General features: G+C 36.9%; 7 protein-coding genes, 1 non-coding gene and 2 pseudogenes across 12 annotated transcripts in view; 7 read left to right on the forward strand and 3 right to left on the reverse strand.

The window, feature by feature from the left end:
- Nucleotides 1–2,876: 2,876 nt before the first annotated feature.
- Nucleotides 2,877–3,533, forward strand: LOC111022317 (nuclease HARBI1-like protein). The gene is made up of 2 exons (XM_022299491.2): nucleotides 2,877–2,994; nucleotides 3,088–3,533. Exons 1-2 carry the CDS (start codon nucleotides 2,892–2,894, stop codon nucleotides 3,531–3,533), a joined length of 549 nt encoding a protein of 182 aa, XP_022155183.2. The 5' UTR covers nucleotides 2,877–2,891.
- A 1,922-nt stretch (nucleotides 3,534–5,455) lies between these two features.
- LOC111022315 (retrovirus-related Pol polyprotein from transposon RE1) lies at nucleotides 5,456–10,429 on the reverse strand. 2 transcript variants are annotated; one of them, XM_088118039.1, is made up of 2 exons: nucleotides 9,763–9,903; nucleotides 5,456–8,702 (listed from the first exon to the last, which is right to left on the reverse strand). In XM_088118039.1, exon 2 carries the CDS (start codon nucleotides 7,295–7,297, stop codon nucleotides 6,068–6,070), a length of 1,230 nt encoding a protein of 409 aa, XP_087974165.1. In that variant the 5' UTR covers nucleotides 7,298–8,702; nucleotides 9,763–9,903; the 3' UTR covers nucleotides 5,456–6,067. The 2 variants fall into 2 exon arrangements, with proteins under 2 accessions (XP_087974165.1, XP_022155181.1); XM_022299489.2 differs by having other exon boundaries at nucleotides 8,316–8,702; nucleotides 8,882–10,429.
- A 4,782-nt stretch (nucleotides 10,430–15,211) lies between these two features.
- Nucleotides 15,212–16,892, forward strand: LOC148209183 (uncharacterized; annotated as a pseudogene).
- Nucleotides 16,893–17,115: 223 nt separating this feature from the next.
- On the forward strand, nucleotides 17,116–20,751 carry LOC148209184 (uncharacterized; annotated as a pseudogene).
- A 10,407-nt stretch (nucleotides 20,752–31,158) lies between these two features.
- Nucleotides 31,159–46,246, forward strand: LOC111022327 (2-oxoglutarate (2OG) and Fe(II)-dependent oxygenase superfamily protein). 2 transcript variants are annotated; one of them, XM_022299499.2, is made up of 8 exons: nucleotides 31,159–31,285; nucleotides 31,419–31,681; nucleotides 31,771–31,846; nucleotides 42,841–42,913; nucleotides 43,164–43,259; nucleotides 43,844–43,894; nucleotides 45,079–45,438; nucleotides 45,639–46,246. In XM_022299499.2, exons 2-8 carry the CDS (start codon nucleotides 31,474–31,476, stop codon nucleotides 45,969–45,971), a joined length of 1,197 nt encoding a protein of 398 aa, XP_022155191.1. In that variant the 5' UTR covers nucleotides 31,159–31,285; nucleotides 31,419–31,473; the 3' UTR covers nucleotides 45,972–46,246. The 2 variants fall into 2 exon arrangements, with proteins under 2 accessions (XP_022155191.1, XP_087973647.1); XM_088117521.1 differs by having other exon boundaries at nucleotides 31,215–31,317.
- On the forward strand, nucleotides 44,058–44,247 carry LOC148209185 (U2 spliceosomal RNA). The gene has a single exon (XR_015787524.1). It is a non-coding gene; the product is annotated as a U2 spliceosomal RNA (small nuclear RNA).
- Nucleotides 46,247–54,547: 8,301 nt separating the features above from the next.
- Nucleotides 54,548–55,483, reverse strand: LOC148209186 (uncharacterized). The gene is made up of 2 exons (XM_088117439.1): nucleotides 55,436–55,483; nucleotides 54,548–55,300 (listed from the first exon to the last, which is right to left on the reverse strand). Exons 1-2 carry the CDS (start codon nucleotides 55,481–55,483, stop codon nucleotides 54,548–54,550), a joined length of 801 nt encoding a protein of 266 aa, XP_087973565.1.
- Nucleotides 55,484–58,439: 2,956 nt separating this feature from the next.
- On the forward strand, nucleotides 58,440–59,840 carry LOC148209187 (F-box protein SKIP23-like). The gene has a single exon (XM_088117971.1). It carries the CDS (start codon nucleotides 58,540–58,542, stop codon nucleotides 59,815–59,817), a length of 1,278 nt encoding a protein of 425 aa, XP_087974097.1. The 5' UTR covers nucleotides 58,440–58,539; the 3' UTR covers nucleotides 59,818–59,840.
- Nucleotides 59,841–62,829: 2,989 nt separating this feature from the next.
- UNG (uracil dna glycosylase) lies at nucleotides 62,830–67,073 on the forward strand. 2 transcript variants are annotated; one of them, XM_088128355.1, is made up of 5 exons: nucleotides 62,830–63,665; nucleotides 64,439–64,469; nucleotides 64,838–64,973; nucleotides 65,845–65,928; nucleotides 66,573–66,697. In XM_088128355.1, the coding sequence occupies exons 1-5, from the start codon at nucleotides 63,027–63,029 to the stop codon at nucleotides 66,574–66,576; spliced, it is 894 nt and encodes a 297-aa protein (XP_087984481.1). In that variant the 5' UTR covers nucleotides 62,830–63,026; the 3' UTR covers nucleotides 66,577–66,697. The 2 variants fall into 2 exon arrangements, with proteins under 2 accessions (XP_087984481.1, XP_022155192.1); XM_022299500.2 differs by having other exon boundaries at nucleotides 62,833–63,665; nucleotides 66,631–67,073.
- Nucleotides 67,074–68,569: 1,496 nt separating this feature from the next.
- The window catches only part of LOC111022332 (phytanoyl-CoA dioxygenase), a 5,202-nt gene continuing 3,188 nt past the window's right edge, over nucleotides 68,570–70,583 (reverse strand). For both annotated transcript variants that reach the window (XM_022299501.2, XM_088118068.1), the window contains exons 8-9: nucleotides 70,162–70,248; nucleotides 68,570–69,001 (exon numbers count right to left, since the gene is read on the reverse strand). In XM_022299501.2, the coding sequence (XP_022155193.1) occupies nucleotides 68,959–69,001; nucleotides 70,162–70,248 (130 nt within the window). In that variant the 3' untranslated portion in view covers nucleotides 68,570–68,958. The remainder of the gene's footprint in view (nucleotides 69,002–70,161; nucleotides 70,249–70,583) is intronic.

Below are 70,583 nucleotides of genomic sequence, written 5' to 3' on the forward strand. Positions count from 1 at the left end.
TACTTGTAATCCAAGTTAATATCACTGGTGTGCTATTGAAAGGTTGTGCAGATACCTTAAAGGGTCGCTTGTTTGATGGTAATCTATGATGCTTATCCCATGGGTATGTGGATTATCTCATTTGAATTGTGGTAATCCTAAAATGACGAGGCATCCAAAGATGCCGGACATTTGAGAATCCCTCATTTGTAGCCATTTTGATTACCGTTTAAAAGATGAGTTTTTGATATTCGATCTCCGAATCATTAAATGACCAAATCTACCTCTAACCCTATTATATTAAGCTAACAATATTTTTCTTTCTCCAGCCGTCTCATTCTTCTCTATCACTCAATTTTCAAGCTCTCATCCTTCTTTGATATTAGGTATTTATTTTCACATTAACTTTCTTTCTATTTTCTTCCTTTTCTTTTATGTTTCTATCTTTTCACGTTTTTCGATTGTGTTTTTTATTACATTTTTTATATTTTATATTATGAATTCATGTCAAGGAAGTGAACCTTTTAATTGAAAGATCAGTATCTTCTGTATTTTCATATTTTGTTATACTTTTTTTTTTGTTTTTTTATCCATAATTTAAAAAGATTTTTTATTTTCAAAAAATTTGGAAAAGTTTTTGGAATGATTTATTTTAAACACAATCAAAATGGAATCCCAACAAAATTTTGCATTTTCAAAATTATTTGACAAAAAATTTATGCTTTTGATTTTTTTTCCTTAATATTTTCTGTATTTAAATTATCTATTTTTATTTTTATTTTCTACATTTTAATTTTTTGAATTTAAAATTTCTGCAAATTATTTGCTGCAGTTTAATTTTAATTTTCTACAATTTAGGTTTTCACATTACAATTTATTTTTATTTTCTGCATTTTTATTTTTTGAATTTTACTTTTCTGCCTTTCACTTTTCTGCATTATTTATTTAAAGGTCCAGCATTTAAATTTTCTGTGTTTTTTTTTTTATTTTCTGCATTATAATTTTTGGTATTTAATTTGCTGCATATTTATTTTTTGCATTTAAATTTAAATTTTCTGCATTCTACATTACAATTTATGAATTTGATTTTTTGTTCCGCATGTTTATTTTTTTGCATTAATCTTTATTTTCTGCCTTTAAATTTTTTGTATTTTAGTTTTCTGTTCAAATTTTGCATTTGAATTTACTTTTATTTTCTGGATTTTATGTTCTAAAATTCTAGTTTTTTTATTTGAATTTTCTGCATTTTTTATCTTATACATTTGAGTTTTTTTCATCTAAATTTTCTGCATTTTATTTTCTGCATTTAAATTATCTGCATTTGAATTTTTAACATTTAAAGTTTCATTATTTTTATTTAGCATTTTATTTTCTGCATAGAAATTTTATGTCTTTTTTTTTTTTACTTTTAGCATTTTAATTTATAACATTTAAATTGTCTGTGTTTTTATTTGCTTCATTTTTTCTTTATTTTCAGCATTTTAATTCTCTAAAATTTATGCATTTCCAACTAGTCCTACATTTTCATTTTGTGATTTTTCTGAATTTTTCTGCATTTTTATTTTTTTGATTTTCTGCATTTTCATTTTTTTATTTTCTGGATTTTATTTTCTAAAATTCTAGTTTTTTGCATTTGAATTTTATGCATTTATATTTTCTGCATTTTTTATCTTATACATTTGAATTTTCTTCATCTAAATTTTCTGAATTTTATTTTCTACATTTGAATTTTTGGCATTTAAAAGTTTCTTTATTTTTATGTTCTGCATTTTATTTTCTGCATAGAAAGTTTCTGTATTTTTACTTTCAGCATTTTATTTTTTTACATTTTAATTGTATGTGTTTTTATTTGTTGCATTTTTTATTTTTATTTTCTGCAATTGTTTGTTTTCTGCATTTTCAACCATTCTGCATTTTCATTGATTTTTCTACATTTTTCCTTTTTTTATTTTTGCATTTTTTACTTATTTTCTGCATTTAAATTTTCTTATTTTCTAAGTTTTCGTATTTATTTTATTTTCTACCGTTTCTTGCATTTTTTATTTTTTCGAATTCACTATTTTTTTAATTTATTGAATTTTTTAATTTGCTGATAATTTATTTGAAATAAAATATTATTAATATTTAGAAACTTATGTATGAAAAATATATTTATATTCTTTGCATATATGAATCGTCTTCTTTTGGGAACAGATGGTTAATATTGTGTCTATATAACAAATTGTTATATAGGTATGTTAAACCAGATGTATTATTTAAATATATTGTTATTGTCAATTGTTGTATGTAGGAAGAATTCTCGTAGGTATGTAAGAGGTGAAAGTACGTTTCTTAGACTACAAGTTAGGCAACTCAATCTCCATAGGTTAATCCATGAGAGTGATTTAGCATGTTTTGAGAATACTCGTATGTATAGGAGAACGTTTAGTATATACTTTGTCATATGCTTAAGACAGTAGATAAGTTAAATGCAAGTAAACATATTGAGGTAGAGGAAATGGTGACAATATTTTTACACATCATTGCACATGATGTAAAGAATAGAGTAATGCTAGAGTAATGCGTAGACATTTCCTACGATCGGGTGAAACAGTTAGTAGGTACTTCAATGAAGTTAAGAACTGCGCCAACATGAGTGTTTACTCAAAAAATCGGATCCTGTACTTGCAAGTTCATTGGATGAAAGGTGGAGATGGTTTGAGGTATGAAATTGAAGTACTAAAACTAAAGATTTATTGTTATTGATACTTATTCAAATGGGTTAAAACAATTCTTTATGTTCTTTCAAAATTGCTTGAGAGTATTAGATGAGATATATATTAAAGTGAATGTTAGTGTCGTTGATAGACCTAGATACAGAACAAGAAAAAAATGAAATAGCCATAAATGTGCTGGCTGTTTGTAGCCAAAATATGGAGTTTATTTACGTCTTGCCTGGATGGAAAGGATCAGCTTCAGATTCTAGAGTTTTAAGAGATGCTGTATCAAGGAGGAATGGATTGATAGTTCCCAAAGGTAGTAACTAACTATATGAATAATTTGGATTTTCTCATATAGATTAATATGTGTTGAATTCTAATTTATCTAATTAATCCCTTGAGTTTGTAGGATTTCATTACTTATGTGATGCTAAGTATACAAATGGAGAGAGGTTTTTAACACCATATAGAGGACAACGTTACCAATTAAATGAATGGCGACAAGGTTATACACCAACATCACCAGAGGAGTTTTTCAACATGAAGCATTGTTCTGCAAGGAATGTAATTGAGAGGGCTTTTGGCCTCCTTAAAGGAATATGGGCTATTCTTATATCAAAGTCATATTACCCTGTAAAAATTCAATGTAGGATAATTATCGCCTGTTGTTTGCTCCACAACTTAATTAGTCAAGAAATGCCCATCGATCCAATAGAAGATGAGTTGGTTCATAATACTTTTGACGAAACTGAATTAGACTCTATCACTTATGTTGAGACATCGAATGAGTGGAATGCTTGGCAAGATAACTTAGCACGAAAGATGTATGATGAATGGAGATTAAAGATGAGCTAGTAAATATTTATATTTTTAGGATTTTTGCCCTTTTATTCATTGACTTGGGATATTTTTATTAATTGTTATGTTATTATTGTTAATTATTATCTTTCATAACCAAGCTTATTAAAATGTTTGTTATTCTAATTTATTTTATTTATTTAATTTTGTTTTATATAGATGTTAACGTGTGTCACTGTATTGTAGTTTACATATCAATGTTAGTATTTTGTATTTTATTTAAATATTAATTATGAATTTACAACTTATAGACATGGAAGACAATGATCAATCTAAATGGAATTCCAACAAGAAACATGTTTGGACCAAAGAAAATGATGAGAAGTTGGTTGAATGCCGGTTGGAATTAGCGAATTCAAGTCAATGGCATTGTGATAATGGAACGTTTAGTTCAGGTTATTTACAACAAATAGAGAAAATGATGAAGTTAAAGTTGTCTAGATGTGAGGTGAAGGCTCAACCTCATATAGAATGAAGAGTGAAACTACTGAAGAAGCAATGTAATTCAATTGTAGAAATGTTAGGGCTAAATTGTAGTGGTTTTGGTTGGAATGAACGAGAGAAGTGTATTTATTGTTCGAAAGATGTATTCGATGATTGGGTCAAGGTACGTAATTGAATATGATATTTTATATTTTATTGGATTCCATATAATATCATTTAATCATTAATATTACATTACATAATTTTTGTTGTAGAGTCACCCCACTGCAAAAGGGTTGAGTAACAAGTCTTTCTCATACTTAGATGATGAGATGGCAATAATATTTGGCAAAGACTGAGCTAATGGTTTTGGAGCTGATGGACCAGGAGATATGGCTAAGAAAGTAGACATGGAGACAAGTCATGGGATGTGGGATGAGTTCAATGACTGTTATGTGTCGCACCCACTTGAGAATCTACCTCATCCCAAAGAGGGGTTGATGAGGTAGATTCCATGTCTATGGATGATCCTGACTCAAATCTTCCAACTCAATCTGACACTTCTACAAAATCATAAAAAAAAAAAAAGGTAAAGCGTGAAGATAAATTAGTTGAAATTGTGACTAAATCTTTGGAGAACATGGATGACCTCTATCAGAAAACGACTGAAAATATTGATAAGATAACTAATTATTTTGAAACTTAAACTATTATTTCTAAAATGAGAACTCACATATTTACTGAACGTATGGATGTTGAAGGACTGACAGATACTTAAAGAATTCGAGCAGGTTCACTCCTATCAAAGGATCTTGACCAGACTCATTATTTTTTTACATTGCCCGAAGAGAATTTATATTACACTTATTCCAAGGTAAGGGTAGTCAACAAGTAGACAATGTTTTGTGTGGAGAATTTCACTTTGTGTTTTGTTGTTGAATAAGTTTGACTTAAGTTTCATTTTTTTTTTTTGATAGTTTTAGTTGTTGGGAGAATAAATATATTTCAAACTTTGATTTTTGTTTGTATGTGAACCATGAATTAGAAAAAATTTTATTTTAGGATAACATCAATTATATAATTGTTTTTCTTTAAAAACATTACATTTTAAAATACAATTTATATTTAATATTTTTTTAAAAAAATCTTATATTAAATGAATTAATTTATAGTACAAAATAACATACAAGAAAATACTAAATTAGTAAAAACAAATCCAATATAAATACAAATTATATAAAATTAATGTATAAGTTATATCAATATTCGTAGGGGCATACATTAGATAAATTTACAACATTCCCACCAATAAATCCTGCAAAACAAACGTCGCTATCCAAATATTCTCGAATATCCTTACAAATTTTCCTACAGAACAAACGTGTCTATCTTGAATTCCAGACATCTTAAATTCCAGACATCTGAGATTCCGGACATCCGAAGATGTCGGGCATCTACATTCCCAAAAAACAAATGGCCCCTAAAGGTACTTCTGATTTGGGTATTTGTTATAATGAATTTCTATAAAATAATAGTCCGTACAGTACCAAAATAAGAATATTTCAACTCATATTATAAAAAGGTACAAGACTCTAAATATATAGAGAAGAGTCTCAATACGTGGAGCAATACAATAGGTAAAAAGGCAACCAACTATTACATAGAGAAAATAGAAAACTACACCAATAGAATAACAAGATAAATAGCATTTTATCATCCCCCCGCAAGCGAAGCCGGGCTAAGCACTGTGAGCTTGGTGCGTAAGCTACTGAACCTCTGGGTAGGAAGAGGTTTCGTCATGATATCAGCAAGTTGGTCCTCTGAGGGTACAAACCGAACTAAGAGCTGTTTGCGAAGCACTCGCTCTCGAATAAAATGATGGTCAATTTCGATGTGCTTAGAGCGTTTATGTAACACTGGGTTTGCAGCCAAGTATGTGGCACTAATATTATCACACAAAAGTAAAGGAATCGATGATAAAGAAACACAAATTTCCGACAAAACAGACTGGAGCCATATTAATTCAGCAGTGGCATTAGACATTCCACGATACTCAGACTCGGCAATGGAACGAGATACAACTTTCTGTTTGGATGAAGACCAAGAGACTAAATTATTACCAAGGAAAATACAAAACCACTGGTACTTCGACGATCATCTGGACAACTGGCCCAATCAGCATCAGTATAACAAGTTAAAGCCTGATGAGGTGAGTATGTAAAGGTGATTCCAAGCCTATTTGTATGTTTAATATAGCGAAGAATACGCTTGACAGCAAGCCAATGTACTACAGTTGGAGCATGGAGAAATTGACACACTTTATTGACACAAAAGCTCAAATCAGGGCGAGTAAGAGTGCAGTACTGAAGAGCACCAACAATGCTACGATAAAGAGATGGATCATGAAATAACTCTCCATCATTAAGAGAGAGTACCTTACCAGTAGCCATCGGAGTATCAAGAGGCTTACAATGAACCATATCCGCTCGTTGTAGGAGATCAATGAAATACTTATGTTGAGATATATGCAACGAATCACCACATCGAAGGACTTGCATACCCAAGAAGTAAGATAGTTCACCCAAGTCCTTTAAAGCAAACATGGAATTTAAGGAAGAAATAAAGTGCTGTATAAAGGAGAGGCTATTACCAGTAACCAGAATATCATCCACATAAATCAGAATTATAACCAAAATAGATTTCTTATTATAAACAAACATCGAGGTATCAGATTTCGAAGCTTGAAATTCCCACTGAACTAGACATGTACTCAGTTTCAAGAACCATTCACGAGGGCTTTGTTTCAATCCATACAACGCCTTTCGCAATTTACAGACATGAGAAGGTTTATCTATATCAACAAAACCTTGGGGTTGAGACATATACACATCCTCTTGAAGATCACCGTTTAAAAAAGCATTATGGACATCAAGTTGTCGAATGTGCCATTTGAACTGAACGGCAAGAGAAATAACAACACGAATAGTGGCCGGCTTAATAACTGGACTAAAGGTCTCAAAGTAATCAATCCCATAAGCTTGGTCAAAACCTCGAGCCACCAAACGAGCTTTATACCTCTCAATCTCACCATTTGGTCGTAACTTGATTTTATATACCCACTTACATCCAATAACCTTATGCATGGGTGATGGTTCGACAAGATCCCAAGTACCATTACTTACCAAAGCTTGATATTCCTTAGCCATAGCATCTTTCCATTCAACACATTTAACAGCAGTCCGAAAAGAGGTGGGTTCACTTGTAATGGACGGAGAAATGGTAGAAGAGGTAAGCCATGCCTTAGGTTTAAAAATGCCGGCTTTGGCTCGTGTAATCATAGGATGAACATTGGTGATAGGGGGTGGAATTGGCACTGAGGTGGGGCTTGTGGGATGGCAGGGACATGAGATTCATTATTTTCAGAAATGGCAGTGGGAGAGGGAATAATTGGAGATGGGCTAGTATTGATGGTAGGGGATGGATGAGAGATGGAAGTAGTAGGGAAAGAATTTTGTGCTGCAGAAACTAATGTGGTGGTGTGATGGGGAACGTTGTCACAATGAGAAAAGGTAGGAGAAAAACCAGGGGGACACAAAGGAGTCGCTGAACCATGAGGAGTAGAAAGAGGGAAAATGGGCAAGGAAGCTGAAGAAGAAGTGGGAAAAATGGGAAAAGGCTCAGGGGAAAAAGAAGAAGAATTAGAAGAGATTTGTTTGACCGGACCAAAGAAAAAGGATTTAGATGCACACGAGAAACTAGATTCATTAAAAACAACATGACGAGAGATATAAATCCGTCCAGATAAGGGTTCAAGACATAAGTAACCTTTATGATGAGAACTATACCCAATGAAAAGACACTCCGTTGAACGAAAAAGAAGTTTATGAGAATTGTAAGGACGAAGAAAAGGAAAGCAGGCACACCCAAATGATTTAAGTAAATGATAATCTGGTATAGAGCCATAAAGCTTTTGGTAAGGGGAGAAAGAATTAAGAATAGGAGTGGGCAACCTACTGATAAGAAAAACTGCTGTTTGAAAAGCAAAACTCCAAAAGGTTAAAGGTAAATGAGAGTGAGCAAGTAAAGAAAGACCAATTTCAACAACATTGCGATTTTTACGTTCTACCCTCCCATTTTGCTGAGGAGTATAAGGGCACGAAATTCGATGGTCAATACCATGAGAATTTAGAAAGGAGGATACTCGACGAAACTCACCCCCCCAATCAGTTTGAAGGCATTTAATGTACTTGCCAAATTGGGTTCAACAAAAGACTTAAAGGTTAAAAAGTAAGAGAAAGTTTCATCTTTAGACTTAAGTAAATATAACCAAGAAAAACGAGTAAAATCATCAACAAATAAAAGAAAATACCGAGCTCCATTAACAGAAATTTGAGGGGAAGGTCCCCATACATCAGAATGAACCAATTGAAAGGGTTCAGTAGTTTTTGTAGTGGACAAGTTAAAAGGTAAACGATGACTCTTAGCTAACTGACATGAATTACAAAAATCAGGAACATGATCCTTGGAAGGAGAAATATGACAAAGAGACAAAATTTGCTTGAGAGTGGAAGCAGCAGGGTGACCTAACCTCACATGCCAAGTTGGGGCAGAATGAACAGATGACAAAAAAACAGCAGTGGGTGAGGAACGTGGAGAGGAAACAGAGCGTTGTATACCAGGAGAGAGACGATATAATCCATCCTCAAGCGATCCCTGAAGAAGAACCATCTTGGACCGAAGATCCTTGACAAGAAAATAAGAGGAGTAAAATTCAACAAAAGCTTGATTATCCTTACACAAACGAGCAATACTAATTAATTTCTTAGAAATTGCAGGTGTGTAAAGAACATTGTGTAGAATAAGAGGTTTGTAAGGAGAAGACAGTGAAGAAGAACCAATATGAGAGATAGACATTTTCTTACCATTTCCAACTGTGACTTGTTCACCACCACTATAAGGGGTTGGATTGCAAAGAATGGAGGAGTCCGGAGTCATATGGTGAGTGGCACCGGAATCCATAAACCAGCTTTCATCAGGGTGTTGAAATTCATGCCCAGAAGATGGATGGGTGGGTGAAGGTTGAACATGATGATAAAGAGCTTGAGGGGAAGCATTGTGATAAGCAATATTGGTTCTATGATAACACACAGCAGCAGAATGACCAAGTTTACCACAAATTTGACATTGTATTTTGGAACTAGAGGGCTTGGGAGGCCATTTGTGAACACTTTGTGGCTTACCGAGTATGCTTTGAGATTGAGCAGCGGAAATAGGGGAATTAGGAAAAGAGTGTTTGTAATGGTTGGGGAATGAGAACTTTGGAGGAGGGCGCTTACTGTTGTGTTGAAGGGAAAGATTGACAAGGTTGGCCTGAGCAATATTAAGCTGGTCGACCGTGTTCTGTTTGTCCAAACGTGCTTCATAGGCTAAAAGAAGACTGCGAACATCTTCTAAAGAAGGGGAATCAGCCCTATTATGAATAGATGTAACAAAGGCATTGTATTCACTCCCTAGACCATCTAGGACATGAGCTAAATGATCACGATAGGAAAGAGGTTCACCAACAGCAGCAAATTTATCAGCAATCTCTTTAATCTTAGCTAGATATTGACTAACAGATGATCCATCTTTCCTCAGATTTTGTAACTCTGTTTTTAAGCCCATAATTCTAGCTGTGGTCTTAGAATCATAAACTCTAGTTAGAGAAGACCAAATGTCATGCGTTGTTTCAAGAGATACAACTTCACCCATTTTCTCTTCAGATAGAGAAGAATAAATCCAACACATTAAAAGGCGATTGTACCTTTCCCAAGCATAATAGGCAGGATTTGGTTGAAGCTGATGGTGATCCAAAAATTGTGGCGGAGGCATTATCGTTCCATCAAGATATCCCCGAAGGCCATTGGCAATAACAGCATTGAGTAGCTGGTTTTTCCAGAGAAGAAAATTGTTGTCATTAAGTTTAACATTTAGAGGTTGTGGCAGAGTGGGAAAGGGATTTGCCGAAAACGGATTTGGAGGCTGGGCTAAGAAATTTGGTGTCGGAGGCGGAAACTGCATCGGGGCTGGCTGAGGATGAACATGAGGGATTGGGTTGGGAGTGGAAAATATCGGGCGCTGGATTTGTACTGGTATTTTGGTGCAGTTGTGATGAAATCGGGGGATTAGGAAAGGAATTTTGGTGCGGTTGTGATGGGGCTGAAGGGAAGAAAGTTTGTGGGTAAAATGGGAGATATGGATAGTGGTACTGGTATGGATATTGATTGGACAAAGGAAATTGATTTTGTTGTGGGCTGGTGTTGATGAAATCAGGCGGACGAAGATGATGAGTTTGAGTAAATGGAGGTGCAACTGGAGTTGAGAGATTAATCGGCCGGAAGTGATTTGGAGTTGCGACTAGAGTAGGAATAGGAAGAAGAAGATGAGGAAGCTGCCATTGACGCCGTTAGAAAAGAGAAGAAAAGGACCCTGAGGTCTCTGATACCGTATAAAATCATAGTCCGTACAGTACCAAAATAAGAATATTTCAAGTCATATTATGAAAAGGTACAAGACTCTAAATATATAGAGAAGAGTCTCAATACGTGGAGCAATACAATAGGTAAAAAGGCAACCAACTATTACATAGAGAAAATAGAAAACTACACCAATAGAATAACAAGATAAATAGCATTTTATCAATTTCCATCAGTAATAGAAGGATTCAATGATGCTAATTGAATCTCTGAATCAGATGAAACTAAAGCAACTAGTGGTTGTATCTTTAGTTTGGGTAGCGGTGCAATAACATGAGAATCTACTAAGCAAACATTAATTTCTAGATCCACCATGGAAGCTGTTGCCTTAGGCTTAACTAATAAAAAGGCAAAATGGTTAAGAAGTCTAATTGCTGATTTTCCTTTCTTTCTAAATGGTAATCCTGCCGTGCGTTTACATTGTTAGTCAAGCTACCATAGCTAAGGCTAATAATAAAATCTATAATGTTAAAATTAGGCACATCAGAATTAGACATAATTCTATTAGGCAATTATTCTCTCATGGTGTGATTTCTCTTGCTTTGTCAGGTCTCAAGAAAACCTAGTGGATCCGTTTACAAAAGGTTTATCGCACAAACGAGTTATTGAAGCATCAAGGGGAATGAGACTAAAGCCCATAAGATAGTTACCACAATGGACACCAACCCTCCAAGATTGGAGATCCCATGAAAGAGGTTCAAGGGGTAACAACAATGTTGGAGTGTGACTATGGAAGCACTAGTTATAATAATGGAAGAATACTCCGAGTCTCATTCCTATGGTGGTAGTGCTCATAATTGTGATGATAAAAAAGAGTTAACTCTGAATGAAACCAAGACATGTATTATGCAGGGTGTTGATCACAAATAACCCTTGGAGGTTTCACCTATATGAGTGTTGTGGTGGGGTTGCCACAATAGGTGTTTGGGCTACACCTTAAAACACTCATGAAAACGTGATATGTGCGCATGACTGTCTAAGGCGCAAAACTGACTAGAATCCCAAACTTGCTTGTACTATGTGTGGGATAAGTGGAAATTTGACTCAAAGACCTGATTTAATACTTAGTTTATTTCAAATGTACATTTACTTACACTAAGTGAAGGTTAAAACTCAAAAGGTACCTACACCTATTACATAGTAAGAATGCTCTTTTCTTTTTCCTTCAAAATGAAAACACACTTGTGTTAGACTTTTAGAAAATCTTTAATTATGTACGGGATTGTTGGAAAATTAAAAGATTTTATAAGTTTGACTAATTTGTTATTCTTTTATTAGAAAATTGATTTGGTCTTTCCCTCGTACCAATGAGTGATTTAGCAAGGTTGGTTAAGTTTTAAATTATAAAAACCTATTTTTAGTCTCTTCAAATACTATATATATAAGAGGGGTTGTAGAGGGGAAGTAAATACAAGCTTCACATCTCCTTCTCCAAAACCTTTCTCTTATATTTTATGAGCATACAAGTTAAGTGGGATTGGTGAAAGCTTAGGTGCACACAAGGTCTCTTGGAGGGTGTGTATCTTGGGAGTAGAGTGCTGAACAACCTAGTGCAAGTGGGGGCACGTCTTTTCTAAATACAGCGTGTTAAAATAGAATTCTTGTTTCATTGAGTTTGGTTCTGTTTATATTTTCTTATAAACAACTCAACTCGTTGTTTATGAGGAAGTCATTGTCGAGAAATTCTAAGTGCGAAGATGCGACGAAAGTAATTTGGAAAGGAGGATCATGGTTGGAAACTCAAAAGAGAGAATTGATGGCCAATCTTAATTAGAGGAACATGATTTCTTATATATATGGAAATTATAAATGCTCTGTTCATATCAAAATTTGTATTCAATCAAGATCGTGGGGATTCAACTAAGATTGCATGAATCCCGAGTCAAAATTCATGCAATTTTAACCAAAATTATAAATGCTTTGTTTGCAGTAGTTTTTATGTACATCCATAATAAGGTTAAATCTTGAGAATAGATCTAATTTTACCAGTTTATGGTCGGTTCTATTTTTATAATGGGATGTGGAAGTAGATTGCGACCTATTTTACTGGCGATAAATTAGATGAACACATTCATAATTCTAGATTGGTCATTCATATTTTGTTTCAAATGGATTCAGGGAAGCGTGAGATAGTGTTTGATACCTTTGTTTTTAAATTATTTTTGAATTCTGTGAAGGAAATGAAATTTTGAAAACAAGATTGTAAAATAATAATTATACAAAATTTATATTAAAAATGTTCATAAATTAATTAATATTATTTTAGATTAATTAGCACAATGTTTTTCTCATTTTCAATTTTATTAAAAATTTATATTAAAAATGTTAATAAATTAATTAATATTATTTTAGATTAATTAGCACAATGTTTTTCTCATTAAAAAATATTTTGTTTCTGGTTTCTATTTTCAATTTGTTTCATTATAAATAAAAATATTGTATTATCATTATTGCATCAATGGGTGTTGGATACTATGTAATTCTATTTTTCTTTATTAAAAAAGATGGAACAGAGACAAAAAATCGAAAGTTACAAAGCGAGCCTATTAAATTTACAAGTCAGAGCGTGCATAAGTCAGCATTAATTGACATATATCTAAAATCAAGAGGTACTGACTTAACTTGGATTCAATTTTCAAATTGAAAATAATAATAGAGTTCTGTTTTTAATAGTTATTTTCAGGATTTCTGTTTCCAAAATCATTGATTTTCTCTCTCTCAAAATAATAATCTTGTATACTTGGACTTTTGTGGCTTGTGTTTTCTTATTGAAATTTGAACTTCTCACCCTAATTCTCGTGATCAAGCTTCTCCCCACATTTTATTTGAGATTTTTGGCTGAATAGGTATATTTTTAAAAAGCAGTATTGTTTTCTAATCACCCTAATTTTTAAAACTCATGTTTTCTAGACATTTTCTAACATCACATGGATACTAAATTACTTTCACTATCCCTCCACTCATTTTTTTATATTTCTCTCTTATTCCCTCCCTTTTTTCAAGAAATTTCTTCTTCTCTCTCACTTCCTTGGTCTTTTGTGTTATCCTTTTCCCCAAAATCCTTGAGAAAAACTACCTATGATAAGTTTAGATTTTTCAAAATATTTAGCAAATCCCTTTCTATTATCATTGTATGCTCCAACATTCTTTTCTCGAAGAAGAAGACAGTGACGGCGGCGGAGACGTTGCTGGAGAGCAAGAGATGAGGGAGAGAGCGACAGGGGAGAGAGAATTGTGATTTCGAATTTAATTTAATTCCTTAAAAATCTATTTATATAATGAATAAATTTCCTAAATTATTGAATTAAGTTTGAATGAATATTTATCAATTTATAAAGTGAATAATTTCAAATATTTTGAAATTCCCAAATAAAATGTCGTTTCTTATTTATCTAAATAATAATAGTAATAATAATAAAATTTGGTTAATTTAAATGAAATCATAAACTAAATTAAATCAATGGAAAAATAAATAAAATTCGAAATAGTTTGGTCAAATTCAAATTAAAAAATATTAACAAATAATTTAAGGGGTTAAAGATTTTTTAATTAAAAATTTGAAAATTAGAATTAAGGAACAGTGTCTTAATCTCTCGTCAATCTCCTTCATTTTAGTGTATTCATATTCAAATTTGAAATTTAAATCAAATTTGTTTAAGATTTTTTCTCTTCCTTAAAATCTCTCCTTTGATCTCCTAATTTTAATTATGATTGGATTTAAAATTTAATTTACTTTGTTTCATCTCTAATAAATGATGTGAAAGTATCAAATTTAAAATTTAGTTATAAAATTTTTTTTAGTGTCCCCCTATCGTTACGTGAAAGAAAAAAAAACAATGACCCAGAGCGAGAGAGAGCGAGAGAGCACCGAAGCGAGATCTCAAAATCGAAATCGCTTCTGAAGCGATGGAAGATCTGAAAGCGGTGTTTTTTTCATAAAACCCAAGAGAAAAAAAAAGAGAAGATGGAAGATTTGAAAGGGGTGAAACACAAGCGAGAAGAGGGTGGAAGATTCTATATAACCAAAACCAAAAAAAAAAAAGAGAAGAGAAGAATGTAGACCCAAAAAATTTGGGCCAATCGTAAACGGCCACGTCATTATCTATTTTATTTAGGGATTAATTATATATTAACCCTAAATTAAAATTAAAGATAATTTGACAATTAAAATATGTAATTGGGTCATATGAGTATTGGGCTTGGAATCGATTTGGTTCACAAACTTGGCCCAAAACCCAATTTACAGGGGATTAATATTTAAATTTAAATAAATCCATTTAAAGAATTGAGCTTGGCCCAAAATTATCCAAGTCCAATGGCCCACCAAAGCTTATGGAAACCTCTATAAATAGAGGGGATCTCATTCATTTTGGGGGGTTCAGAATTGAGAGAATTCACACCAAATTGAAGACTCTTTGAAGACTTGAAGATTCGAATACCAACTTGAAGACTTTGAATACTTGAAAACTTGAAAACTTTTGAAGAACATATAACTTCGATCTAAATTCAATAACATAGATATTCACATCAAGTTCGAGAGAAAGAATCAGAGGACAAGGATTAGAGATTGAATCCACTATACAACACATGCAAACAATATAAAAGTTCAACTCCACGAAAGATAATTTCTCCTGAAATTTCGTGTGAACAAATTGGCACGCCCAGTGGGACCATCTCTACCTCTCATCTTTTTCCCAAGGCTCAAAATTCTCTCGAGAAAAAAAGAAAGAAGAAACAATGACATCTAAGAAAACTTCTTCGAGCAATACCTCTTACACAAGACCGATCACCCGTAGCCGTTCAAAGGAAATCCAGTTAGGAGAAGAGCAAACACCTCCAGCTGTTGCTAAGAAAATACTGCAGCAGATGAAGAAACCTACTCAAGTTGGGGTCGTTATCAAGGAGAATCCTTTGTTCATTAAGTCTGCTCCTTCCTCTGTTCAGTTGGAGAAAATTCCAGAAATCGATGTGATGTCTGTTATGATGGCCGATGCAAGCAGCACGGAAGAAAGCATGGCTGAAATGGAAAGGAAACTCGCTGCGCTGATGAAGACGGTGGAAGAAAGGGACTATGAAATCGCTTCCCTGAAGAATCAAATTGAAAATAAAGATGTTGCTGAGTCGAGTCAAACCCTTGCTCTCAAGATAAATGACAAGGGAAATACTATCGCTCAAGAAAATCAATCGCAGTATTCCACTTCGATCGCTTCACTGTCTGTTCAGCAGCTCCAAGATATGATTACGAACACGATCAGAGCGCAATACGGCGGACATTCTCAAAGCTCCCTCTTGTATTCTAAACCATATACTAAGAGGATTAATGATCTAAGAATGCCTGCTGGATACCAACCTCCAAAGTTCCAGCATTTCGATGGAAAGGGCAATCCCAAGCATCATATTGCCCACTTTGTCGAAACTTGTGAGAATGCTGGCACAAGGGCGATCAAATGGTCAAGCAGTTCGTCGGAACGTTGAAGGGAAACACCTTTGACTGGTATACTGATCTCGAACCTGAAACAATCGAGAGTTGGGAACAGCTTGAAAGAGAATTCTTGAATCGCTTTTACAGCACAAGGAGAACCGTCAGTATGATGGAGCTCACCAGTTACAAACAAAGAAAAGGTGAACTGGTTGTTGAATATATCAACCGGTGGAGAGTAGAGCTCTAAGTCTTGACTGCAAAGACAAACTCATGGAAGTATCTGCTGTGGAAATGTGCACTCAAGGCATGAATTGGGGTCTTCTTTATATCCTTCAGGGGATAAAACCCTGCACATTTGAAGAACTAGCAACTCGTGCTCATGACATGGAGATAAGTATTGCTAGTAGAGGTAATAAAGAGTCTCTGGTCTCAGATGTGAAGAAAGAGAAAAAGGAAATGAAGAGCACGGAGAAGATCTCCAAAGGTTCTATGAAGGAATCTATGGTTGTTAATACGATCCCTCTCAAATTTTCCTCCAAAGGAAAAGAAAAAGAAAAGAAGATAAAAAAGCGACAAGATGAAAATGTAAGACGTCGCCCATCTCTGGAAGAAAGATAAGAAAAGGTTTATCCTTTTCCAGATTCTGACCTTGCAGATATGTTAAAGCAACTACTAGAAAAGGGACTCATAAAACTCCCTGAATGCAAACGACCCAAACAAATGGGAAAAACAAATGATCCTAACTATTGTGTATATCATCGAGTCGTTAGTCATCTAATAGAAAAATGTTTCATTTTGAAAGAACGAATCTTGAAGCTCGCTCGAGAAAAGAAGATTGAGCTGGATCTTGATGAAGTGGCCCAAACAAATCATGCTGCGATAATCCCAAGTTCTGGCAGCCAGTCGTCCACAATCTCATTTCATGACGACAAAGTGGTTTGGATCCAATTTGGGACCTCGAACCTATGGCCATTCATCCCAACATACGGCTCATAGGAAGAACTTCCAAGAAAAAGACGAATTTACAGACGATAGAGAAGGAGAATGGACTCTTGTAACTCGTCGGAAAAAGCAAAAACAAAATTGCTTCAAGAAAGAGTCTCGCCTATATCGAGACCAAAAAAGAAGAAGCAGAACTCAGAAGAAAAAGAGAAATAAAAGTTTGAGGAAACCTAAGCTGGTCGTGGAAGAGAACGAATATATTTCTCAACCTCGACAAATGATAACTTTGGAAGATTTCTTTCCAGCGAGTTTCCTTAATGATAATCAAGAGGAAATCTTTGAAATAGTTTCTTGTCACACTATCACTATAACTGACAATGACAATGCTTCTACAAGTTCAACAGAAGCAACGACAAAGTCAGAAGGTATGTCATCTTTCAATATAAGTGATTCGTTGTCGCTTCCTCGAGAGGTAAAAAATGCTCTTGTTAAAGCATTGAAAGATTCTGACATTCCGGCCTCTCAAGCAAACACATGTGCTTCATGTTGTACGTCTATTGACTTCACAGATGAAGATTTGTTGCTTGGGTTAAAACCCCATAACAGACCATTATTTGTCTCAGGATATATTCGGGAACAAAAGGTCGACCAAATTCTTATTGATGATGGCTCAGCTATCAATATAATGCCTAAGTCAACCATGAAACAACTAGGCATTTCGATGGAAGAGTTATCAAATAGTAAACTAGTGATCCAAGGCTTCAATCAAGGTGGTCAGCGAGCAATTAGCATGATCCGTCTTGAACTCAGCATTGGGGACTTAAAGGCTAACACTCTATTCCATGTCATAGACTCAAGGACCACCTACAAGTTGTTATTAGGCCGCCCTTGGATTCATGGAAATTGAGTAGTAACGTCCACACTGCATCAATGTTTCAAATTTTATCAAGATGGCATTAAGAAAATTGAAGCTGATACAAACCCGTTCTCAGAGGCTGAGTCTCATTTTGCAGATGCGAAATTCTATATGAAGACTGAGGTTATAAGGGAAACTATACCGACAGAAATCCCTTTGATCAAGAGCTGTGATAAACCTAAGTTGGAACAACTAGAAGATTCTTCAGCCAAAAGATTAATCAAAGAAGTAAATACTTGTAATGTCCAAAAGAATGAAACATCTACTAGCGCCACAAAGTTATGGGCTTCGAAGGTTGCGAAAGTGCCAAGTGCTCCTATCCTTCGCTATGTCCCTTTATCTCGGCGAAAGAAGGGTGAATCACCATTTACGAAATGTTCGGGAAACCTATCGGTGATGTAGAAATCTTGAAAGAGAACTTCACCACACCTCTTACAAAGATAACAAAGCAAGAAGCTAAAAAGCCCGAGGACGACCAGATAAAGGTGATCTTGCCTGAGAAGAGAACGAAGGATGGATTTGACCCGAAAGCATATAAGCTTTTGGCTAAAGCAGGCTATAATTTTACAACTCATACTGAGTTTAAAAGCCTAAGGATCTTCGATGAAATACCCAAACTTTCTTCAACCCAAAAGAAGTTGCAAAAAGAGGGTTACGTCATACCTACCTCAAGAGCAGGCCTTGGATATAAATCACCAGAGCCTGTTCGCATTACCAGAAAAGGGAAAGCGAAGGTCGCAGACACGAACCATATTACGGTAGAAGAAGCTGACGACCTTGAAAAAAATAAAGAAAGTGCTAACCAAAGGGGTTCCGCGTTAGATCGCATTAGACCGCCAGTTGCACGCTCTTTGATCTTCGAAAGATTAGGTGCCAGTACTGCAGAAGAAGAAGCTTCATATCCAGCTTCTAGTTCTACGCGCATTTCGGCTTTTCAGAGGTTAGGCACGGTCACAAGAGATAAGGAAGCTTACGTTTACCTATTTCTTCTAAACGACCTTCAGTTTTTCGAAGACTAAGCTTTACACCAGCGAAAAATAAGGACAAATGTTCTCCGTCAGTTTTCAAACGCCTGGGACATGAAGGGACAGCAGAAGCTTAAAAAAAGAGGCAACTTACTGAGACGAAAGGTGACAAAGAAATCTGTAGTAGTGTTCCCTCCAGAATGAGAAGAAGGAGTCGTATTTTTGTAAGTACGGAGGGCTCCTTGAAGGTAAAGTCGCATATTATCATCCTAACGAAACCGGTGGATGAGAGTGAAGAATACGAGGAAGATAAGGCCAAATGTTGCCATGTTACTGTTGAAGAGGCCTTAGACACTGAAACATCTGAAGAATATGTCGAAGAAGCCCCATCATCATTAGAAGATGGCAATCAGCCAACAGTTGACGAACTTAAGGAAGTAAATCTTGGCACGATAGAAGATCCGCGTCCAACCTTCATAAGTGCGTCACTTACTCGTGATGAAGAAAGTAAATATATGAACCTACTCATCACATACATAGATATTTTTGCTTGGTCATACAAAGAAATGCCAGGACTTGATCCAAAAGTGGCAGTTCATCACCTTGAAATTAAACAAGGATATCGGCCAGTGAAACAAGCACAGCGTCGATTTCGACCAGAACTTATACCTCAAATTGAAGTTGAGGTCAATAAATTGATAGAGGCAGGTTTCATCCGTGAAGTGAAATATTCAACATGGATAGCAAACATTATTCCTATAAGAAAGAAGAACGGCCAACTTCGTGTGTGCGTTGATTTTCGTGACTTAAACAATGCATGTCCCAAGGATGATTTTCCATTACCAATCACCGAAATCATGGTTGATGCTACTACAGGACATGAATCCTTATCTTTCATGGATGGATCATCAGGATACAATCAAATTCGGATGGCACTCAAAAACGTAGAAATGACAGCATTTCGAACTCCGAAAGGGATATATTGTTATAAGGTAATGCCCTTCGGACTAAAAAATGCAGGTGCCACTTATCAACGTTCCTTGCAAAAGGTCTTTGATGACATGCTACATAAACATGTTGAATGTTACGTTAACGATCTCGTGGTTAAGTCCAAAAAGTGACAATATCATCTGGGGGATCTAAAAGTAGTCTTTGATCGCTTGAGAAAGTATCAATTAAAGATGAATCCTCTCAAGTGTGCATTCGGAGTTACCTCGGGAAAGTTCCTTGGTTTCATTGTAAGACATCGGGGAATCGAAATCGATCAGTCAAAGATTGACGCTATTCAAAAAATGCCAAAACCTAGGAACTTACATGAGCTAAGAAGCCTTCAGGGTCGTCTGGCCTATATCAGGAGATTCATCTCCAACCTAGCTGGCCGATGCCAACCTTTCCAGAGATTGATGAGGAAGGATACAAGTTTCGAGTGGGATCAAACATGTGAAAATGCTTTTGAAAGCATAAAAAAATACTTGCTTAATCCACCTGTCTTAGGTGCACCCATAGCAGGAAAACCGTTGATATTATATATCACGGCGCAAGAAAGATCACTCGGAGCGTTGTTGGCGCAAGAAGAAGAAAAAGGGAAAGAACGAGCCCTTTATTACTTGAGGAGAACCTTGATCGGAGCTGAGTTAAACTACTCTCCAATTGAGAAGATGTGTCTTTCTCTCTTCTTCGCCGTCGATAAATTAAGGCACTATATACAAGCCTTTACGGTTCATCTAGTTGCTAGACTGATCCGATGAAATATATCTTGTCTAGGCCGATCATTACTGGACGTTTGGCAAAATGGGCTATTTTGCTCCAACAGTACGATATTGTTTACGTACCGCAAAAGGTAATGAAAGGGCAAGCATTGGCCGACTTCCTAGCGAATCATCCAGTCCCATCAGATTGGAAATTTTGCGAGGACTTGTCTGATGAAGAAGTATTCTATGTTGAAATAAAGGAACCTTGGACCATGTACTTTGATGACGAAGAAATGGAGCGGGGGCAGGTGTTGTCTTTGTCTCACCTGAGAAACATATGATACCCTATAGCTTCACACTTGGTGAATTGTGTTCAAACAACGCTGCTGAATATCAAGCGCTCATCATAGGACTTCAAATTGTCATAGAAATCGGAATAACATACATTGAGATCTACGACGATTCGAAGTTGATAATCAACCAACTTCTGCTGGAGTATGATGTGAAGCACGAAGACCTTAAGCCTTACTTCATTTATGCGAGACGAATACTGGAAATGTTTGATGGTGTAACACTAGAGCATGTTCCTCGTTCAGAGAACAAAAAGGCAGATGCCCTAGCAAATTTAGCTACTGCTCCTACGGTTTCAAAAGATGAGACGTTGCACATTTCACTCTGCCAAAAATGGGTCACCCCACCAATCGAAAGTGAGCATCAAGAAGCAAATGCTATATCAGTTTGCATCATTGAAGAAGAAGATTGGCGACAATCCATTCTAGATTATCTTCAACATGGAAAGCTTCCAGTAGATCTTCGACATAAGACTGAAATACGTAGAAGAGCTGCTCGATTTATCTACTACAAAGATACTCTTTACCGTCGTTCATTTGAATGCCTCTTCCTTCGATGTTTGGGAAAGGAAGAATCAGCTAAGGCATTAGAAGAAGCACACTCGGGAGTTTGTGGTGCTCACCAATCTAGACCAAAGCTCCATTTCCGATTAAAAAGAATGGGTTATTATTGGCCCACAATGGTTCAAGATTCTATGGAATATGCGAAGAAGTGTGAAGCTTGTCAGATTCACGCTAATTTCATACATCAGCCACCAGAGCCTCTACACCCCACTGTAGCTTCGTGGCCATTTGAATCTTGGGGACTTGACCTTATCGGTCCTATAACGCCCAAATCTTCAGCTGGACATTCTTACATACTCGCAGGGACTGATTATTTTTCAAGGTGGGCTGAAGCGATTGCACTAAAAGAGGCAAAGAAAGAGAACATTGTAAATTTCGTCCGAACTCATATAATTTTTCGGTATGGAATACCTCAACGAATTGTCACTGACAATGGCAGACAATTCTCCAATAGTCTGATGGACAAACTATGTGAAAAGTTTAGCTTGAAGCAATATAAATCGTCTATGTATAATGCTGCAGCAAATGGGTTGGCAGAAGCATTCAACAAGACGTTATGCAACTTATTGAAGAAGGTGGTCTCCAAGACAAAAAGAGATTGGCAAGAGAAGATCGGTGAAGTGTTATGGGCTTATCGAACTACTCATTGTACTCCTACAGGAGCTACGCCTTACTCTTTAGTTTATGGTGTAGAAGTTATCCTTCCATTGGAGCGAGAAATTTCATCACTAAGAATGGCAGTGCTAGAAGGTTTAACCACTGAAGATAATGCAAAATTACGCCTTCACGAGTTAGAAGCACTTGACAGAAAGAGACTTGATGCACAGCAAACATTGGAATGCTATCAGGCTCGTGACCCAAACCTTCAATAAAAATGTTCGGCCTCGGTCATTTCAGGTTGGTGATATGGTGCTTGCTGTTCGAAGACCTACCATCACGACGGTCACACAAGGAAATTTCGTGTGAACAAAGAATAAGGGAGATGGTGGAGAAAAAAATGGGAGGAGAAAAAAGGGAGAGATGAGAGAGAGTAAGGAGAGAGAAAATTAATTGTTTTCAGATAAGAGATTAGGGGAGAGTCATTGACGGTCATTTGGCAACAGCAAAAGCCTAGAAAACATGGTTTTTAAATGGTGATTAAAAAACAATACTGCCTTTTTAAAGTGCGCTTTTTAAAGTCTGTATTCAACCCAAAATCCCATTTTATTTCTGTTCATTCAGTCTACATCAATGGATCTCCGCAGATAAACAAAGGGAAATTGGGATTTATGACCCCACCCAAAATTGAAATTGGAAAAATGAACCTATTTTGAAAAAAACATAAATTGTGATATCACCTCCACTTTATTTTGACCCCTTCCCAAATTTGTAATTGTGAAATTACCTTTTTACCCTTACATTTCAAAAACAATTCATTCCCTCCCTATCTCGAACCGTTCCCTACCATTCTCTCCTTCCTTTCCTTTCGTTATCTCAATTCTCAAGGGAGTTCTACACCCATCGATTTCTTGGAGTTCTACACCCATCAACTTTGGAGGCAATCATCAATCTCTTCTCGTCATTAAGGTTAGGGTTTCTTCTCGTCGTCGTGGGTTCCATCTCGGTTGTTAGGGTTTTTTTCGTATTTTAGAGAAAACTTCCGTAGGTTGTTGTTAGGGTTGTGATTTTCGGTGCTATTTGAAGCAGCCAAGTAGATTTTTCATTCATTTAGGGTTTTGCAGGTATATGTTTGAGAAATATAAGAAAAGAAAATAAGGGGTGGCGTTTCGGATTCAACCCCGGATTCAATCCAAGTTTCCAGGATTGAAAAGAGATGACGAGATTGCATCATAAACCCAACCATTTGGAAAGCTCTAGGATCAAGATTCTCTTCTGACTTTCATCCCGGTACAAGACGGTTCAAGACGGGCATCGGGATGAAAGGCATAAGAGAAGCTCCGAGATGATTCAGGATAGGCACTATGCCTTTTATCTCGGAGCTTGTCTCGAACCTTTTCGAACCAGGATGAAAGGCAGGATCGACCGTGTTCTTTCTGCCTTTCATCCAGACCCTTATCCCAGACTGTTTAGAACCGAGATGAATGACAGAAAGCAGTCCCACCCTTACAACTTTTTTTTTAAAGTTATTTTTAACCTTGTTGCATTGGTCTTTATCTAATTTTTTTTATTTTAACTTTGTATAAGAGACACAATGGATTTAAGACTTGTTCTAATCCGAAATGACTGGTTTTCGGCCTCGTTAACAAACCTTGCCCATGTAGATAAAACCACCTCTACCCTTAAGGCTAGGTTAACCCCAACCCAGTTAGACATGTTTAGACAAACATGTTTCGGTCCTATTTTGGACATGGACGTTGTATTTAACGGCCCATTGATCCATCACCTGTTGTTGAGGAAGGTTGAGGAGCCTAGGTAGGATGCCATTAGCTTTGATCTGTTTAGGAAAATGGTGTCTTTTGGTGAGCGAGAGTTTGATCTAATCACAAGGCTCAGGCATAGGATGCATAGAGTAGATAACAATATTCCCGACTGAAGACTTAGAGCACGTTATTTTAAGGACAATGTGAGGATTAAGTGTAACGAGTTGGAGAAGATTTTTATGGAGCATGGTTTTGACAACGACGAGGATGTTGTCAAGGTTGCCATAGTTTACTTCATAGAACTTGTCATGATGGGTAAGGAGAGGAAGCAGTACACGGATACAAACATGTTAGGTATTTTGGATCGGTGGAGGTTGTTATGCAACTATGACTAGAGTACGATGATTTTTGAAAGGACAATTTAGAGCCTGAAGAACGCTTTAAAGGATAAACTACCGGCGTACCAACAAAAGTCGAGAGACGACCCCGCACATGTTGAAACTTATAGTCTCTATGGGTTCCTATACACGATTTAGGTTAGTGAGGTTTAAGTTAACTGTATAATTAGATTCATTATTTCATCGTTTTATTTGACTTCGTGATTCCAGGTGTGGGCATACGATACTATTTCGATGTTAAGTGTGCGAGTAGCAATGAGGTTGAGTGACAACGCCATTCTTCAACTTCTTAGATGGTTGTGGACATATTCTCATGGGTTTCGTGTGTTGGTGAGTGATATATTCGATAACACGCGAGTAAGTAATTCTTAAATGATCGTATGCTTGATATTTGTTCTTTCATTTGGATCATAACACGCGATTCTATGCAGTCCAAGGTTAAGGAATACTTGAAGTCAACGGATGCTGAGCGACAGTACATGGACCGTATCATGCTTCCACCGGAAGCTAGCATCATATCCCCTCGATGAGACAATATTGACGTAAGACCGGATCCGTCTATTGTTGAGGTACCTCCCAGTGTGAGAAGGGAAAACATGCAGAAAGAGCAAGGGACAAAGGAAGAAGATTGTAGAGGATCCGGTAGAAAAGGAAGTTTTCGAAGAGGCCTACCTAGCAGACGATTTCGTGGCCGATGAAGAAGGACATGACAGGCATGCGCTAGACAAGAAGACAAAAAAGAAGAAATTCAAGAAGAGCATCAGTAGACGGCTGAGGAGGCTCGATGATAAAGTTGGTGTTATTGAGGCCACCGTGGGTGGCATTGAAGTTGCCTTAAAAGGTATCTAGAGACACCTTAAGAAAATGTCAAAGGTACACATTTTTTATTATATAAACACAATTTAATTTAAAATGTCAAAGGTAAGATCGAGTTCGTACGCTTTTACCACAATAACTAACTCTAATTGATCAATTTTCTTGTTCAGGGTAAGTTTCCCGATACGAGCAAATATTTTGGAAGCAGGGGGTAGGCCTAATGGAGATGGTCCCTCGGATGGAAGGCCTGATGAAGACACGAAGACAGGTGGGGTTTGAACAACAAGGACAATGACGAAGGATCTGATGAGTTTCCGAAGTCTTAGGATGATCCGAAGACGGATCAGAGAGCATATGGATGAGGATCCGAAGACATATTAGAGTCTGAATCACATGGACGAGGACCTGTCTACGGATCAGAGTCTAAAAGACGTGGATGAGGATCCGAAGACGGATTAGGCTCCGCAAACTGATCAGGCTCCAAAGACAGATCAGAGAAATGCAGCAATGGACGAGGATCCGAAGACAGATCTGGCTCCCCAGACAGATCAGGCTCCGGAGACGGATCAGGGCAATACAGCAATGAAGGCTTCCCCTGGTCATCAAGTCGGTGTAATTGAGGTAACCTAGGTAATTTATTTCATGCTAACTGATATTGTATACTGACGACTTCCTCTAATCATGTTCTTTAATATCAGGACCTTACGATCGACAGACAATCTGGTGATTGTAGACGACCAGTCAAAGGACCATGACACTCAAGTGGGTGTAATCCAGGTAAGCCGATTGTCTTATCGTACTTCCACTTCCTTTATCATGATAATATACTTTCATACTACTATATTATAAGTTATGTCATATTTTTGTATATTAGGATCTCACTATCGGTAGGCAGCCCGTTAGGCGACGATGTAGGCAACCGGACATGCGACTCAATATGCAAAATGTAGGAATACCGCAAGTGATTGTTAAGGTACACTTAATGCCACAGATTGTGCTTTAATTTAGGTTGAGCATGAATGAACTCACGTTAAAGTGTGTTTTAGGTTGAACCTGGCCTTCACGAGGCTCCAATTGGCTGAGGGCTGTAGAAGTGTTATTACACGTGGAAGCTTAAAGAAATGTACAAATCAACCAAAAAGCATGGGATGAAAGTGACGAGCTACAACCCAACATGTGCCATTCCTACACAGTTGGACGAACAGTTTCAGAAATCCTTGGATGACCCATTAACGGACGTGAGATCGCGGTCTATTACAGTTGGAATATAGACGAAGGAATGGTATCGCAATCTACTGGACCAGACTATCGAACTGAAGGATGAAGTAAGAACTTCTAACTTTATGAGTATGATGTTGTGAATATGTTAGTTACATCATTGTTAATATATTAAATCAATCAGGTGATCGATGTATTGGTGTTGTTTACGGCAAAGAAGTTGGAGAAACGTCTCCATCTATGTCGCAACAGGTTTGCCATAGGCGACATACTTCTTTCTGTAAGTAATTTTTACCTTAATATGCCTGCATACTGTTCCAATTATTTATGAAAGTCTTATGTAATCATATTTATGTACAGACTTTGCTAAACCACACAGACGGTCCATGCGCTGCTATGATGCTGGGAGTCTTGGCCTCGAGGATCAAGTATGAATGGGCTAAGGAGAAAACCATCTTCCAATACGTGTTCGGTAGAAAATCGGACCACAACACAGCATGGAGTGACGCAGACATGGTATATACCCTGATTAACGTTGGTGTGAACCATTGGGTGATGCTCAACATCTATCTTGTGGAGGGGGACGTAATTGTATGAGATTCGCTACAGTCTGCCACCCACTAGAGGCACTCGAGAAAGAGCTCAAGCCGATGTGTACGATCCTCCCAGTGGTACTTCACTACGGCGACATGTTCGCAGTACGACCGGACTTGCTAGTTGTGCCATGGAGCGTGCGTCGAGTTCGCGCACCCCAACAAAGTAGCGCGACGAATTATGGGATATTTTGTGTGAGATTCTTCGAGTATAATGTAATTGGGTCAAAGATGGACTCTCTGACCCAAGCAAATATTGTATTATTTAGGCGTCGGTACGCTGTACAAATGTGGGCACATCGACCCATTTTTTTCTAAAAATATATATGATTCAATTTCGTTTTAGTACCTCATACTTTCAATAATCACCAATGTAGAATAAGAGATATAAAATATAAATACACACAAAAAAAAATAAATTAATAATACTAAAACAAACAGGGTTACCAAAGCATGCATGCATGGTTGTTTGCTTGGGGTACAAGTTACTTTCCTATTTTTATCATGTCCACTTGATACATGTTCAAATGGTAAGGAAAAACAAATCCATACATTCACACCATGTTTAGGGGTTCGCGACATGTTTTGCGATTGTGTCTCGACGTATCACACCGACCGCACGTACGTGTTTGGCGCACCTCGCCCATGGAAGGAATCCTAACTATCTGTCGCCTGCCAACTCTACGAACCATCTTTGGTGTGGTTCCATCGGTATATTGACAAACTCTGGCGAACTGTTCCCATGTTGAGACGTGTCCAACTGGAAATATTGGTTCTACATAAGCCAATACCTAGGAGTTCGTCGTGTATGCCTCGTCACACAAAGTGTATGGATTTATGTTTCGCATCATCACCTCGGCAATAACATGAGAGCATGGAATTTTAAAATAATCAAACTCCACGACAACTACATGTCCTAAAGTTGAAATCAACAATCCCGTCAAGGTTACCATCGCGTACTTGGACATGAAACTGGTTGATGTTGACTACAACGTGTCTCCTAGCACTGTCTATGTATTCAGCAAACATATTTTCTACGTAGTCGGACAATGTGGTTGATTGGGAAGAGGCAAGCATCTGTCGATCACAGAACCAAGTCTGTAACAGACATCTAACATGGTATAATAAAGCAGTTACCGACAACCTACGCGCGTGCCTAAAAAGGGCATTTATGGACTCCCTGTTATTAGTGGTCATCTGTGTGTACCTCAATTCAGTTTGGAAACAACGAGCCCAACGCTCCTTCCTAATGTCGTCCAGGTATTCCCTCACACCAGGGTACACACCAAGCTTGGCCTAGATTGAGTTGAAATAAGACTCTCGATATGCCTTCGCAGCCTTTAGAAATAGTTGCTCGATTGCCTTTGCATCGTCTTTAAATTTTACTAACAAGTTCATCTTAATAAGTTGTATACAAAAGAAATGAAATGCTATAGAAAGTACTTTGTCAATTGCCTTACAAATGGTTTGATGTCTATCGGAAACGAAAACCAAATTGTTTACTACGGCGAGCACACTTTTTGAGTCATAAACCATACCCATGATGCTACAGTTTCACCGTCGACAATAACAAATGCTACCAGGTAAATCTGGTTATTTGTATCCACACCAAATGGGTGAAATGATTGTGTGAAAAGTTAATGTATGATAAATGCTATTTATTCACCATAAGGTAAATTCGTCTTTTTCTCAAAAATAAAAAATTTAAGGGGTCAATATTAAGTGAGGGTGAAGTGGTGTCACAGATAGATTTTTTTCAAAAGTTTCATTTATCCAATTTCAATTATTAGTGGGATCATAAATCTCAATAACCTAAACAAAACAAGCTATTGTATTCTTTGTTAGTTACATATGTTCATCAATGGCGCTAGATTTTGGGAAATTGGCTCAAATGACCTCCAAAAACTTTTGAAATGCTCAAATGACCCACCCCCTTTAATTATGCCCAAATGACCTACTTTTAACATTGATGATGTGTCAGAAGCAGGTGAAATGACCAAAATGCCATTAAATATAACAAATGACCGCTGGAATAATTCCCGGTCGAGGTAGAAAAATTCCCGCCTGAGGTAGCTTCAAAGTATTGTGAATATTATCTTTAGAAGTTTCAAGATTTTGAGAGAAGTAGTTCTTTATTTTTTATGCTTTCTCCTTTTGCGCGTTAATCTTGCTTGATGTCTACATTTGAACACATGTGTTTTTATTTAATCCTCGTTTGGTTTATTTTTGTTACAGTCGGAGTAACAATAACTTTTGTTATTTTGTTTTAAACCCATATGTTCATTCCTCTTGCACTATGCGCTCTAATTGTCGGGTTATTCTCGAGCGAGGTGATATGATTATCGGCCGAGATTCATGTTTTTGATGAACATCGGGCGAGGTACTAAACTTTCTCGACCGGGGTCAGAGGCTTTCAAAACGGAATGTTTGTTAAACTTACCTCGGGCTTGGCTGCGTATTGAACTCCACCTCGAGCGAGAAAATATGTTTCCCGCCCGAGGTTGATGTATATATATATATATATATATATATATATATATTCCATCTCTAATTGTCTTTCAATTGTGCTTTGTAATGCAGAACAAAATGGTACCGAATCGAAACCCTCATACTTGGTTACGCCGAACCCGTGTACCCCCGTCGAAGACGAAGAATATTGGATTTTACTGGATGACTACGTGTCGAGGACGATTAAGCCACCAAAATTTGTTCCTCGTGTTGGATGCCGCCGCTGTATATTTTTTTTGATTCCATAATTCTCGGCCAAGTTATGGTCGACCCCGACCGCAAAATTCAATGAGCTACAAAAATAGAGATTAAAGTTCTGTACATTTAATATGAAGGTTGTTCTTTATTTCAGTTCTGCCAATATTCTCAGGCTCGAACTCGGTCGAGGTAGATACCGAGGTTGGTTTTTTTGTCAGTTGTGCAAAAAACCTCGAGCGTGAACCAGCTTACCTCGATCGTAAAATACAATGTTCTTCATAAATAAAGATTAGAATGATCCTAATATTGAAAACGCAGTCCTAAACTCCATTAATAATTGATGTTTTGTCTCAATGTATCTAAACGAGTCCCTGTTAAATCATAGTCAATATACTTAAATTCATTCGTATTATCAAATTTAACTAAGTTACGTACAAAATAAGAAAACAATTATAATGGAATATCAAAAAATAGGTCTATTCGCCCAAAGTTGAAAAGCAAGTTGCCTCCTAAAGTATGCGATCCTAGACTGTGTTAGAGTATTCAATGCGGACCCGATTACATCGTACTCAAAATACTTGACGCAGAAAATCCCACAGTCGCCACCGCCAATCTGCTGTGGTGCTGACGTAACTTGTCGAATCCGCCATGGTTGGATCGGTAGATTGGGTCGGACTTTCATAACATCACATTTGAAGAGCATTACTGGGATGATGGTGCGCATTACCTTCAAATGATCCTCCATAGCATGATCCGTGGTCATTGAAGTCAAGGAGTCCCATACTACAATCTTGCCTTCCTCGAGGTCGATACATACAAAATATATATTACTGTTAACAAAGTTTACATTTTGTAATTTTCCTCGGGCACAACCTCGGGTAAGATCGGGCCCGAGAAATCTCACAGAATATAGACTACACAAAAATATGTAAAGTCGCTCAACGTTTGTAAGCTTCTGTCATTTTTCTCGGGTTGACCTCGGGTGAGGTTATGCCCGATGTATTCAGCTTCGTCTGAACCTCGAGGTTCCTCGAGGTAAGCTCGAGGTTGGATTTCTTTCAAATACCTCGGGTTCAACCTCGCGCGAGGTCAACCCGAGGTACTTGAAAGAAATCCAACCTCGAGCTTACCTCGAGGAACCTCGAGGTTCAGCCTCAAGCATTTGACGAATACCTCGTGCTCAACCTCGCCCGAGAACGACCCGAGAAAAATAGCAGAGCTCTCCTCCTTATTCAACCTCCCAACACACTTAAAACGGTTCCCTCCCACATACCTCAAAACTCAATTTCAGCTCAAAAATCAATTTCGGCAGAACAACAATGAAGGAAATCACAGCAGAACAATCTCCCAATAATGGAACGAACAAAATAAAGTAAAATCGGACAGCGAAATCACTCATTCATGTACATGGTCAACAAGATACAGTGCTGGTGTTCAGGAATCAACGGAAGAAAACCCATTCAACATGAAAAAACGTAGCCCTAACCCCACGAAACAGTGGAAAAATTGAACTTACCTCGAGCGATTTCGAACGGAGACGGAGCGGGAGAAGACGACTTACGCAAACGGAAAAAGGAGAAAACGAACGGAGAAGGAGAAGACAAACGGCGACTGAAAACGGAGAGAAATGAGGAAAGTTAGAACGGTTCAATTTTTTGAACGAAGGGTACTATAGTAATTTCACTACCTATAAAAATTAATTTAATATTCAAGTGGGTCATTAGGCCACAATAAAAGGTTATTTGAGCATTTCAAAAGTTTTTGGAGGTCATTTGAGCCAATTTCCCCTAGATTTTGGAGCTCCTGCTTTGCGTTCATGGGAGGGCTACATGAGGAAGAAGAAGTTGCCACTGAGGATGTCGTAGTTTCGGTAAATTTCCATTCGAATTTTGTAATCCCGAGGTTGCACTCCTAAATCCTAGGGCTCCTTAGAATTATTGCTGTATAGTTGAACATGTTTTTTTAAATGTTCTACACAAATTGTTGTTTGTTTTTATACATAGAAGCTAGAAATTGGATAGTCAAGGGCATTTCGAGACGGAGAAGTTGGACGAAAAAATGGGAGACGAAGTGGAGAACAGGCAGCAGCGGCGGCGGCGTCTGATCCTCGAAAATTTCTTAACCCGCGAAGAATGCAGGGAACTGGAGTTCATCCATAAGAGCTGCTGTACGGTGGGTTATAGACCCAGCGTCTTCTCCACCACACTTTTGCATCTTGTAGCCACTAATTCTGCTCATTTGATCATGCCTTTCGTTCCGATCAGAGGTAAAACCGCCTCTTTCTCGATTTGCACCATTTGTTCCTTTTTCGTGATTTCTATGTTTAATTTTAATCTGACTTCAGTTTTGTGACAGAGAGGTTGAAGGAGAAGGCGGAGGAATTCTTTGGCTGTGAATATGAACTCTTCGTCGAGTTCACTGGCTTGATCAGGTTCTCCTCCTTCCTTCTATGTGTAAATCAAGCAATATATGAAATTACTGCTTCATATGGGGTCTTCTTTGGTGCACCAAATCTGAACGGTACTTTTATTATCTGTTTTCCCGAGTCATTTTCAAGTTTGTGGATCTTCTTGAAGATAGACGCATTTGCTGTTGATTCATTAGGCACCCAACGAATTCAGTTGCACCAAATAGTTCTTACTTTAATATTTGTTTTCTGAAACTCTGGCTAGCCATTGGAGCTTTAGTGGTCGCAAGTGCAGGACCAAGGGAAACGAGTTTTGAGTGAAATGAAGGCTTTAGAAGCTATATATTTGATGGGATATAGTTTATGGCAACCGTCTTCTTGTTCTATTATGCCTTACATTGCTTGTTTACCCTCAGTTCTCCATACAAAATATCTGATACTCTTGGGCTCATGTGTGAGAATTTTCTAGCAAGTTGCTGTTCTGATTGACTGGTTAGGTGCTGCAGCATAAGTTATTGTGTACGCCATATTATTGGCTAAATTTTTTTTAGTGAGAAACAAAATAAAGGTACAAAGAGAGGTTGATAAGGTTTCCAGCCAGCTAACTATACACAAAAACCTTCCAATTCATAGCAATATCAGAAGGGGATAATTCAAAAAGTTCTTGTCCAGAAAACACTTAGGATAAGCCTGAGAAATTGAAACCTAAAACTAAGAAAAACCTCTATGCTTCACTAAAAAATGTCTTCTTGTTCTTTCTTTCTTACCACAATTTTGAAAGAATAGCCTTCGTCTTGTTCTTTCATAACACTTAACTTTCTACTTTGAGGGTCTTACCAAAAAATGTTTCTACTTAAGAGGGCAAATCACCAAGGAAATTGTAAATAGGCTTCGTCATGTTCTTTCATAACACTCAACTTTCTACTTTTGGGGTCTTATCAAAAAACGTTTCTACTAAGAGGGCAAACCACGAAGGAAATTTTGCAAATAGGTCTCTCTCTCTTTTAGTAAGAAACAAAAACGTATCTTAAAAAGAAATAGCAAATCCTTGGGACTTGGGGTCAAAGAACTACGAAAGAAGAGTCCTCCATCAAAAAGGTCTCTCAAATCCTAGGGGCTTGGTTGGTTCCGCTTTGCAGCAGTTTTGAGGGTTGAGATATAATAGTTTTTGTGTCTTCTCTTGGTGGAGGGAGGTTCTAGGACCCTATGAATAAACAAATGATTTAACTTCTATTGTTTATAGTTTCCTGTTTGGGTTAATCTAGGATCCCAAACCCGATAGATAAGTGAAGGTTATATTTCCTTCGGTTTAACTAAATCTAAGCCGCTAGGCCCTATTGGCTTCTCAGGGTAGTTTTTCCCCAAGTCAATTGGGATAGGCTCAAAGTTAAGTAGGTAAAGAAATTCTCTATGATTTATCTAAGGTCATGTTTGTTACGTTCATTCAAAAAAGGACGGGGGTTGAAGTGTAAAATCAAATTATGTAAATGAAGGATACCTTGTTTTTTCAAAGGAGGGAGGCTTACTCTTTTTCAAGCTATTTTATTGAGTACGTGCCTATTTCTCCTCTCTTTTTGAACCGCCAATTGCAATTCGGCGAAACTCTAAAGTAGTTTATGGAATACTGTAGTTTTATATCGAAAAGAGAGTTAGTTATTATAAGAAGTATAGCGCTCTCAAAAAAATGCCTCCCCCTCTCCCTATCGCTACCGTCACCACCCTCTCCACCACCACCCCCATCCTCCCCTCACCGCTGACTCCATGCCATCCCTGAGGTATCCCACCGGTAACCATGACCGACAAACCAGCGCCCTCCCTTCGCTCTGCTTTGATAGACAGAAAGCACTTCTCAGTGGAACTGGACCATAGATATCGAGGATCCCGTATCAAAATCACAGAAACCTCAAAAGACAAGGCTTTCTTCATCTCCATTCATTGGTCCTCTGTTTCATGGTTAGCCTCTTGCTTTTCTTCCTTATTATCTGCCCCAATCAACCAACGGTTCTTTAGAGAGACCAGGATCGACGACCAAACCTTATGGATAGAAAAATCATCTAACAGAAAAGGCACCATTGCTGAAATTGCAAGACTTGATAACAACGGGAGCATCAACAAAATATTGGTTCCGGTTGGTGAAGAAAGGAGGGGCTGGCTCACCTTTTTTAACCTCCTTAAAGACTTCACAGAATCACACCAAACACACAAACAGATAAAGTTAATCACCAACCCTACCTGCTGCTCGCCATCAACAAATGCTTTCATCCTCGTACTGTGATGCTGTAAAATCTTCCACAGCCACCACTATGGTCTCGAAAAGGATCATTGCTGCCCCCATCAAGCCATCGGTTACGAAAGTCGCTTCACCCACACCCTACCCACATGCTAATCCGAACCTAGATTCATCAATTATTGTTTACAGAAGGAATTTCCATGATGACTGGTTCAAAATCATGAGAGCCCTTCGAGAGCATATCAGTTATTTTTGCTCCATTAATCCATTTGCTGCTGATAGAGCTCTTCTAAGATGTGAAGGAAGCGAACAAGCAACGATCCTAACCAACATGAAAGGTTGGTATAAGGTGGGTAGCTTTGATCTCAGATTTGCCCCCTGGGACAGCAAGTCCTCCTACAAAGACCCGATGGTCCCTTCCTATGGGGGATGGATAAAAATTAGATCTTTGCCTCTAGACCGGTGGAATGATGACACCCTTAGACACATTGGAAACTGCTGCGGTGGCTTCATAGAAATTGCCAAGAAGACCCTCTCCCGAATGGACCTTTTGGATGCATCGATAAGAGTGGAAACGAACTCTACGGGTTTTATCCCAGCAAAAGTTTCTCTACCCACGGGGGATCAAGATGGTTGCGAGGTCTTCATTGACCCTTTTTTTTCCGGTGACACCTATATAGGTTTTTTGGCCGGAATCCATGGTGATCGGCCGCTGGAAGCCCCTGCAAAGTGCCTGTTTTCGAAGGGAGATGGTCTCCTTGGACCGTACCCTCGAGCTTTTCCCCTTGTCAAAAGCAGCGGTTGTGTCGCTGAACCGAAACAGAGGTCTACTCACCTTACCATAGGCTGTGATGCAGAACAGGAACAGAGGTTTACTCTTGTTGACTTGTCTGATGCTATTATTGATCCTGATACTCTATCCATAGCCCCTGTTTCCTCGGATTTGGGGAAATGTGTCCTTAACTCAAAAGGGAAAGAACCGCTTTTCGAGGATCACATGTTGTCCCATTGCCCAAACCCAAACCCTGCTTTTTTGCCCACTGACACTGTACCTCTGTGCATTGATAGACCACACACTCATTACCCCTCCGCTTCACCTCCTCCCAACCAAAAAACCCCCTGCTCCCCTCTTCCCGAACCTAGCCAGATTATCCACAAACCCAAAAAAGCCGTTGAGTTAAAGACAAAGAAGACTTTCCTCATTTCTGGCACAAAGTACTGCACCAACTCCCTCCCCTCAGAACCCGATTCTGAAAACCATCTTTCCAGTCCTTACCCATCCTCACACGCCTCCCTGCAACAATCCTCTCCCCCCTCTCTCCCACTAACAGACACTCGCCTCTTAATAGCCCCCTGCTACCTCTGACCACCTAGCTTTGCAATTTTTCTCGGAAGAACAGGCTGCTCTTTCTCCCTCTCCCTCATTCTATTTTGACCCCTCTATCCATCCCTCAGTTTACCTGCAACCAGTGGTCCCGTGGCTGAGAAAGATAGGGCTGGGCATTCTCCCCCTGCCCAACAAGACTCCAAAGCTTAACAAAGAGACGAAGAAACAGAACAAATACGCAAGGGAGCTCACAAGCCTATACTCATCCATTAATTATGATGGACCATCTTCATCATCCATTCATTGGTGGGACCTCTACCACTATATGAATGTTTTATCATGGAATGTCAGGGGTATTGGCTCAAAGGAGAAACGAGCCCAAATCAAAAGCTTCATTCTTCACCACAATCCATCCATAGTGATTCTCCAAGAAACAAAGATCGAAACTGTCGACCGTTTTCTTATCAAAACCCTATGGAGCTCAAGGAACATAGGCTGGGCTTACAAAGGATCGATGGGTTCTTCTGGAGGTATTATCATTCTATGGAACAATCCCTCTTTCTCTGTATCTGATATTTCCATTGGACTTTATTCCCTCACCATCAGATTCTCTCTATCGGATGGCTTTTACTTCTGGCTCACCGGGATCTATGGACCATCGGGGGCGAGAGACAGACACCTATCTTGGGAGGAACTCCATGACCTAACCGCCCGATTCTCTGACCATTGGCTCCTGGGGGGAGATTTTAATGTCACCAGATGGTCACACGAAAAACCATCCATCGAAGGCCCACCCGTAGCATGCACCTTTTCAATGAATTCATAGCAGATGCCAATCTCAGTGACCTCCCTCTTTCCAACGGCCTTTACACCTGGTCCAACATGAGGGAGTCTCCTTATCACTCTCTCATTGACAGGTTTTTATGTTCGGAAGCTTTTCTCAATCACTTCCCTAACGCCTTGGTCAAACGTTTGGATAGGGAATTATCAGATCACTATCCCATTCAGGTCTCTTTAGGTATCAACAAATGGGGTCCAGCACCCTTTCGGTTTGAAAACATGTGGATGCAGCACCCCTCTTTCTCATCTATGCTGGAACTATGGTGGATTTTGAAGCCACTGACTGGTTGGCCAGGCCATGGCTTCATCCAGAAACCAAAGAGCCTTAAAGCTACTGTCCGATTATGGAAGAAAGAAACCTTTGGCTGCATTCATCGACAACGTGAACAGTGCCTAATTAACCTAGCTTCCTTGGATGCAGAAGAAGAGAGAGGAACTATCCAACAGGAACAGATTGCTAATCGGACAGCTTTGAAAGCTCAGCTCCTGTCTTTGGCTGTGAAAGAAGAAGCCCATTGGCGACAAAGATGTAAGACGAAATGGCTGACAGAAGGGGATGTAAACTCGAGTTTCTTCCATCGATTGGTGGCTGCTCGGAGACGGCGAAGTACGATTGTAGAGGTGCTTTCCCGAGAGGGTCGTAGTTTGACAGAGGATAGGGACATTGAGCAGGAATTTCTGTCATTCTATGAAGATCTCTACACAAAGAAGCCTGGTTATAGATTCCTCCCTCACCCCCTAAATTGGGACCCCATCTCTCCCCAGCAAAGAGACCTCCTTGAATTGCCCTTTACAGAAACAGAAATATGGGCCACCGTGAAAGATTTAGGACACAACAAATCGCCGGGTCCAGACGGATTTACAGCAGAATTCTACAAAAAAATATTGGAACATTCTAAAAGAAGATATTCTTAGAGTGTTCCAAGATTTTTTTCAGAAGGGCATCATAAATGCTAGCCTCAACGAGACCTACATCTGTTTAATACCAAAAAAAGCTGATGCACGAACGGTTAGCGACTTCCGTCCCATAAGTTTGATCTCTTGTATGTACAAGATCATCGCTAGAGTCCTCTCCGAGAGACTCAAGAAGGTTCTTCCATCTACCATTTCTCCTCAGCAATCAGCTTTTGTGGCTGGCCGACAAATCCTAGACGCCTCTCTTATAGCAAATGAACTCATTGATGAATACTTGAGGAAAAAAGGAAAAAGGAGTAGTGATAAAGTTAGACATTGAAAAGGCTTTCGATAAGGTGGATTGAGACTTTTTAGAGGGGATCTTAGTAGCAAAAGGCTTTGGAAACCGTTGGCGAAAGTGGATTCGAGGTTGCATCTCTTCCACAAACTTCTCTATCATCATTAATGGTAAGCCTAGAGGTAAAATCAGGGCCTCCCGGGGCCTTAGACAGGGCGATCCCCTCTCCCCTTTCCTTTTCATCCTTCTTGTTGACTGTTTTAGTAGACTTCTCTCCCGTGCAGCAGCATCTAATCTGACCAAAGGCTTCTTGGTGGGTCATTCCCAATTGGAGATTCATCATCTTCAATTTGCTGATGACACTATCTTGTTCTCATCCCCAGACAATGAACAGCTGACAAACCTTTTTTGCACCATCAAATCCTTTGAAGAGGCTTTTGGTTTGAATTCTAATCTCCTAAAGATCGAACTGCTGGGTGTCAACTTGACAGATACAGATATTGATATATTGTCCAACCGATTTGACTGTAAAAAAGGATCATGGCCAAATTCTTACCTTGGTCTCCCCTTAAATGGGAAGCCAAAAACAGTTTCTTTTTGGGATCCCATTATCGAAAAGATGAAGAAAAAGGTTAGCTCTTGGGCTAGCTCCCCCATTTCTAAAGGTGGACGGCTCACTCTCCTACAAGCATCTTTATCCAACCTCCCAATTTATTACCTATCCTTATTCGCCATCCCAACTAAGGTCGCGAAAGAGGTTGAGAAAGTCATGAGGAATTTCTTTTGGAAAGGGAGTAACAACAATCAGGGACAAAATCTGGTTCGATGGGATAGGATCACCCATCCCATTGAAGATGGAGGCCTTGGCATCACCAAAATTAAGGACAAAAACAAAGCTCTATTAGCAAAATGGATCTGGAGGTATTATACAGAAGAGTCGGCTCTTTGGAGACAGGTCATTGAAGCCAAATATGGACTGCTCAATAGGCTCAACAGCTCCCTTCACCATTCACTTGCTTCTGCCCGTGGCCCTTGGAAATCTATTTTACAGCAGAAACATCTGATCTTTGACAGAAGCTGCTTCAAGATAGGAGATGGATCCAAAACTATCTTCTGGAAAGATAGTTGGCTTGACCCTGGACCCTTATGTTCTGCCTTTCCCCTTCTTTTTGCTCTACACTCTAGCAAAGAGGCCTTGGTTAAGGACTTGTGGTCGGTATCCACAAACACGTGGAATCTTTGCTATAGACGGAATCTCAAAGATACAGAAATCCAAGAGTTTATAGAACTTAACAATCTGCTGTCCCCCATCCACATCAACAAGGAAGGTGATAAAATTGTTTGGAAGTTGGAACCATCTGGCCTTTTCTCTGTCAACTCCCTCCTTCAAGACCTACGCACCTCACCAACTATGCAGGAGGAAGCCCTGCTCTACAAATCGATCTGGAAGGATCATTACCCAAAAAAGATCAAAGTCTTTTTATGGGAGGTCAGTATGAATGCTCTAAATACCCATGACGAGCTCCAAAGAAAGATGCCGAATTTGTGTCTCTCCCCACACTGGTGAGTGCTTTGTAAGAAGCATGAAGAATCCTTGGGGCACATTCTTGTTTCATGTACATACACCACAAAGCTTTGGGAGAACCTTCTTTCATCTTTTGGCTGGTCTTTAATCCTTCACACAGATCCTCACTCTCTTCTATCCTCAACACTAGTGGAACCCCCCTTCAACAGTGAAGCAAAAACCCTGTGGAAACATTTTGTTAGGGCTCTGCTGTGGTCGACTTGGTTGGAAAGAAACCGCCGGATTTTCCATGGAAGGGAGCTACCTACTTGCAGTCTTTTTGAATCTATAGTGACTTTGGTTGTATCATGGTGCAAATGTTCCCCCATCTTTAAGCACTATAGCTTTGTCTCTCTTTTAACAAATTGGAGAGCCTTTTTGTAACACCATTGGTTTGGGACCTTCCCCTTTTGTACTTCCTTTCTATTTCATTACATTAATGAAATTTGTTTCTTCTCAAACAAAAAAAAACTTTCTAATGTTCATTTAATCTTTATGTGAAGGATGAATAAACCACCACTCAACACCACTCAACCCAAAGGCTTGAGCTGATGGTTGGGTAAATTTAATTCATATATGGATATCTCAACACTACCATCCACTTGTGGGCTTGGATAATTGTACAGGGCCGAACAAGTGGAAATCATTATTCATGGGGAGGAAATAACAATGCAGAGGTTTGTCAAAGTGAGCATAGCTCTGCAGTAATTGACATATATCTCCAACCAAGAGGTCGTGAGTTCGAACCCCCACGCCCACATGTTGTACTAAAAAAATAAATAAATAATAACGTAGGGGTTCGAACACATGACCGATCTTTCGCTTTGATACTATGTTAAGGATGGATAAACCACCACTCGACCCAAAAGTTTAAGCTAATGAGTTGGGTAAATTTATTTCATATATGGATATCTCAATACTTTATCAAAACTATTACTTGATTCTCTATTTAAGAATATTTAGAAAACGAAAATGAGTAAAATATTCAATAAGCAATATATGTGATCATCATAATTTTCATTGACTAATATTTTCAAATACTAGAGTGCAAAGGGGCATCCTTTTATAGCCATTCAAAACAAGAACATATATTTGTTGCCTATTGACAAAATGAGATAGCCATTCAAAACAAGAACATATATTTGTTGCCTATTGACAAAATGATGCGCACTGGGTTATTGAAATAGGAAATAAGTACAACTAAGGGAGACTTGAGCGCTCCCTGACTCTCCCAAGGTTCTTGAGAACATGAAAATACTCAAAAACATACCTATGGTGTCAAGCACCCCCTTTAAATACTCTCTCTTGCCACACTCACAGTCACACGTCAGCCCACATTAGTGTAAATACTCTGGTCCTGCAATAATAATTGGGTGGTTGGGGCCTTAAGGAATAACCTTTAGGTCTTGGGTTCAAGCTACATGGGACGCAACTTCCACCAAGCGATGACTCCTTGCATATGTACGGGTATGGGGACAATGCACATACCCTCCAAGCTAAGAAACATGGACACATATTTTTGGGTGAAGTATCTGTGTCGGACACGTGTCAAACACGCATTTTGGCGTGTCTGTTTTTTTTTTTTAATCGGACACGGCTAGGACACTGCCAGGACATGGCCTGGACACGGCTTGGGAGGTTTTCTGGCCCAAATAGAAAGGCCCAATGCCCATGAGTAATTTAAAAAAAACAAATAAATGATAAAAACCTAATATCCACCCACGATAACAAAAACACACCACCCCTCTCCCACGAAGCCGCCGCCGCCCACCCTTGCTGCCGCCACCGAGCCCCTGCCTCTGTTTTTCTTTTTTTTTTTCAAGTAAACTCCCCTATCTCTGTTTTTCTTTTTTTTTCTTAGGTAAACTCCCCTGCCTCTGTTTTTCATTTTTCTTTGGTAAACTCTAATAAAAACAATCCTCTTTTACGTCCCTTCCTTCTTTGTTTTGTCACTACATTGGTCATTTGGAACTTTGTTTTGGAACTTTTGTTGAAAGATGTAATTGACTTCATATTTATGCATTTTATTGTATTTAGCATTTTTTGTGTTAAATTTACATATATCCTAAAAAATATTTAAAAAAAAAAACGTATCCCCAACGTGTCTGTGTCCTAATTTTTTAGGAATTGACGTATCGCCGTGTCCTATCGTGTCCGTGTCCGTGTCCTGTATCCGTGTCCGTGCTTCTTAGCCTCCAAGTATAGGGGTATAAAGGTCAAAGGGCCGTCGACTCCTGGGTAATAAAAATAAAAAATAATAATAATAATTAGACTCGCCCCTCCCTTTATTCTTGAGCACTAGGGGCATATAACAAAACCAACTAAACAATTAATCAACAGAACATAAATGTGAGTGATCACTCACAAACTACATTGCATTTTGAAGAAGGTATCGCACAATTGGAGCTGGTTCTTTGAGATGTTCGATGTTTCTTGGGTCCGCCATAGAGATTGGGGGGCTATGAGGAGGAAGTGCTTTTGTCTTCTCCGTTTCGCGAGAAAAAGAGGTTTTTGTGGCAGGCTTGTTTCTTTGCGATTTTGTGGTGAATTTGGTTGGAAAGGAACAACAAAATTTTTAGGGGAGTGGAGAGAGAGAGCGAGGTAGTTTGGGACCTCATTAGAGTTGATGTTTCTTTATGGGGCTCTCTTTCGAAGTTGTTTTGTAATTATCAGTTAGGTCATATTCTTTTGGATTGGTGACCCTTCCTTACCTAGGACTTCCCTCGCCGGGCTTTTATTTTTTGTATGCCTATGTGTTTGTTCTCTTTTTCATTTATCCCAATGAAAAGTACAGTTTCCTAAAAAAAAAAAAAGAAAGGGAGAATGTATTGCACAATTATGCCCTCTTCCAGTCAAGCCAAACAGTCCTGTCCAATTAAATTCTTTTGTAACTACGGGTTATCTATGATTCTTTTGGATTGAAAAACTTTGATTCATTATTTTTTTTTTGTTGGGAGGGGGCTTTCTCATCCCCTGACAGGGGCTGTTCTTTTGTTCTTGGTGAATATATTTCTTGTCTCTCACCCAAAAACAAAAAATTTAGGCTACCGCATAGAAATCATGCACTTCCAAAAGAAAACTATAAGTAGTCAATGAAACTATAAAAGAAAAAAAAAATTGAAATAGAGCATATACTTTAAGTAACCAATCCAATTTAAAAATTTGATAAATTTATTAAAATAGATAATACATAATTTATAATAATATTCTTAATGCAGGAATTATTTACCTAAAATGGAGGTTAAGAATCTCCGACAAATCCTTGACTTCCTAAAACCCTAAACATATCAAACTTATAAATCCTGAAAACCTATAATTATTATTCAAGCTATCAGTTCTCTTTTTTAATTTATAAAAATTATACAAAATCATAAAATTTCAATGACAAGACCTGAATACTTGAATTGATCCTTACAACCCAATAAAAAGCATGTAGTTTAAACATAAAATAAAAAAAAAATTAAAATTTTGCTTAATAGTTTGTAACATAAGTCGGTTCTTACAAATATAATTTAGTGCTTAAAATAACTAACAATTAATACTATTTTCTTTGGAATATTTGGGCAGAATGCAATGAGAGGAATTTCCGAGACTGCTATAAAAATCCTAGTGAGTTTTGGGATTCACTCTGTTGTGTTTTCTCTTTTTGCCTCTCTTTGGAGTTCTAGTGGGAGTGTTCCTTTTTTATTTCCCGACAATCTCATTTGGAATTCTTGTATATATATATATCTTCAGTGAAATATATATATATATATATATATATTTTGTGAACTATATTTAGAATACTTTATTTGATTTACTTTTCTAAAAAAACTTTAGTGTAGTAGAATCTGTATTTTTCTTCTAATATTCTGTCATAATTCAGCTGGACGAGAGGGGCAAGCATTGGATGGCATAGTGATGATAACAGGCCCTATTTAAAACAACGTGAATTTACAGTATGTGGACTAATCTTTCCTGGGAAAGTAGACGCCATTCTTGCTATTCCTTTGATAGCTTATTCTTCCATTTCAATTGTAGTTTCATCTCCTTTTTATACTAATTTGTTTCTTTTATAATATTTTCTTTCTTGGGGTTTTTCATTTCCTTTTTATGATTCCTGTACTTTCTCCCTGCAATTCATTTGTTATTTCTGTTCTATCATTACAGTACTCTAGCTGATAGCTATCTTCATATTTTTGGCAAAAGGCAGTGTGTTACTTGAATAGTTATGGAGTAGATTTCAGAGGTGGGCTGTTTCACTTTCAGGACGGGGAACCAAAATCTATCTCTCCTTTTTGTGGAGTAAGTTGTTAGATTAAAGTTGTTTACCTCTTTAATTTATCTTGTTCATATAGTATTGATGGTACACACGTCACTTTTTTGCGAAGGATACACATGTCAAATCTGGTACATATGCTGCTTTGAACTCTGAAGGATGTGCTTTGTGCTCTTTTGAGCCTAGAAGTCTGCAATCTGCAGTCATTTATGGTAAATAGAAAAAAAAAAGTGGAGCTAAATCCTTCACAATTGGAATTGATGCCCTCATTTCATTGCTCTTCTTGGAGTTACCTTTCTAGTTATTTTAGTAATTATACTCCATTTGTAATTAATTCTAATTGTGGGGATATTTTATAGGAATGGTTGAGTTTCTTCTTTGATGTAAATAGAGAATGGTTGAGTAATGTGGAAAATGGCATGTTCTCTGATTTGTTGAATTTCGGTGGTAGGTTCTTCATTTATTCGTCTATATCAATTAAAAGTTGCTTCTTTTAAAAGAAATGCTCTTGAATAAATTAGTCCGACTAATTGGTGTGGTGGATTGTGTTTCCTAGTAGTTTGAAATAATGACCAATCAAGTATAGTTGATACTTGTTTCATTTTATCAGGATTGTGTGATGTACACAGCCGACAGCCACAACGTTCATTCTGTAGATGAGGTATGTCCAAGCACTCTGACCCTCTGAATGTGCATGTGAAATCATTGTACAAATGATTAACATCAAGTCTCCCCAATGCTAAGTATTGGCTCTGCAAAAAGAGTTTGCATCCGCAGAAATCAGTCTATACTTTAAACATAATGTAATAGTTTTACATACATTCACGATTTCTCGGCCTTTTGACTAAGATCAAGCGTATTATCTGTTCTTATCAGTTTAATATCTGATACGTGGGCCATTGGTCCACATGATATTAAAATTATTTGTCTAGGGGTGGGCCCACCACAATAGCTTGCTATTGGGGTCCGCATCGCCTGGGCCTTACACTACAGCTCAGATCCGGTGCACCCCTCCCAAAAAAAAAAAAAAACGAAACATTCACGATTTCAGTTACCACTATAATTTTAAGACATCAATTGGATGTACATTTAAGACCTTGTCTTATAGTTCCTTGTTAAGAACTATAAGTGTATCTGGAACAGATCTTAATTCTTAGTTTCTTTACATCGAGGCAGCAAAAAAACCTGCCTTTTGTTCTTGACCCTTTCTGGATGTTGCTGCAAATGAGGCTAGCCTCGATGCCATGTAAAATCAATTGGCATATCAGGATGAGATTAAGATACAAAATTGCTGTTCATACAGACCTTTCTCTTTTTTAATACAGGCAATTGGGGATCGATGAATATCGCCCTAATTCTGGTTGGGAGATTCGAACTTTGATGGGTTCTTTAGACCATCTAGTCTTAATTAATTGAGTTGTTCCTATGAGTCATTTTCATGCAGTCCTGAATGTAGTTTTAACTTGTTGCATTTTAGATTTCATGTACTTGAAATAAATACTATTACAGATTCTGTTGAATTTTCATAAGCTTGTTTCTAGTGATAAACTTTATCTCTTAAGAAAATTCTTGCTAAGTAGTTAGCATTTAATCTATATGGGTTGACATAGATAGCGCATTAATACTTTCTTGCTGTTTTTTATTTATTTTTTCTTTTAAAATTTTTTCCCTCCTTTTGACTGGTAGATGAAAGATCATGGATATTGATTAATACTCTGACAGTTTTTTTTTTCTTTAAGAAACTAGTATTTCATTGAGGTGATTAATTCTCAAGAGAGTTGATAGTAGTCCTCTCTTAGGACAGTCTGTACTTCATCTTGCTCACCACTTGGTTTCCTTGGATAGATAACCAATGGAGAAAGGCTTACACTGACATTATGGTTCACCCGCGATAATTCCCATGATGAAGATGCAAAACTACTTTCCCTTCTTTCACAAAGCCATTTACATGATCGTTTTCCCAACTCATGTATACCTCTGCCACCGTCCTGTAATATGTATTGGTTTTCACCCGAAGAAGATCCAAATTTCAAGTTCGGTATTGATGTATGTTGGGCGAGACTGCATGCGCTCGGATACGACATTTATTTTCCTCGGGACTATGATTTGTCAGATTATCCAAAATTATTCTCAGACTACGTGCAATTAGTACGGAAAAAGAAGATATTCTTTCAGGAATTTTATAACATTTTGCATGCGCTTCAGGTATCCCTTTAAAATCACCCTTGAACATTATTCCCCCTTATATAGGAGGAACTGGTCGTTTTTTGCATGACGAGAAAGAAATTATCATTTTGCAATTATCATATACTACTATGATTATTTTGATTAGTTTTATATAGTTCCCATTGAAAGACTCTTCCAAAACTAAAAGTAATTCGCTTTACCTACTCATGCTTAAACAGGTAGTGCAGTTTATGTGTTGGAAAGGCAAAGAACTAGATTCTACTAACTTCAAGGGGAATTCAAGCTATGCAGTATATTTATCTCCAAAGGGGAATGCGGGAGTCAGTTACTTTAAGTCCGAGTTTTCGAAGAATGCTGTACTAGCCAAGTCAGTCTTCTCGTCTGCTAGTTCCGATGAAAAGGAGAAGCAACCCTGGTTGGGGTGGGCTAAGCTTGCTACTGCTGTAGCAGCTTGGGAAGATTATGCTTCCAATTTAAGGACAGAACTCCTTAGGAGCTTGCCCCATTGGAGAACCAATCAATCCATGTACAGAGTTTCACTCGGTAGTTGAATCCAACACTTGTGAGAAAGCGGCATCTTAAATCCAGAAGTAGCTCAACTTCAAGGTTAGTTCTGAGCCTTTGTATAGTTAACTAGATTTTACATTTTTCTAGTGTATAATCATCAATTTTGATTGGAGGTCTTTTGTTTGACTTCTCCTTTCCGGCTTAGGGTCGTTTCGTCCTTATACCCTTTATGTTGTTAAAAGGACTACGTTTTACTCGTATGACAACTTGAAATATAGAGAGGAGTCATTTAATAGAAAAGTCTTATATTTTAATCTAAGTTGATTAGTGATGGATGGATCAAAACATTTTGTAGAACAATCTGGTAGTTAACATGATCTATGATTCGGGTTTTGCGAACATATGAGTTGCTTTGGAGTTGCAAGTGGCATTAGATAGGCTTATGTCTTATGTTGAACTTGAGTTGGGTTTTTTGTGGGTCATTTTAGATTTTCGTGGGTTCATTTGATTACGAAGCTTGTCACATTTGATTTGAGGTTATAATTGTGTCAAACGTGCTACATAAGATCAATCCAACTTGCACCGTTGACCATGTTTAATGTCATTTTCTTTTGCTCTCATAGCCAAAGGGACTGAGTTTAGACATCGACAGTAGGGTAGGATGAAAGTCTTTTGCACCATGGTTTGGACATCGATTTGATTTGGATGAAAGTGTTGTTAACCATTGCTTTTTGGTAGTTCATTTCATGTTTTCTTGACTTAGGCCATACCAAACTAGTAAATTTGAATTTTATAACGAAAATGTATTTGGTGGTTGGGCGGGAGGATAGAAATCTTCGTAGAGTTCACGGCCAAACCCACCACCTCGAATTCGAACCGCTACAAATCCTTCGAAACATGCCTGCTTCTCTTGCGCCATCAGTATATCTGCTAAAGATGTGGAAACTGAACCTTCCCATATTGTTGAACAGGGCATTCCAAGTGATATTTATTATGTGGTCCTGATTTAACAGAAGCATTCTTAAAGCTGTCCAAGTTAAAGTTGATCGTTAAATCACATGAATGTCCAAATTCAAGGGATGGTAAGATCGATTTCGATTAGGGGTGAGCATAGGAGACTGAAAAACCAATCCGACTGAACCGGTTTTATTAAAATTTTGGTCGGAATCGGTTTTACGTAAAAAAAAACTGAGATATAGTCGGTCGGTTTGGTCGGAAAAGTGATTTCTGACCGACCGACTTGTTATTATTAGTCCCATTTCCCTTTTTTTTAAATTTGTTTTTTATTTTATATTTTCCTCTCTTTTGTTTCTCTCCTCTCCTCCCCTCTCCATTTCTCTTCTTCTTTCTCCTTCGTTCTTTTCTTTCTTCTTCCCAGCGGCGCATCTACTCAAGGACTCTCCTCTTCTTCGTCTTCTCATTTTCTAGTTCTCACCGTGCATCCACTCCGTCGTCGTTCTACGACCTGTGCGTGCCCCTCCCCATTTTTTTTTTGTTTTTCTAAAGTGTCGGTTTTCCGACAAAATCGATGGACCGAACCGATAGTCGGTCGGCTGGCGTAAGAATGGTTAAAAAAACCGTCGGTTTCTAGATTTGGAAACCGACTATATCGATTTTCGGCATCGGGGTTGGTCAAAAACCGATACTGACCGATCGATGCTCACCCATAATTTCGATGATATGATAATGGGTTATAGCAATTAGAAGATCATGATAGAGAATCAGAAAAATTATATACTCTATTTAACACTTAAAATTTCCCACCGGAAGAGTTACAATTATGAGGGATCATATGCCACTTTGAAGCCTCCAAAACTTCATCATTCCATACAAATAAAGCCGTAGATAAACCCAAGGTAGTCAAGGACATGATGTGGATTTAGACTTGACATTAATGCATCCCAATTAGTTATGCATCCTAAATCTAACTCTATATCTAACTCTATGAACAACCTCTTATGAGTGTAAGATTTCAAATCTAATATCAATCAATCCATGGCTAGTAGATTAAAGACATTAAGTATAGAGATATATAAATATAATATTTATAATCATTCAATCAAGAGAATGAAACAATCGATCCATAAAGTTCAATGGCTACATCAATCACTAAAACCAAGGAACTTAGCTACTCATACTAAATAAGCAATAAAATCCAAAAGAAAGTTGCATTACAAAACAAGAAAAATCAAGAGAAAGGAGAAAAATTAATTTTCATGTGTTGATTAATCGTCTTCGAGCCAATCTCCACGATTCCGAGTCTAAGCTCCTTGATGCTCGATGCTCATTTTCTCTCTATTTTCAAGTTATCTCATGTCTCTCCCCCAAAAGTGTGTCAAAAGTTCCCAATGACTGTTGAAAAATCTAAATTACAAGGGAAACAATCGCGATAGTGCCATGGTGCTGCAAGGTGGGTAGAAGAGAAGTTCGAAGCGCCACGGGGTTGTGGTTGGCGCATAGGCGTTGCCCTCTCGGGTCAAAAACCAACTTCTATTGTTTTATGGTGCAAGTGTTGTAATGCATTCTTTACTCGCTCATACTATGATTTCCATCTCAATTTGATCAATTTATGTCTTGTTTTCTCTCGATTATTCGTTTCTGCAAAATATATTATGTGTTTAAATATTTTATAAAGAAAAAAAACTAACAAATAATTTCAATATAAATTGTTATACCTCCTATTAAATGTGTACATGAGAAAGACTTGTATCTCTTAATCTCATACAATTATTGATGAAGGGTTAATTATTTTTATTATCCAATAATCTCTTTCCCCAATCCCTTCAATCCTGCATTTGTCAGATCTCCTTTTTCCATTAAATTCTCAGCCAAAATCCTTAGATCCACCGCCTTTCTCACTTTCAAGCCGTAATCCTAGCCGAGCTTGTTGACGTCTCGCGGATTCCAACTCCTATGAAGGGGAAGGACTCGTCGTCAAAGTAATCGAACAGACGGGGATTTTGGAGGCGTGAATGAGTTGAAAAATGAGGCATTGGTGATCAGAGCAGAGTTACAATGTGGTGACAGGATTTTCGTAAGGGCGATTGGGGATTGGGGATTGGGGTTAGGGAAGGCGGAGGAGTGAAGAAAGAGAAAGAGAGGAGAGAGAATAAGAAATGGGAAAAAATCACATCTAATTTAAAGATTAAATAAATATTAAAATTTTCAAATGACATGTGAGCTTTCCGTTAGTGACATTAACGGAAGTTTGACTCCGTGTGCCTTTTAGAATTATTTTCTAAATGCCGGGGATCAAATAATCGCTTTTTGAAACTTAGGAATCAAATAGAAACTGAATCTCAAACTAAGGGATTAAAAATGTATTTTACCCGAAATTTTAATAGAAAAGTTGAAATCATTTGTTTTAACCAAAAAATTGATTAAAACATTAAAATCTTTAAGAACAATCGAAGATAGTTGGTGATCCTGCAAAACAAGGAGATAGCATTTCGAAGCTCTTGTCAGTACTGGATTCTCAAATGCAAAATCTAAAAAATAGAAATGTTTGTGTACCTACATGTAATCTTTAGGTATTTATTTGAAAAGCTAGATAATAGTTGAGGTCAGGAACGTGAAATATGCTTTGAGGTAGAGATACAGTTAAACGGTTACCATTCGAATGTTTGAGATTTGGTTTGGTAACCATGTTGTAGAGCAGTTCAAAATTCGATAGTTCAACTGTCACTATTTCTGAACTTACCTCGTGGTAATTACGCGCGAAATCAGATTGTCGACCTGATGATGATATGTCTTCTAGTGAAATTCGCATTCATCATGGGTAACGATATAATTTTCAGTTGGTCTCTTCATAAACAGCTAGACTCGAGACAAAAGTGAAAATATTTATAATGTTAGATATTTTAAGAATTAGATCTCAAAATCGACTAGTTATGTACTTGTCACCGAGATTATTGAAAGCAACTTTATTCATTCAAAAAAATAGAAATTCTTTTGGAATTACCGGCAACTGCAGCAAGAGAATAATAGAAGCAACTTCCTTCTATGGCAGAATCTAGTCCTTCCAATATAAGTTGTTTGATTATCTCATGGTAGCAAAACCTTGTCCATCTATGTTTCTTTCTCAGACTGATGGAGGCACCAGTGCTAAAAAGAAAATCTATAATAATCTTTAAAAGAGAGAGTTCATTCATTGAGAAAGTACAATTGCAAGTTCATTCGAAGATATCAATATTTATGTGTTCTGTCTCAAAACTAATTAACAACGAGAGGAGTAGTTCATGTCTATTACAAACTTTCGTAAGGTTCCTCGTTCTTTTCATTCCTTAACATCTCTTGTTCTTTCGGCTCATCAATTTTGATTGAATCTCATTTTTTTGACTGAATGTGTTAAGAATTTGTGACTTTGTATTAGTTTATTTGTTAGTATTTCCACATTATACTTGGTAGTTAATTTCATAGTTGGTAATTAACTAAGTTAGTGGATAAGTGGAGCTGTATGTTGGGAGACTTTGTAGGTTAGTGGCTTAGTGGAGTTACGGTGTTGGTTAGAGAGAAATTTAAGGGTAGTGGTATGTTTAGTGAGTTAATGGTCGGTTTTCCTATTTCACTATAAATGCTTGTAACAATTATCAATTCAATGAATAGAAGTTCTTCCTTCGTAAAGTTTCTCTGTTGCTTTCGCTTTGTTCATCTTCGTTTTCGTTACAGAATGTTCGTTTAAGTTTTTAGACTCTCGTAATGAAGAGAGAGGATTAAGAAAGTACAACTACAAGTCTATTTGAAGACCTACAAAATACTGAGTAAAAGAGAACTTAATAACAAAATAACTAACTAATACCAAATATAACAGTACTAAGGAAACGATAATTAATTTACAATTTTTTCACATAATAAAATCAACCATCTCCTATCCTACTTTGAATGACCGAAAATGTGATGGTTAGATTTGTTTTTTAAAACCGTTTTGAATTCTCTAAATCAAATAGTGAGAAAATTTTGAAAATAACATTTTTTTTTATGCTTTCAAATTTATATCTAAATACTTTAAAATGCATAATTATATTAAAAAAGATAAAAATTTTAATAAATATAATATTTCATGTTATAAACTTATTTGATTTTTGTTAAATTAAAACATGAAAAATATAATATATTATAAATTATATAATATTGTAAAATAATAATTTTACAAAATTTATAACATTTATGTCAATGTTAATTAGTAATATTTTAGATCGAATTAAATATTTAGTTGGTAACCACTCATGATTTACAAATATATTATAAAACTACTTTAATAAAAAAAATTTAAAATTAAAATTCAATTTTCAATTTGTTACTAAATACATATCCCAAAACATAGAATACAACTTTGTTTTCATTGAATTTTTGGTTTATTTTTGTTTTCACATGACCAATCAAATGCACCCCTAGTGAACGGGGTTACATAAGTTAAGTGTGACGTTTGATTCGAAATATTTAATTTTTATGAAAAATTAAAGATTAGAAAGCAAACCCATTGATTTGAATTCGTAATCTTTTGTATTAAAAAAAAATTGGAATATTTAACCAATTCTGTTTTTGGTTTTTGGTTTTTGGTTTTATGCTTTTAAAAAACAAAAACCATATATGTTTGATAACCATTTTTTGTTTTTTGTTTTTTGTTTTTAAAAAGTTAGAAAATTGAAAATACATAGTAGAGAAAAAAAAATTCATGTAGAGTAGAGACGACAATGGTGTGGGTGCGAGTGAGGATGCCCCCGTCCATTCTCGTGCTTAGAAAATTTTTAATCCCCGTCTCCACCTGATTCTACGGTCCGAGAGATGTTCTCGAGAAAAATTATCGGTTTTATAATTGTTTTTAATTATTTTTAGAATTAAAAAATAAAAAAAAGTGTAATAAATATATATTAATTATTTAAAAATCGAATCAAGGACGGGGTCAGGACATGTATTTCCTATTTTTGGGCCTGACCCAGCGGAAATTTTTGTCATCCGTAGAGATGTGTTGATGCAAGAATTTGGTCTCTTGGGATTCCGCCAAATTCGCACCAAGTTCTTGATATATGAGAGGGGCTGATCCGACCTGCAAAACCAAACCGCTTCTAAGACCGGTGGGGTTATACCACACGGACTCCGATGCCTAAGTTAGTATCGAATTGTCGTATATAAGAGTAGGGTTTGTTCAGCGTACCTTTCAAGTGTGACTCCTCCCCCTATTTTTGGTTCTTTCAAATCCGTAGGGTTTCATTATTTGAACCCTAGGTTATTCAAGATAGTCGAGCTTCTTGGGTCGTGACGTATTGTGGACTCAAACATCCAGACTCGAGTCTAGATAAAAAATATAAATGGGTTAGCACAGGAGTCGGGAGAGAGGTCGAGAGACCTTCTCGACCTATGGCCGAAAAGGTCACGACGCTGAGGCTAGGTCGGCCCTTATGCTTTGGGCCGACCCTAGTCGTTAGTGGTTTCAGGGTTTTTCTTCTTCCTCTCATCCGATCTCTTATTCCTCTTTGGACCGTTTTACTCCCTATAACAATAACCCCCATTCTCAAAATAGAAGACGAATGTCGTGACAATGTTAGGACTTCTGTTTTGAGAGTACTTGTCGCCTAGTTGCTATATGGGCTGCTCTGTTGTCTCATATCTTTATTTTGTAGTCATTTTCTTAATTTCCAATTATGCTGGTTGTGTTATCTAAGGTTTCCAACCTATTGAGCTTTTACCAAAGGTTTTTGCATCCAATTTTGGATTTTAAAACATTTGGTTTTTGCTACTGGTTTCGTACGTTAAACTTGTCGACATTGTGTTGTTTAATGGACCGAAAATCTTTCCAGCTTTCATGCTTTCTAAGTGCCCGATTATGATCAAGTCTCTTGAGTCGGGTTATATACTCGTCTGATTTTTAACCATTGAACTTTGGCTTTGGGATCTAACTTTAGCTAGGCCGGCGATGATACCTTTGGGTTTCCAACCTGTTTGGCTCTTGCCAAATGGTTTTACACCCTGAGTTCTCATTTACCTGTTTTACGTTTTGACCATGCTGAGCCTTTACTGAGAGCCTGCTTCTAGGTCCATCCCATTTTCCAATTTTTTGACCAGTGATCAGCTATAAATTATTACATATCATTGCCCCCTACTTGAGAAGTTTTTTAGTTTATAACAAACATAAGTGCTTGAGATCGATATATCTCGAATGCCGAAGACCTCTATTAATAATCTGCTTAAGTAAAACATTAAATGCAATAAAGGGATAAATAGATAGACAAGTTAATCAGTCGAGATGAGCGAATGTATAAAGTAAATTAAATATTCTACCGAACTAGTGGTAATATTTCTTTAGATGTTGAGCGTACCACGGGTGAGGTAAAACTCTTCTATGTTGATCTTCTAAGGCATAAGTGTCGATTCGAACTACCTTAGTAACTTTGTATGGGCCTTCCTATTTTGGCTCTAATACCCTGCTAGTCGAATCTTTGGTGTTAGGCATAATCTTTCAAGACCATATCACCTTCCTTAAAGTTGCGTTTCTTACCCTCGAATTGTAATATCGAACGATCCGATTATTATATTCGGTTGTCCGTAGTCTCGCTGTTTCTCGGTGTTCCTCTAATAAATTGAGGTTGAGCTATATAGATTCATCATTTTCGGGCATATTGAAGTGTTTTACCCTTGGAGAAGGAAGACCAATTTCCACTGGTACTACTACTTCAGAACCAAATGATAATAAGAATGGCGTCTCTCCAGTTGATGTACATGGTGTTGTTTTGTAGGCCCATAATGCACTGGGAAGTTCCTCAGCCCACAATCCCTTAAGTTTCTCTAATTTGGTTTTTATAGTCATTTTGATGATTTTGTTGACTGCTTCAACCTGCCCATTAGCCTGTGGATGTACCGGTGAAGAGCAAATGTGTCTAATGCCTAACTCCTCACAAAAGTGTGGAAAAGTTGTATTGTTAAACCATTTTTCATTATCACTGATAATAATGTATAGTACTCCAAAGAGGCAAATTATATTTCTCCAAACAAATTCGGTGATCTTTTTCTTAGTGATTGTAGCTACGACCTTAGCTTCTGCCCATTTGGTGAAATAGTCAATCATCACCACTGAAAATTTGGTTTGACCCTTTCCTTGTGGGAGGGGGCCTATAAGGTGTATTCCCCATTGGGCGAAGGGCCAATGACTCATTATACTAGTTGATGGTTTAGGTGGTTGCCTCGGTATCGTTGCGAATCGTTGACATTTGTCGCATTTTCTAGTAAATTGCGTTGCATCTTTTAGCATGGTTGGCTAGTAATATCCTTACCGGACGATTTTATGGCTTAGAAACCGTGCCCCAGAGTGATTACCACAAATGCCTTCATGTATCTCTCTCATGACGTAGTTAGCTTCTTCTGGTGCTAAACATTTTAAGAGTGGTAAAGAGTAGCCTCTTTTGTATAGGGTTTCATCTCTAAGCACATATCTGGTTGCTCGTCGTTGGAGTTGTTGGGCCTCTATCCTTTCAGTAGGTAAGATCTTATCTTTTAAATATTTGATCAAAGGAATCATCCAGTTTTCCTCGGGTTGCTCTTACTCATCAATATCCATTGTCTCCTGAACCTCTATGCTCGGTTCGAGTAAAATTTCTACCGGCACGGTTCTTCCCAAATTGGTCTCCTAGGCTACAGCCAGTTGAGCTAATGCATCAGCATTGACATTTTGGACACGTGGAATTTGTCCGATCTCATATTTTGAGAATAGGCCGAGCTGATTTCTTATCCGAGAAAGATACTTTACCATTCGCAGTTCCCTAGCTTGAAACTCCTTTCTCACCTGATTTACAATAAATTGCGAATCACTGAGGATCAGTATATTTGTGACCCCAATATACCTGGCCACCTTTAATCCTGCTAGAAAAGCTTTGTATTCAGCCTCGTTATTGGATGCATGAAAACTGAATCGTAGTGCGTATTCGAATCTTTCCCTATATGGAGAGACCAATAGGAACCCTACTCCGCATCCTCTAAGATTTGAGGATCCATCCACATAAAGGGTCCAAGGTTGCTCTTCCTCAACTTGTGAGATTATTCGTGGACTGATGTTGCAGATTTGCTGTTCTCCTAGGGTTAATTCTGCTATGAAGTCCACTATAGCTTGCCCTTTTATCGCGGTTCTCGGTTTGTAATGGATATCGTATTCACTGAGCTCTACGGCCCACTTTACCAGTCGTCCTGAAGTCTCAGGTCTTTGCAAGATTTGTCGTAGAGGGAAGTTGGTGAGGACAATTATCTTGTGGGCTTGGAAATAAGGGCGTAAGCTCCAAGCCGAGGTGATTTGCTGTTCTCTTGGGGTTAATTCTTCTATGAAGTCCACTACAACTTGCCCTTTTATCGCGGTTCTCAGTTTGTAATGGATGTCGTATTCACTGAGCTATACGGCCCACTTTACCAGTCGTCTTGAAGTCTCAGGTCTTTGCAAGATTTGTCGTAGAGGGAAGATGGTGAGGAAAATTATCTTGTGGGCTTGGAAATAAGTGCGTAATCTCCGAGTCGAGGTGATTAATACTAGTGCCAATTTTTCCATCTGAGGGTATCTAGTTTCTGCATCTACCATCGCTTTGCTCGTGTAGTAAATTGGAGATTATCGTCCATCCTCTTCTTTCACTAATGCCGAGCTCACAATAATATCGGATACGGCAAGGTATAGGTAGAGCTCGTCACTAGTGACTGGCTTAGAGAGGAGTGGTATCGCCCCTAACTGTCTCTTAATATTCCCCAAAATTTTAAAGAATGGTAAGTACTTGTCGGTTGAGCGACTTACAAATCTAATGAGTGTTGCTATTCTTTCATTGGGTCCCTGCAATTGTTTTAAATTCCTGGGCGAATCCATCTCCAACACAACTCGGATTTTATCAGGGTTAGCTTCGATTCCTCGTTGGTGCACTAGGAAACCAAGAAATTTTCTTGAGGTCACTCAAAATGTGCACTAGGGTTCAACTTCATCTTGTATTTCCGCAAGACCTCAAATGCCTCTGCGAAGTCTGATTCATGTTGATTGCCTTTCCAACTTTTTACCAACATGTCATCCACGTAGACCTCAATGTATTTGCCGATCAATGTCGCAAACATCCGATTCACCATCCGCTGATAAGTAGCACCGGCGTTCTTTAATCCGAATGGCATCACAGTGTAGCAATATAGGCCTCGGCTTGTGACGAAAGAGGTATTCTCTTGATTGGGTAGATGCATCTTAATTTGATTATATCCAGAGTAGGCATCCATAAAACTCAGTCTTTCATGTCCAGCAGTAGCATCGACAAGTTGGTTTATCCGCGGCAAAGGAAAAAAATCCTTCGGGCAAGCCTTATTTAGTTATGTAAAGTCAATGCACATTCGCCATTTACCATTAAGCTTTTTTACTAGTACAACGTTGGATATCCACTCGGGATAATGCACCACTTGAATGAAACCTGCCTTCAGTAGCTCATCTACTTGTTCAGCCACTATCTGTTCTTGTCTTGGTTGAAGGCACGACGTTTCTGTTTCACGGGTTTACAGTTCCCGTCGACGTTGAGTCGGTGTACCATGACTCCTTGATTGATTCCCTGCATGTTCTTATGTGACCATGCAAAAAGTCGGCGTTGCTTCTAAGGAAATTAATGAGGCTCGACTTTTCTTCAACCTCTAACTTAGATCCTATGTTGACCCGATCCTCGGACGTTAGAGGGATATATTCCACCTCCTCAGCCGGTTCTCCCCTTCCGGGGGCAGACGAATTTAGTTGATGATCAAGGCTCAGGCATATATTTTCCATATGGTCGATTGCCTTGTTCAGGCTCTTCTCTGGTCAACCCGTCTCTCCGAGCCACTACTGACCCCCACCAAGGCTCACATCACCTTGTTCCATTCCAACCTCCTCAGATCTAGGCTAGGTTTCCTTTGAATTCTATAATCGCTTTCCCACAGACAGCGCCAATTGTTGATACAAGAATTTAGCTTCTTGGGATTCCGACAAATTTGCACGAAGTTCTTGATATATGAGAGGGACCGATTCGACCTGCAAAACCAAACTGCTTCTAAGATCGGTAGGGTTACACCACACGGGCTCCGATGCCTAAGTTAGTATCGAATTGTCGTGTATAAAAGTAGGGTTTGTTCAGTGTACATTTCAAGTGTGACTCCTCCCCCTATTTATGGTTCTTTCTCATCCCTAGGGTTTCATTATTCGAACCCTATGTTATTAAAGATAGTCGGGCTTCTTGGGTCGTGACGTATTGTGGGGTCAAACATCCAGACTCGAGTCCAGGCAAAAAATATAAGTCGATCGGCACAGGAACCGGGAGAAAGGTCGAGAGACCTTCTCATGGTCAAGAAGGTCTCGGCGTCAAGGCTAGGTTGGCCCTCAAGTGGGCCGACCCTTATGCTTTGGGCCGGCCCCGATTGTTGGTGGTTTCGTGGTTTTCCTTCTTCCTCTCGGTCTGATCTCCTCTTCTTCCGTAGAGACATGAAAATACAAGTTTAGCGATATATAAATAAACTTTTGGAAGATATATTTTAGAGAGATAAATAAAAAGATTTAGAAAAAAATTAGTGAAAGACAAGTTAAAGGCAAAAATAGAAAAAATTTAGATAAATAAAAAGTAAAGTCGACAAAAAAAGATATGTTAAAAAAATAGAAAGAAAGAGAAAAATTACCGTGGACAAAATTTGGAGATAAAAACAAGATTCAAAATATAATTTTTAGAAAAAATAAATAAATACAGATATAAATTTCAGAGGAAAAAATAGATTAGGAAGAGAAAGAAAAGCCGTAAAAGATGAAGTTTTAGAGAGAAAAAAGTTCTGAAAAATATTAAATTTTTAGAGAGAGAATGAAACTGATCTGTTAAAAAAAATTCGATAGAGATGAAAATTTTGGGAAAAGACAAATAATAATAAATATTTAAAATATGAAAATTTTAGAGTGAGAAATGAATTTTTTAGAGATAAACATGAGAAAGAAAAAAAAAGGTTGGGCATGACAAGAGAAAATGAACAGAAGTCCATTTTTTTTAACTTACATAGCATTTCAAAATGGAAATTCAAACAATCTTGTTTTTAAAAAATAAAAAATCAGGCGCTTAAGGTTGGATTTGATTTCAATGGTTTGATGTACTTAAATTTTTTTTTTTATTTGAATGAAAACTCAAAATTTGTATATTTATTTTAAAATTCTAATTGAATTTGTATTTCGATATTTAATTTTGAGAAAATGACCTTGGAGATCTTCTAACTTCAAAATCGAAAATCCAGCTATTTCTCAAAATTTGAATTCCAATATTTATCTTTTTGTTTAAAAAAAAATTGATTTCACGAGTAATCCAAAATTTTTCCTATTTTGCAAATATATAAATTTTGTACTTCTATTTTGCAAATATATAAATTTACCTATTCTACGCTTTTTGTTTTAGTTTACTGAAAATTTGAAAACAGTAATTTTCAAACATATTATGATCTTTTCCAAAAATATATATATTTATATATATCTTTCCTATTTTGAAATACATTTTTGTTTCGTGTAAGGAGTCCCAATCCCTAAAGTAATAGGATTTTCCACGCCTTTAAAATGCGAGGCTTCTTCTCCTTTGTGGATCAAATATTAGTTTCTTTCGTACCAATTCTCCACTCTCCATGGCTCTCCTTTGTTCTAAAAACGAAGAAACTCTCAATCACAATCACACGTTTGATTGGAGTGATCTGCCTTACGATCTCATACTAATCATCGGAGATCACTTAGACACATACACCGATTACGTTAGATTTCGAGCCGTTTGTGTTTCATATAGAAACAGCTTGCCCGAGTGGCCGATGCACCAACATTACAACGTTCCACGCCTAATGCTTCCTTACGATGTTGAAAACACGTTAGTCAGAGGTTTCTTCAATCCTTTGAACCAAGAAGTACTCTATCCGGACTTGGGTGAACTTACAAGTACACATTGCTATTGCCGTGGAGCTTCCAATGGTTGGTTGGTGACTCTAGATGCGAACTTGACACTAAAACTCTTCAATCCTCTCACCAAGTCTCAAATCCAACTCCCTCCAATCTCTTCTTTTCCAGACTTCCAAAGCTACGATCCCAATAGATGTGGAGGTGAGTTTCGGTTTATCGATCCAACCACTGCCGACCAGTATTCGTTAAGCAAGCATCTAGTACACTCGATATTTATACGTAAAATTGTCTTGTCGTCTTCGAATAATGATTTTGTAGCCGTAGCTATATATAAGACATTTTCAAGGCTGGCTTTTACCAAACTTGGTCACCACAAATGGACACCCGTTCCTACGTCTTTACACTCCTTCCACGATTGTATACTCTTCAAAGAAAAATTTTACGCAGTAAATAATTTTAGAAATCTCGTGGTCTTTCCTGTAGACATTGGAATGCCACAGGTGGAGGATGTAGAGGTAGTAATCATGAAGGACATGCACATGAGACGATTGTTTGTCACGTCGTCCTTTAACAAGTCCAAGTTGTATCTAGTTAGCAGGGATGATGAGCTGTTGATGGTCGAAAGGCTTTTCCAATTCAAACCCATTCAAATTGAAGCTCGAACTAGATACATTCGGAAGACGGTTGGATTCAACTTATTCAAGTTGGAATGGTCGAAGAAAGGGATTATATGGTCTGTAATTAATAGCTTGAATGATTATACCATTTTCTTAGGATTGAATACTTCGCTCTGTATCTCATCCAAACATTGTCCCAAGTTGAGAGGTAATCAAATTTACTACACAAGTGATCAAAGAGACCACACTATGGAATATAATTATTTTGGTGGTCATGACTTTGGTGTCTTTGACGTATCAAATGGAAGTTGCAATAATTTATTGCACGATTATGACTATCCACTCCATCAAATAAGTGGATGGCCTAACCCCATTTGGGTTGTGCTCAACCCTTATTAGTCTTGTAAAAATTTTAAAGTTCAAATAATGACTTTTTTAAATATTTGTTAATTCTTTTAATCGTATGATTTCGAAGTATATATTTACATGTGTGACAAATGATGAATGCTTCCTAGTTCATTTAAAGGTATGATTTAGTTATTTCTTGTATATATATATATATATAATCAAATTTCCAAAGGTAAAAAACGATGTAAAACCGTTATTAAGATATTTTTCTATGTAATATTTATTTTTTGTAATTTGGTGATTGTAATGTGAATTGAATTTGGTGATTGTAATTTTGTAGTTATTACTGCAATTTGATAAATTTTATGATGAATCTTACGTACTCAAATAATATTTTGATTTAAGTTTCCAACTAATGATTATCTATGGTATTAGAATATGGAACTAGATCCAAGTCCTACGGATCGATCTGTATTGTATGCCCAAGCTCAACATCAATCAGAATTAGTATGACAAAGTCAGTGTAATGAGAAGTTGCACTGTCGACGTAGGGAGGCAGTATTCGATCGCTTCATCCCGCTGCATCCTTTAATTGAGCCTGCATTACACGCTTCTGGATTTTACAAATTTGCCAAATTAGGATTCATCCGGTTAGATTGGCATTTTATAATTGCACTTGTAGAACGGTGGAGGCCAGAGAATCATACATTCCACATGCCGGATGGAGAGTGTACTATCATGTAAGGTAAACTCAGTCTTGCAATTAGGTTACGAGTAGATGGTGAGCCCCTTACTAGTCCCATTGATTATGATGGAGGCGTCTGTCAAGCATTACTTGGGGTGACTCCAGATGATCGACACATCAGAGGATCAAGACTGAGTTTACCTTGGCTAGCTTCTCAATTTCGCAACCTGAAAAGATGATGCAGATGAGGAAACCATTGCCAGATACGCTCGTGCCTATATTATACAACTTATCGGTGGTAGCCTATTCGCCGGTAAGTCTAACAACTTGGTGCATTTGATGTTTCTCCCACTCCTAACAGATTTTGAGGTAGCTGGACGTTTCAGTTGGGGTGGAGCATGCTTGGCATGGTTGTACAGAAATTTGTGTAAAACGTCCCGTTCTGCCTCACGAGACATTACCGGTCCTATTATACTTCTTCAAGTATGGGCTTGGGATCGGTGTCCAACAATGGCTCCACAACGTCATCATATCTTGGATCACGAGCTCGTGGGTCGACCATTAGTTGTCCAGTACGTCGATATAACTATTAAATTATTTTACACATTTAATTGTTCTACTGAAATCCTTGTTAACCTATAATATTATTGTAGATGGAGGGATCAATTTTGTGTTACAGAAGTATCTACACATGTTTTGATCCAATATAGATTCATGTTCGACCTCTTGTCTCATGGCTTGGTATGTGTTTAACTGGTTGAAATTTTACGTAATTATTGATATAAATTTAATGATACGTTTTTACATTATTATTTCAGATGATCTGGTAGCCATAAAAATTATAAATAAAAGATATAAAAATTAAATTAAAAATTAAAAGATAAAAAAAAAATGGTTGTCTCTTGAAGAGACGACCATCCTTAACTTGGTTGTTAAGACCATCCCACATGCACACATGGTCGTCATGCTTGATTTAAAAAGAAATTAGACGTGGCGCCACGTGCTAAAGACGACCATACTCCACAAACTTATTCCAGCATTATTTCTAGAATAAGTTTGAAAACTTGCCTTATTTTCGTTTTTTTTAATTAACATTATTTAAAAAATTTTATTAATTAACATTATTAAAAAAAATCCAAAAAAGTTTGGTTTTTATGAAAATTGTGAGCCATAAAATAGACTAGAAAAAAAAACATGTCACAAATTCCTTCGCCACATTTTTTGTGGGGGAAAATGCTATTTTTTTTATAGTTTTGTGACTGGACTTTTTTTATTATTTGATGACAGCTAACAATTGTTACAAAATGATGGAGATGGAATTTTGGTAGAAAAAAAATACTAATTCTCAAACTTTTTATAATTTTGTGATAGTTAAAAACTTGGAAACCTTTTTTTTTTATTCTAATGACAATTAAAAATTGTCACGAAATGACAAAAACACGATTATGTGGGGGAAATGCTACCATATTTTGAGTTTCTAAAATTAGTTGTGAAACTTTGAGATAAAAGGCGTCATAAAATTAGTTGTTGTATATGAACATTAAATGGATAGTAATTCAGGGTGTTCTAAAAGCTCGATGACGAAGAACCCAAACAGGCGAGCAACCCAACACAAAACCTAATGGTTGGGTTGGATTCGGTTAGATAAATGATTGTTTAGGTTGGGTTAAGAACGTCAAGAACCGACTGGTTCGATTTCATTTTTGGGTTTAGACAAAATGATCGGTTCAACCTAATCTAACCGGTTTTATTAATTTTTTGGTACTTATGATATGCCGCCTCTCTCACTTCCCCCTCTCAATTTCACGGCTCTCTTTCCCCTTAATCTCATCTCTCAATTTGGACCAACGTGTGCAGTCGCAGTCGCTCATCACGTCGTTGTCGCTGTAGTCGCCCATCACAGTCCTCGCATTCCCTCGTCGTTGATGTCGCAGTGTTCGTCTTGTTGCGTTGATAGAGTCCATCGACGTCGTGCATATAATATATATATATATATATATATATATATATTTATTTATTTATTTATTTTTAGTGTGTATATCTAGAGGAGATATATATATATATATATATATATATATATATATATATATATATATATATATAAAAGTGAAGCGGGATGGGAAACGGGACAAACATGTATTCTTCACCTATGTTTCCTTTTAGGTTCTACGGGGCTTGTTTCCGCTGAAAAATGGACATCCCTAAGTTAAAAGATATCTATCATGATAAAAAATATTGGAGGTTGGGAATCTCATTCCTACAACTAAAAAAGAAAAAAGGAAAAGAAAAAAAAGTTTGGATATGATTCAATTAAAAGTTGAACACATGAAAAGGGATTTAATTTGTTAAAAAGCGGATTATTAAATAAAAAATAAAATAAAATTTTGACGCATGGGATCCAATTTTCAAACCAGCGTCGGGAGGAGAAAGCTTTTAGCGGAATTTCTCCATTGTTACCCTTCCCGCCATTAGAGCCCACTCCAAGTTCAGCCAAATCTTTTACATTACAGCGATATTCTTCATTGATTCCCGCCATTAAAGCACGCTCCGGCTCCACTGGTCTAACGACGCCGAAATGGCATCCTCCTCTTCCCTTTCATCCAAAACTAGAACCCTAATCGACATCTTCCAGCCAGCGGCTTCCAAACGCCTGAAAACTTCACACACCCTCAAAACCCTTGCTACAACCACGGACGAGAAATGTGATTCTGAGCTCACATTGACTTCCTCTTCCTCAGCCATGACTCCCCTTCAGAAATCCCGCGCGGAAACCAACAAATGGATGGCCAGATCGAAGCGCAGTCTCAAAATTTGCTCGGAAAGGGTCTCCAAATGGGGAAATGGATGCGTGAAATTGGAGGAGCTTTTGGTGGATGAGACATGGTTGGAAGCCCTTCCCGGAGAGTTTCAGAAACCCTATGCTCTTAGTCTTTGTAAATTTGTAGAAACTGAGATTTGCGGCAGTGGCGCCCCTGTATATCCTCCTCCTAGCTTGATCTTTAATGCTTTGAATTCCACTCCTTTCGATAGGGTGAAAGTTGTTATTCTTGGTCAAGATCCTTATCATGGGCCTGGTCAAGCTATGGGTCTTTCCTTTTCGGTTCCTGAGGGAGTTAAAATTCCACCTAGTCTTCTCAACATATTCAAGGAACTGCGGCAAGATCTTGGTTGTTCCATCCCATCCCATGGAAATCTTGAGAAATGGGCTGTTCAGGTGCTATTTTTTTTATATCTTTTTATTCTGTTCTATAGTTATTATTCATTATGAACTACTCTGAAACAAGAACTGTTACTTTATCAGAGTTTGGCAGGAGATGTAACTTACCTCTAATATGTTATTATTGGTCTTGTGAATATTTTGATGCTACAGAAACGCTACCTACCATTGCCTTCTTACGTTTGCTCTTATTCATTTGGTCATTACTTTCTTGATCTAGAACAGTCTTAAAAACTTATGTTGAAGGATTTTTTCATGATGATTTTAATTAACGAAAATAGGCTCCATTCCTGACTACACTCGATCCTTTTTATGCAGACTCTAGTTGTTTGATTTGGTTTAATTCTAAGGCATATAGGTCTTGCTTTTTTATTCTTAGATGAGCTATGTAAATATAGGTTTGCTAGAGATCGATTAGTGAATTCTGGTGACTTGCTAAGGGGATGAGGAAAGATTTTCACAAATCTAATGCCTTTTCTAAATTGACTTTCTGGAGAACAACAATAACCTGTGCCGGTTTCAAGATTTTTTAGAACTTTTTAGTTCTTGAATAGTGAAAGGTCGAAATTTGGGTTGTTTCATGGTACAAGGTCGCTCCTCTAAATTGAGAGATTGGATCATATTTATTTATCTGTTCTCTTGTTCTGCATAGAAAAGTGCATGATTAGTTATTGTGTTCTGAAAAAATTATTTTGTTAGAATGTGACTGAAGTTCAATTTGGTATCTTTTTCACTATTATGCTCTCTGAAATGATTAATTTACATTGTAGGGGGTCTTGTTGCTTAATGCTGTTCTCACAGGTAATAATCTTCTTTTCACCTAAAGTTCCATACCTTCTTTTATCACCCTACTTTTATCGTTTAAATCAGTAATGTGAAGGTGAAGGCAATAATCACAATGCTTTGTTTTGCTATTATGTTATATCGTTCAAGTTCCATATAGATTAATAATAGAACCTGTGGCCATGGTTAGTTAATTTAATAGAAGGAATGATGGATGCCCAACAATATCACATTTAACTGTTTCTTCAGCATACCAGTGGTATTAGTATATGTATCTAACTTGATAGGAGTTCTTTCTTTTTCCATTTTTAGGTAAAGATGAAGAAGCTACATGCTTTCTCCATTTTTTTTAGATATTGATAAATATTTTGGTTTTACCTGTTCAGTTAGAAAGCATCAAGCCAACTCTCATGCTAAGAAAGGATGGGAACAATTCACTGATGCTGTCATCAAGACAATATCACAAAAGAAGGAAGGAGTTGTTTTTCTTCTTTGGGGGAACTCTGCTCAAGCAAAAATGAGGTACTTCTATATTATGATATTAGTGCTTTTTCAGGGAGTGCACCATTCTGGAAAAAACAAAAATAATAATAGAATCATGGTGAATATATAATCAATGACCTTAAGATGAAAAGTTTTGCATCAACTATGTATTTTTAGACATTATTCGGAATCTGGCATGACAAATCTTACATGGGAAAAAGTTGATATATCTTAGGCTGGGGAAAGTTGATTATGATGTGTTTGAAACTTTTCTGGACTGTCTGTCCTCGCTTTTCTTGATCTTCTCCTCGCATCCGTTTCTTTATTGGTGAAAGCTCCCCTCATTAGCCGTAGTCTTCTCTTGGGCACCTTTGATATCACTGTGGCAAATTGATTCTCAAATTTCCTTCCTAAGCACTAAAACGTTTTAGCCACTTTTTATTTTATTTTATACTATTATTATTATTATTTATTTTTTTTTGTGTACCTATCTTCCAATGAAGCTCACAAGGACTTGGTTGAAACGTGTAGCTTTGAATTTCTTTTACCTCTCTAATTTGGTTACTATCCTCATGAATTTGGATTACTTCCCATGACCATCACTCTCTTCCACAGCCTAGAGTTCTGTTTTCATCTCCTCCTTTTTCTTCAATCTCATTGCTGCAAACTCACTAATTATTCCTTCCAAATTGTTTTGTACTTTCAGCAAAATTTTCTTAAGACTCCAAATCCGTTGCCAAGGTTGAAGTGCTTTAATTTTGGTATTTGAAATTAATAAAAACTGTTTTTAATATAAGAAAATTAAATTACATGATCCAGGCACTTTGAGAGACCCGGACTCTCTCAAAAACCATTCTACCAAATCTGTAGAATAATATGCTACTTCACTTAGAATTTGATCTATTCACAGTTTAATTGATGAGAGAAAGCATCACATCCTCAAAGCAGCGCATCCTTCTGGTTTGTCTGCTAACAGAGGCTTCTTCGGCTGCAGGTTAGTTCCATCCAATTTTTGAAACCTTTCTTATATTTTATTCAAGTGTTAGGAAGAGAACAAAGGGATTTGCTTTAACCTTTGTACTTTATCAGTTCCCTTCTATATACTTCTCACAGTAACAACATTTTACTGCCAGTATGCGACTACAGATTTTGTGCACATACATATCATTTTGTTTCTACCTTCTCTCTCTCTCTCTCTGTGACATCAGAATTCTAAAGTTGGACCACTTTTTTTTTGCCTGATTTTGTCTTATGGTCATAGTTGGGGTGAGTTTGGTGTGAACTTTGAAATAGTGAAAAGTATTTTTAGCCAATGAAAAACAATTTTCAATTTTTTTCGTGTTTGGTTAACTAGTCAAATGATTATGAAATCCACTTGAAAAGTACTTTTGAAAGACATTTAATTTTGTGCTTCTTTCACAAGTGTTTCTAAAAAATGCACTTAAAGTATCATTCCCAAGAATCATCCTAGACCCCGTCGTATCTTCTTCCTGAAGTTTTGTGGTCTGTTTTTCAAACATTGACAATATGCAATGTTTGCGAAGGTATAAACTACAATTGTCAGTAATAAAATGTTCTAGTAATTGACTAATATGAAGGAATGTAGATGGATATTGTTTCTTTCTTCTTTTCCTGCAGATGAGGAAGACATAGAATGGGTTGGCTGATCGAAATTGCTACTATGGTTTTTTGACAGGCATTTTTCTCAAACAAACTCACTTCTCAAAGAATTGGGTACTGACCCCATAGACTGGCAACTTTGATCAGAAGCATCTGCTAGAACCATTGCAGTTCATTTTGTGAATAGACTCCCAAGTCCCGAGTCATTCTAGGATCTGCCAGACCAACGAGTTTCGTTGAACTTTCACTTGTTGATTCGTTGTTAAAATGTAGAGATGCCATCCTTTACCATTTTTGTATTTGATATTGATCCCAAAGCAGCATAACCCTTCTTTTTGGTGCTAACAGGGTAAAGTTAGAAGGAAGTTGGTCTACAATATGGTGACCTGACCACTTCTTAGACATGAATTATTAAACCTCTACCTCTAGAGCATATGTTTAATGTCTTGGCTTATGTTGACACTTAATTTATCAATTTGATGATCTTGTAGAGTGGAAAGCTCCTCTATTTCTCCTCTATGATCTTTTTACTTATCATCTTTTCGTCTAACTATAATAATGTAAAATTGATTGTACTTGGACTGGTTCCGTTTATTTAGTAGAAATCGTAATGGGAATTAAATCAAGTAGAAAAAAAATGTTATTCCTTTGATGTTGTTTATAAGAAATTTTATAGAATCGAAATCTTAATTCATTTGATGTTTACTAAAGCTGTCTCAAATCAGATCGAAATCATATATATAACACTTATTAGTATAGAATCGAAATCATATGTATCACACTTATTACTTCTTTTTAGCTAATTACAAATACATAATTGTGTTAATTTTTTTTATAATTATAATAATAATAAATTTTAATTTATTTTATTATTATAGATAGAAAATATTTTTTATTATAACAATTTATTTAATATTAATAATTAAAATAAAATTACATCAACTTAAATATTTTTTTCTTAGAATCACAATTATTTAATATAAAATATTATTAAATTTTATTATGCTAGTATTTAATAATAATGTTTTTCTAGTACAAGTGGGGTCGGGGTAATAATAATGAACTCTATTTTAAAAAATTCTATTGGTATTAATTAATAATAATAAAATTAAATTTAAAAATTAAATATAAATTTATAATATTTTTTAATAAAATCACATCAACTCATGAAAATGGTATAAATTTTTATTATAAGAAAAATATTAGTATTATAAATGAGAAAGAAATAATAAAAGTAAAACAATTAAATAAAAAGGTGAGAGAGAAAGAGTAAAAGTTGTAAAGTAATTATAATAAATATATAGGACTTACGAAATAAAGAACGAGATTGATGAGATTGTAGGATAGAAATGAGATTACAACTCTTTTGGGACACCATCGAAAATGAAAGAATTGATTCTCGTTCCTTAATTTCTTGTGAGGGTGAATTACTTTGTTTTTCCAACTTATAGCCATGTTATATTTTTGTCAGTATTTCAACAGCTAACAAAATGATTATTTTAAAGCAATTTTGTAGGTTAAAAGATTAAAATAAAATTAATAATTTTTTATTTACATTTCACTACCAAATATAACTTCTATTTTTACAATTCACAGTCATATCATATTTTTGTCTTCATTGATTGTTATCAAACAATTTTAAAAATTAACGATTAAAATAAAACTTTTGAAACGATGAGAACGTAATTAGAACCTACCTTGAGTAGCACTACATATAATTTAATATCTTATTTAAAAAGAAAAAGAATTACTGTAGTTCAGTAATATCAAGCAAGCCTAAAAAGTTTTACTCAAAAAAAAAAATTGTTTTAGTTTTTCAAATTTTACTCCAAATTTAAAAACGTAAAAAAAAAATTGTAGATAACACAACAAAGAAATACAAAAATAAAAGTAGTATTTATAAACTAAAATTTCAAAAACAGAAAAAAAAAATTGTTATCCCACGACGCTCAAAAGTAAATAAACTACATGAATTAAACAACTAAATCAAACACATTAAAGACGGGAAAAAGATATAATACACAGCCTAATCCTTAGCATTAATGAGGAAATTCTTAAATCCACGAGATCACAGATTTTACGAAACTTCAGCACAATTTTTTACATCAAGAAAACCATGTTTGTCTTTGGATATGAACTATGGAGTACCTGTTTTTGTGATGAAGATGTGTGAACAAACAAAACCATCGGATTTTTTTTTCCTCATAACTTGGAGTCGCAGTTTTGCTCTCTTATACCCAAGGGAACCCACGCTTGCCCAAGGGCCTGAATCCGAGAGACATCGAGGGTTTTTAATATTAATCTCACTGGAAGGTTCAAACTTGAGACCTCAACCAGTATGACCAAGAAATCCCAAGTCCTCACCAACCGAACAGCCCTTAGAGGCCAAAACCATCGGATTTTATCAAGGTTCATACAAAGGCTCTGGCTGAACCTTTCTTCTAATCCTGTATCAAAAGTTGAAGGATGGAGGTCAGATAATGCTATTTCTGAGGGGAATACAAATACAGACAATACTCCTTTCATTTTAATGATTGAATTGCAAATCAATTTCAGTGCCACCAGAATCAGTTTGCATGCATCTATTTTGGACAGAATATCTCCAATCAACACAAGAATCAAGTTTTTATACACAAGGCACTTCAACAGCCCAAAAGAGAAGCTAGAAGTTCTAAACTTGACCTCGAATTTCCTCATCCTGGTTCAACTATTATGGCCAATTCCCTCAAATGCAATGGAGTCGGCCACTGCTCTCAACTTAACAACACAAAACTCCATAAAGAAAAAATCATTACCTTATTCCTAGTACAGTTTACAAACATTGATACAAAAGGGGACTTGAGAGATATTTCGAGCAACACATCGTAACTTATGCTAACCTCAGCATATTGTGAATGAGACTTTAGCCATTAGCGCCTTTGAATGGGAGGGAGGGAGCCAAACAAGGCAACTACGGATTAAAATTTCCAAATACCTTTCCATTACTAAGGCACTACTTAGCCTTTCAAAGAATAAAGGCCTGGGAAACACTCGACATAAACACTTCCAGATCTAGAAAACTAACCATGAATTCAATGGTAATGTGGGACTAATGACTATAGGACTATAGGCCTTAGGACTATAGGCCTTTCTTGGGTAATAGCGATTAGTGAACCAGGTCCAACCACAACCATTCCTACAAGGGATAAAATACACAGCCCCATGATTGACTCCTTTGCTATTCAAAGAGATATCTCCCCTCTTTCACAACTATAGCTTTTCTTCTCTATTGTTTAGCTGGAATAGCTTGATGTAATCTCCTTTTATGGGCCCATTTTTGTAATTTCATACATAAGTGAAATTGTTTCTTGCTCTTAAAAATAAGAGATATCCCTTTTGATTAAATTACAATTTTAGTCCTTTCACTATGCCACTTTAACTCAATAAAAATAACACAACGGCTCAAAAAGCTTAGAGTTTCAAAATTTGCAGAAGTATTAATATCAAAACTAGCTCAGCTTACAGCAACGAGGGAAAGAAAAAAAGGAAAAAAAAAATATTCATCAATGGAAAATAAGCTAATTTCTTAAGAAAATGGGAAAATAGTTCAAATTTATCATGTACTCACCAGTTATCTTGAGCCCAAACACAACCATCTGTATCAACCACGTGCAAGCTATAGGCATGTCTTGATTTTGGAGACTGGTTTTCAAAGCTATAGTCCAAACATATGAAAGAAATTTGACAACTATCAGCTTGATGATAAAATTGTTCATAATCTATGTAAAATAATAACTACAGCTGTTAAAGAATCTAGCTTATACTCCTCAGCTTGGTTTGAAATTAAACACAAAATCTAAGACATTGTTAGAACTATAAAAATATGCATCTCTTTTTTACAGGAGTCTGTGTCGCTAGAATTAACTAGGGAAGAAAAGTTGTATCCTCGTGAGATGGTGCCACTTTAAAAAATGAAAAATTGATAATGGTACAAATTTAAAGATAAACTCAAACCGTCGACATTTATAAACTAGCGATACAGTTTTTACA

Source organism: Momordica charantia (genome assembly GCF_013281855.1).
Source record: "Momordica charantia cultivar OHB3-1 chromosome 9 unlocalized genomic scaffold, Mcharantia_2.0 BLBB01000009.1, whole genome shotgun sequence".
Classification (NCBI taxonomy): Eukaryota; Viridiplantae; Streptophyta; class Magnoliopsida; order Cucurbitales; family Cucurbitaceae; genus Momordica; species Momordica charantia.

Excerpts from the sequence above, each read along its gene's own strand:
- LOC111022317 (XM_022299491.2), top strand. The coding sequence starts at position 2,892 with ATGGAGTTTATTTACGTCTTGCCTGGATGGAAAGGATCAGCTTCAGAT. Across the intron at positions 2,995-3,087 it reads TGGATTGATAGTTCCCAAAG|GATTTCATTACTTATGTGAT; the intron begins GTAGTAACTAAC and ends TTGAGTTTGTAG.
- LOC111022327 (XM_022299499.2), top strand. The coding sequence starts at position 31,474 with ATGGGAGACGAAGTGGAGAACAGGCAGCAGCGGCGGCGGCGTCTGATC. Across the intron at positions 31,847-42,840 it reads GAGTTCACTGGCTTGATCAG|CTGGACGAGAGGGGCAAGCA; the intron begins GTTCTCCTCCTT and ends GTCATAATTCAG. Across the intron at positions 43,260-43,843 it reads CTATCTCTCCTTTTTGTGGA|GATTGTGTGATGTACACAGC; the intron begins GTAAGTTGTTAG and ends TCATTTTATCAG.
- LOC148209187 (XM_088117971.1), top strand. The coding sequence starts at position 58,540 with ATGGCTCTCCTTTGTTCTAAAAACGAAGAAACTCTCAATCACAATCAC.
- LOC111022315 (XM_088118039.1), bottom strand. The coding sequence starts at position 7,297 with ATGATTACACGAGCCAAAGCCGGCATTTTTAAACCTAAGGCATGGCTT.
- UNG (XM_022299500.2), top strand. The coding sequence starts at position 63,027 with ATGGCATCCTCCTCTTCCCTTTCATCCAAAACTAGAACCCTAATCGAC. Across the intron at positions 63,666-64,438 it reads TTGAGAAATGGGCTGTTCAG|GGGGTCTTGTTGCTTAATGC; the intron begins GTGCTATTTTTT and ends TTTACATTGTAG. Across the intron at positions 65,929-66,630 it reads AGAGGCTTCTTCGGCTGCAG|GCATTTTTCTCAAACAAACT; the intron begins GTTAGTTCCATC and ends GTTTTTTGACAG.
- LOC148209186 (XM_088117439.1), bottom strand. The coding sequence starts at position 55,483 with ATGGTAGATGCAGAAACTAGATACCCTCAGATGGAAAAATTGGCACTA. Across the intron at positions 55,301-55,435 it reads AGATGGAAAAATTGGCACTA|CTCAGTGAATACGACATCCA; the intron begins GTATTAATCACC and ends TGGGCCGTATAG.